Here is a 72,089-nt window from a genome sequence, read left to right on the forward strand (position 1 = left end):
GCAGGGGGGCCAAAGGTAACGGAGAGAGAAGCGGGAGGAGGAGGAGAGGAGGAGAAGACGAGAGGGTGGAAAGGATGTCCTGTTTTTTTTAGATTAAATGAAAGGCCAGGGCCATGCAGATGACCTGGGAGGCAACAGGAGAGGTAGAGACTGCAGCAGGGTTGGCCAGCTCCTTGCAGATTTTAAAGAGTACGGCCACGTTGTTAGATGCCACAAAGATGCAGGCTTGGATATGGGCTCCCTTCTTAGTGCGGACAAGGAGGTGGTATTGCCTTTGAAGCAGGTGCAGGCCAGTCTGTCAGAGGATGCACAAGAAGCCCACCATTTCCTCTCAGCCACCCTACACTTGCGTTTAAGGGTAACTAGGTCAGAGTCATACCAAGAGTTGCACTTGGCTTTGGGCTTCAAGCGGATCTTCATGACAGGGGCAAGAACATCAAGAGTATCAGAGATAGAAAAGTCGAGCATGGAAAGGGCTGTGTCAGGATGTGAGTCAGCCAGAGGAGATGGGGGGGGGAGTGGAAGTGAAAGTCTCAACTGGCACACGCTTCATGGGTCGGATGACCGAGATGGTACGTGGTAGTGTTGGAGTTGGCTTGACCTGACCTGATGGGTAGAGAGGGAGAGATGGGAGGAAAGGAGAGAGTGATCACTCCAGGAGAGAGGCGTGGTCAGAGGGATAGAGAGGGGGAGGTCTGAATAGATCAGAGCATCCAGAGTGTGCCCAACAGAGTGAGATGGGCCAGAGGGGAGAATAGAAAAATAGAGAGAGTCGCAGAGGTCACGAAAGAGTCAAGAGGAGGGACAGGAAGCATCCAGATGGATGTTGAATTCTCAAAGAAGGAGGAGTGGAGTGGTTGAGGCCAGGAGGGAGGAGGTGAGGTCTGCCTACTCAGAGAGGAAGGAGGAGATTTGACCAGGTGGCTGATAGATAGTAGCCATGGTAAGAGAGTGGCCATGAGAGAGAGAAAGCCTCAGACAAGGCATTTGAGTAGGCCTGCATAGGAATGTCAGAAGCAGGAATCCACTCTGGGAAGATCAAGGCTACACCCCCTCCAGAATGGTTGGATCTGGGCGTGGAGAGGATCTTACAGCCATCGGGGAGGAGAGTGTCAAAGCTTGTGACCGAGCTGGCCGTGAACCATGTCTCGGTGAGACCGTGGACATCTAGGTCAAGTTCTTACAGGAGGAGGCAGATTTCAGAGGAGTGTTTGACAGCTGAGCGAGAGTTTAGAGTGGCAATTTGGAGAAGGTTGCCATCCATGAATGAATTCCGGGGAGGGGTACAAATCAGAGATACGCCCTGCGGAGGTGCAGAAGGAGCCCGAGGGTGGGCAGAAGAGGAAGGAGAAGAGGGCAAAGTAGCCAAGGAGGACGCAGAGGGAGGAGGGGCAAGGAAGCCCATGAAGGGACGGGACAGCAGGAGAAGAAAGGAAATTGATGAGGCGTGGGAAGCATCTATCAAAGAGGAGCAGGTTGGCCTGAGGGCCTTGGACAATGACGGTGCCATTAAAGTAGACATTAATGATTACCTTAGAGAAGTGGAAGGGGTCCAGGAGTGCCTCCCACTGGGTGCCACCATTAATGGGTGAGGAAGAGAAGGGAGAGAGCACAGAGACCATAAAAGGAGTCCAAAGGTCTGGCGAAGGAACAACAAAGAGGATGTCGGTGAGGGTCTATCTGGAGGAAGCGCTGGAGTAGGTGTCAGCGATAGGGAGACCAGGGTTAGAGTCCAAGATATCCCTTTTAAACTTCTTCCTACCAGACTTAGTGAGAAGGGTAGGATAGTCAATAGAGAAACCGTTAAAATAGGAGAGACAGAGTGTGCCATAGGTGTCATGGAGGAGGGGAAAGAAAAGGGAGAGTAGTGGAGAGGGGCTACGGAGAGACAGGATGATTGAAATGCAGTATGGGGTAGCACAGGGTAGTCACTGGGCGCAGACAAGGTCACAAAAAGCAGCAAATGGTACTAATAGCTAACTTTGAAGTAGCAACAGATTGTACTAACAGCTAACTTCAGAATAGCAGCAAATGGTACTAACAGCTAACTTCAGAGTAGCAGCAAATGGTACTAATGACTAACTTAAAAATATCTGCAAATGGTACTACCAGTTAACTTTGAAGTAGCAACAGATGATACAAACAGCTAACTTTGAAATAGCAGCAAATGGTACAAACAGCTAACTTTAAAATAGCAGCAAATGGTACAAACAGCTAACTTTAAAATAGCAGCAAATGACATTGGGCCATCTGAGCCTTTGCCGGCCGCATCTTGGTCAGTGTTTCCTACTTTCTCTGTTCTGGAGGTGACCACTGCTGTTACTAAGATCAGGTCATCATCCCCTCTTGATCCTACTCCTCTTCATCTTATTAAGGATATCCTTCCTCACATTGCTTATTTGTTGACAGAAACAGTTAATACATCCCTCTCTGCGGGAGTGATCCTGGCCTCCCTTAAACTGGCCACTGTGATCCCACTGTTAAAGAAACCCTTGTTGGATCCACTGATCCCTTCTAACTTCCATCCTATCTCTCTTTTACCTTTCCTGAAGAAACTTCTTGAATCCCTGGTCTGTCCACTACTCTCCACTTTTCTTGAGGAATCCTCTTTCTTTCACCCCTCACAATCGGGGTTTCGCCCAGGACGTGGTACCGAGAGTGTCCTATTCTCTGTCATGGACGATTTGGCGCGGACTCATGACGGGGGCAGCATCAGTGCTCTGGTTCTATTGGACCCATCAGCCGCCTTTGACACCATTGATAATTTAGTCCTGCTAGGCCGCTTGGAAGGTGCCGGCCCCTCGGGCTCCGTCCTTGATTGGTTATCTTCCTTTCTCTCTGCCCATTGTCAAATTCTATCACTCCCTCCTTTTTTTCTGCGGCTATGGTCCACCGTCTCCCCGGTCATATTTAACGTCTACGTCCAGCCTTTGACCAAACTGATATTCTCTCACGGCTTCCTCCGTTATTCTTACACCGACGACACGCAGGTACTGGTTCATCTGGATCTCTCCAGCCCTGAGTCAGCTGCCAGATTTCTTGCCTGTCTGGAGGCCGTGGGAGAATGGATGCATTCCAACTGGGTTAAGCTGAACGGTGATAAAACCGAGGATTTGGTGGTGGCCCCCCCTGCAGCCGCTACTTATTGGATGCCAGCTTTCTGGCCTGCCTCCCTGGGCCCCTTTCCTCAGCCAGTCTCAATGGTCAAGGACCTTGGGGTTAAACTCAGTACATCCTTGTCCATGGAGTCACAAGTCAGCTCTGTGTGCCAGCGGGGCATTTTCAGCTGAGACTCTTGTGTTGGGCCATCCCTTATATCCAAGAGCATCTCTGTGTCTTTGTCATTTCTGCTCTGGTTAAATCCTCACTGGACTATTCCAACCCTCTGTACTTTGGCCAACCTGCTTATATACTTCATTGACTGCAAGTCCTCTAGAATGCTGCTGCGCGATTGGTGACTTCTACTCGTCGTGGCTGTCACATCTCCCCTGTTCTCTGCAAACTCCATTGGCTGCTGGTGGCCAAACATATTCAATTCGAGGCCCTTTGCCTGGTCCACCAAGCTTTCTATGACTAGGGGGTGGAATACCTCGGGCGAACTTCGTGCCCTACATCACGAGCCAAGCTCTGCTGTCAGCTATCACTTGCTTGCTGACTGTTCCATCGAACAGGTATAGCTGCATTGGTGTCCGCGCTTTCTTAGTGGCTATGGCTGTTCTCTGGAATTCTCTACCTCTTTCTTTCAGAGCTACTCCGATTCCTCTGGCTTTTTGCAAAGCTCTGAAAATGTTTCTTTTGTAGGCTATCTCTTTCACTACTCTGTAGGGTGCACCAATATGCCCTTAAGCAAATGTTGCGCTTTACAAAATCTATTCCATTCCATCTATTCCATTCCATACCTTTGATTTTAAAAGAAATAGTGTGTTGCAACTCCTCCCGGAGTAAGAACGGATTTAAAGAGTTCTTTGTTAGAGCCATAGTTTAGCACTTTCATCAACTACTACCTGGTTTTCACTCATGCCAGGCCTTCTACTTCAGCAACTTTCCACACAGGTTTACTCACCTGCCTGTCTAATACTTCACAAGAGAACAAAGTGTGCTTCAGTGGTAACGTCCAACTAAGAACAACAACTTCACAAGGTTTATTTAGCATCAAACTTTAAACCATTTTTGGTGAAACAAGGAATCACATTAGTGCTCTTTAGGATTCCTCTGTAACTATGCTTCTCTTCGTCTGGATAATCTTCTTCAGAAGGGCAACCTGGTTGCCACCTTTCTTTCCCCTCTACACCAACAACCATATAGTGACCGTCTTGGCTTTGGCAATGTGTGTTTATATCATCTAGTGATCTGTATTTCATAACACAACACATAAACAGAAAGTCTTACAACTCTTGGGGTTACCAATATTCCCCTCTTGCCTTGAAAGGATATTTGATATGATAGGTTATTTATAACATGCTTAATACCCAGAGGTTTCTAAGCGTGGACCCGGGGATCGAACCTGTGGTGCTCTGTGTCGTCTTGCTTGCAAGGCGAGCACATTGCCCCCGGGCTATCATCCTGAGACCTTGAGCAATGTTTGTTGTATTGGTATTGCTGGGTTTTTTAATACTCTTGGCTTGGTATTGTTTGTATGCTTTTGTTTGGACTAAAGCTTCCCTAAAGGGTTTTTGAGCCTTCCACCAACTCACATGCTTGCTTGCACAGTCACTTTGGTTTAATAAGTAAAACATTTGTTGGTTTCGTACAGTTCGGTATTCAGAATTGTAATCACTGCTTCTCTCACTCACACGCGAGTGAAACTGCCTGCTGCGGATAGCGTCAGAGCGCTCCGGAGTCACTTGCAAGCTGTGAACTTACCAGTTAAGTTGCTCGATCTAGCTCCGTTTGGTGTTCGCAGGTCTTCTGACATTGTGGCTCCTCGGAGGCAGGCAAACAGCCTTGTCTGGTCCACCTCTGCTCATGCCACTCGAATTTGGAGCTTCCTCCGATCGTTAGAGGCTCTGGTGGAACCCGGCCACCTAAAGCCTTTAACGAGGGTACACTTCCCTCACTAATTCCGCTTCCTGCTGCGCAACCTCTGCACAACGTGCCTTCAACGGGCAAGCGTCCCGTTCTTACGCTCCCCGCTGTGCAACCTCTGCAACAGTAATAGTTTGAGACAAAGACACTCTCCGGATTTGACACTGTTCTTGGCTGCACAATGGTCCCAGCGTCTTCTCTGACACCAGCTTCGCTTTCCTCTGAGGCCCGCACTGCATTCTCTTCTCCTGCTGCTCATGCTCTCCCTCTTCCTGCACCTGAGGGGTCTTTTTAAGCCTCTCAGTGTCCCTCAGGTGTAGATCGTTTACACTAATTAGCTGACTACTCCCACAGCAGTATTCCTCGGCATCCCGCTTCCTTGTCCCAGTACTGAAGGAATATGGGACTTGAAGTCCAACCAAATTAGTTTTCCTAACGTCTTCTACCTTACAATAAGCCATTCCAGGGGAAATTGGCAAGGGAGTTTCTCCTTCCTTTTGGCCTGTTTCCACCCCATGTCATCCTCCCACAGAACACCACCCCCAAGGTTGGGATCAGGAAGCGGCTGCCTTCCCCTGACCACATGAGAAGGGTCCCAGGCCAAGATTTTGGGGGAATTACTACTGATTCATCATACTATATGCATATCCATCTCTGCTGCTACTGTAAAATCCTTTCTCAGGTTCTTCTTGTCTCCTACAAGGAATCACTCCCCATACTCTGTTACATCCTGCACTCTGCCACATCACACTGCTACACCAACCTCATGTCTTCTCTCCATTTTTACTGTCACAAACTATCCAGGACCATCAGTTTTTACCCTTCTCCCCCAACCACTCTTCATTCTTTCGTCTCTCACTGCAAAAGGCTTAAGAATCCCTGATCTCACTAGCCTCCTTTCCCTACCACCCCTCAGTACGTTTTCTCCACTATCCCACATTCTCATCCCCCTTAGCTCAGATTTTTTCCACACTACCCATCCCCTGCTCTGCCAACCCTTCCTGTGCTCCCACAGACCCCTTCATACCCCAGGCTGTTAAAGGACTGACTTCGCTAAACTGCACCTCCCTATCCCCTTTATTATCCTGTTCCTTTCATTAGATGGGCACTGTCATACCCCTCTCAAATACCCATATAGCTGAGCCCAAATACCCAAAAACCATACCAACCACTCAGACAGACCTGGTATACTCTCCTGCCAGGTACTATCACAAATAGGCATTTTCTTGAGGTTGGAATTTGTCTGAGTATCCTCTCTTTTATCCCTTTGAAATCTTTAGGATGACTTCCCTGCTTTACTACATTCTCATTGTTCTTTCACCCCTTTGTACACTCCACGATGTATTTGCGTGATTTATCAAATCTGTATCATGTATAATGCCACTGGTATCCCCTTGTGCTCTTCAGAATATCTTTGCATGATTGACAAAGTTTGTATCAAATATAGTACCACTTGCATCCCTGTGTGCTCTTTGGGATATACCTGCATTGGGTTTCAGCTGCTCTAGCTCTCTTAATGCCCTTGCCACAAGCCCAACCCTTTCCATACCTTTGGGAAGCGTCTGGGTGGTCTCCGGTCTTATCAGTGATGAAGCGGAGTTTGTCTGCTGCGGCTGCGTTTGGCATTCTCTTTCCCGTGGTTCCACAGCTCCGGATTCTTACTTGTGTCTCTGGCTGCGTGTTTCTTCGTTCTCGGTCTGCTTTTGGCGGTTTGGCTTCCTTTCTCCCTGCCTCTGGCCAGGTCCGCCTTGATCTGGCCTCTCTTCTTGCTACACGCCTCTGCGTCTCAGCTCTTAGCCTTTGTATTCTCTGGCATAGAACAAGCATCTTGTTTTTGCTCCTCCAGGGCAGATTCCACAGACCATTTAGTCCTTCTTCCCTTTTTATGATTGGGATTGCTTCTTGACAACTGTACCGTATGTATTGGTTCCGCAGTGGGATTTTGCCTCCTTCATCTCAGTAATCCTTTGCATTAAGCTAGGGTGAGTCTCCCTCTTCCTCATCCAATTCGTGTAAATTATACAATCCACTTCACTGTAACATACAAAAGTATGGGGGACCAGAATGGTCTGAATAGAAGATAAGTGGGGACTGAGTTGGGTGAAGGGAAGGAGTGGACAGAAGTGAAGGAGGGAAACACTGCAATCTCCCAAGTGGATCGTCACTGGCCCCATGAGGGGTTTCCCTTCCCATGCAATCCACCCACTGAGTACCACCCCCAGGGGGACAATCAGGTAGCGGCCTCACCTCCCTAGCCTCATGGGAAATAGCTTGGGATTTGGCACAACATGCATAGACTACCTCTGCACTGTTACAGTAGTATTTGATATAAGAGATGAAATGTTTCAATTCTTTTGCATTATGTTAATTGGGTACTTCAGTGATGACACAGGGAGGCCAGGCAGGGGTAGGTATCTTCTTTACTTACATACAAGTTTCCAGGATATTAGGTAGCAGGTAAGTACAAAAGGATCTTCAAGTACAGAAAGACATAGGAGACATTCACTAGCAGCCCACTTCCAACTGACCCCCAAGGAACACACACACACAAACACTCTCTCAACATTCCACAGGCAAGCTTTCTACAAGCATTCCACAGCACCAAGGGTCACAGCACAGGAACAGTGAAGGAAGCAAGACATAACACATCACCTGCCCACCTGCCGTAAAACCAACAAGAGTAACGGAATGGAATAGAGAGACAAAAGTACAATCCCAAAAAACCAACCATCTCAAAGTGACCCATAACAGGTCCAATATTCAGTCACTATAAAACTTGCTCAGAACACAGAAACCTGCCACTCAAACCATCTCAAGCGTCAAGTGGGCTAACACACTGGGAAAATCCTTCCCAGTACTCTCAGCCAAACTTTGTAATTCTCTCCCCCTGACCTTGAGACAAGAACAAAACAATACAAGATTCCGACAACAACTACAAACCTTTGTTTTTAAGTAATGCTCCCTTTGAAATGACCCAACTTTCCTGACTTCTGTCCCGTCTTTCTGTATGTCTTTTGGTGTTGATGTTACCTGGAGCCCCAATCAATGCCTGCGGGCCTTCAGCACCATATTTAAATAAATAAATAAAATTAAAATAAATAAAGTCCCCTCAACCGTCCTACCAATGAAATGCTAGAAGAACATCAAAAAGCAAAACACATCACCATCCACACTGTTGACCAAACAGTAGGAACTCGCACAGGGCACTGGCCCCACACCCCTCGGAACAACTGCCGACTACCCACCTCAACCAAACAAAACCACTTTATCAACTAACCAAACCAGAACTCAGGCTGCTCGACAGACAAGCAACACTAAACCACCACAAATAGATGGCACACGAAAATGCACCACCAGTGCCCCAACAAGGAGCACCCCAACCACAAGAACAACACATAGGTTGAGACCACCACATCCAAGGTGTCGGAGCGACACCCCCACAAAGGGTACTGGGGTCCTCCCAACGCACAATGGCAAAGCACACTTGACCAAATGGCAAAATAAAACATGTGAGTGCAGGGTCCACCTCCACAGAAACAAACTAATGAGGTAAACTACGCTCAACAACCTTTCTCAAACCACAACCATGAACACAAATGGCAGGGGCACATAATACCTCCCCAAAGTGCTGGGTGTGCCATGTGCTGGCAGCTAGCAGCCCAGGTGGCTGGAACTACCCTGCCACACAAAACATAAGCAAAACTGTCTAACCCCACAAGGTGGTTTGCTAGGCCAACCAGTGAGCAAAACACACACCACATACACAAGTAACCCCCCGTAAGTCCATGCCCTATTCTCACATCCATATTCTGACAGACCTGTGGAGGCAAAAGTTAAATCAACATGCGAGAACAAACCAAATTTCAATTTCCTTTAACTAACAGAGGCAACATCATTACCAAAATACACCAGACACGTCTCAGATCCACCACAATCCACAACGTACCAATGGACAACTTACATCCAAACAGGCTTCACTTCACATAACACTGTTGATCAATATTCACGGTTCAGCATGGACAGCTCCCTGAAAAATGACATAAAGCCCTGACGTAGCTTGTGGAAAATTGCCATATATTGTTTGTTTGTTTGTTTATTATTTGTATTGCGCACCAGACCCTAGGGTATCAGGGTGCAGAGGTTACAAGAAGGTACACAGCTTAGGAAACAGAGATACAATACATATGGCAAACAAATATGGACATAGAAAGGCACAGAAGATAATTACGATTCTTTACAAAAGAGGCGCACAAGCAAGGAGAACTATGTTAAAAACATAGTGGCAACAACATAAGGGCTATGGACAAAGTGGTGAGGGCTGCCAGGCCTTACTGATCTGTTGACTTGAGCCAGTTAACAAAGTTAGATCTAAAGCTCTGGTATGGTTGATCTTCTCGGAGTGAGGAAGGCTGGGAGTTCCATAGCTGGGCCGCTTTGATGGGAAAGCTGCTGCCTCTAACCTTAGATAATTTAAATCTGGGAGTGGAAAGACAATTAGTGATGACTAGTCTAGAGGGTCTGGTGGATGTCTGTCTGTTGAATCTCTCAGAGAGATAGCTGGGAACGGCATTATTCCAAGATTTGTGAATAAGCAATGCAGTTTTTAGCTGGATTTTATCGTTGGTCAAAGCCAGTTGTTTTGTTGCCTAATCTCAGATATAGGAGCTCTTCTAGCTACTCTGAGGGCCACTCTAAGGGCATTATTTTGGAGGGTTTGGATTCTCCTGATGATAGATTTATTAGAACCTATATAAAGGGCGTTACAATAAACCAACCTGGACAGAATGAGGGCTCTGGCCAGGATGATGCAACTGTTGTTGGAAAGAAAGGGTTTGCCGGTTCTGATAGGTTTACAAGTGTAAGCGTTAGCGGAGGCCAGAGCATTTACTTGTTTAGTAAATGATAGAGTGGAGTTGAGGTAAAAGCCTAGAGTTTTTACCTCATTGGCCACTTTGATGAGGTTGCCATCAATTATGAAGGAGGAATATTCATGGCCTAATTTTTTGAGGTTAGAGGGGGTACCCAGGATGATGAGCTCTGTTTTGTCATCATTCAGGCATAGACCGCGCGTTGCCATCCATGCATGGATGATGGGTAAACTCTATTCAGCAAGGCCAAATCCTTAATGTAATCCCCTGAAAGTGGGAGGAGAATCTGAGTATCATCTACATAGTTGGTGTAGGTGATACCAAGATGGTCCAGATTGTCGAAAAGGGGCTTAGTGAATATGTTGTACAGAGTAGGAGAGATGCAGGATCCCTGGGGCACCCTGCAGGTAATGGGAATAGGGTCTGCAGCTGCTGAAGGAGAGAAGACCCTCATGGTCCTATCACTTAAAAATGACTCAATCCAGGCTATGGCCTCTTTGGAGAAGTGTGTGGCTGAGTCTAGATGGCTGCATAATACCTTGTGATCCACAAGGTCAAATGCAGCTGAGAGGTCGAGGAGGAGAAGGAGGGCTGATTTCCCCTTGTCCCTTAGCTCGTCGACTTGGGCCTTCAGGTCAATGAAGGTGGTTTTTGTTCAATGTTGGGGACGGAAACCTGATTGACTTGCTCCTAAAAGGTGGTGTAGTTCCAAGTATTTCTGAATTTGTATGTATGCAACTTTGTCTAATATTTTTAAGAGAAAAGGTACTGTCGTGATTGGCCGGCAATTAGTTGGTATCAGAGGGTCTATGGTTTGTTTTTTTAACAATGGGAGCACCCACGATTCTTTGAGGTTGGTGGGGATGGTGCCAGTCGCGAATGAAGCATTAATGAGCTTAGATATGAAGGGAGCTAGATCCCTAGCTGCATCCTTGATAAGCTCGGCTGGACAAAGGTTGCACTGGCAGTTGGAAGGTTTAAAAGAAAGTATGACTTTTTTTACCTCAAGAATAGAAGTTTTAGAAAAGTTGAAGCGGGTGGGAGGGATGTCGGAAGGGTCTTGTTAAGAGCGGATGAGGAATTTAGAGATGCTTTTTTTATTGATAGTTTATTTTGGAGGGTTGTTACTTTGTTAGAGAGCACATGTTGGATGTCAAAGCACCAAATTATGTATTTAGTGCAGGTGTCTGGCATAGGGGTTGAGGATCATAAATAATTCCTCCATACTAGAATTAGCTTGAGAGATACGGTTGTTATAGGATTCACGTTTGGCCAGCAAATTTCTTTTTTGTAATGGGATGAGATCTTGGTGAGTTTGGTTCTGTTTGTTTCAGAGTGGAGTAGTCTCCAGGAAGCCTCAGAGTTTCTTTACTTTGCCATAAGTTTTTTAGATGTGGTGTGAACCACTTGTTCAGATGGGTTTTAGGCTTACTTGGGAGTGGTCTGTCCAGACTTGAGGGGAGATGGAGGAGCTATTAGTGTAGCAGTTATATTCGGCCACCCAATCTAATATTCTCCCTTTGTTAGGAGTAGGCGCGTTGTTTCTTTGGGTCAGGCCAAGTTCAGACAGGATGTTGGCAAGTGTTCACTTCTTGGATCACCCAGGTCAGCCCCACAACCACGGCAAAATCCACAGCACTCTTCCCGGTGAACAGTCAATTCCTGCTTCCCAGAGATGTAGTCTGGATACAGCATAGTGCAATCCACACCATACCCAGAGCAGCTGTCATGCTGGTACCTGTGACCCTGACCCTGACCCCAACACACGCTGGGACGAACCTCCATCACTGCCAACTTGACTGCTTCAGGCACCAGTTGTTCACTGAGCTGACTGTGCCCACACAGCTCTCTAAACACAGCACCCAGCTGTTCACTATGCTGACAGCACACACACGCTCTCCTGTAACAGCTCCCAGCTCCAGCTCGGATAGCATTCCATGCTGGGTGCCCTCACTAGATGTTACCTGCCGCTTTTTCTTTTCAGCAGCATTACTATCAGGACACACCTCCTCCTCTGAGACTCACTTCAAACTCTTAGAGGCGTGCACTGGCAAACCGTGGTACAGTGCGTGATGCTGTCCATGACCCTCAATGGCACATCATTTGACATCCTCAGCCATTAGCAACGTCACAACATCCTCTCTGATTGGCCGCTGAAGCCTCAATGCCAACATTCGAGCCCCAGCCTCCAAGCTGCAAGGAGCTCTCAAACACTCTCTCAACATTCCAGAGGCAGGCATTCTACAAGCATTCCACAGCACCCAGGCTCACAACACAGGAACAGGGGAGAAAGCAAGAAATAACACATTACACAAAGAAAACAATGAAACAGCTTTCTTCATGATGCATATCTAGGTTTCTCCAAATAAGAGATGATCTGTCTGATTTTTAAGGGCCCCTTCTTAGGCATTCATGCTTCCTTGTTTGCATGAAATGTGTCCATAAGCTGCTGAGCCACCTTGAAGACATTTTATGATCCTTGCTGTGTCACATACGAGGCTGGGCTCTGTCCACTTGAAGGCCTCTTTCCAACTAAGTATGAAAAGGCAAGGTGGTCCTACTTTTTCGCATTAAAATTAAGATTTTGGGCAGTAATGGGTTAATGGCGGCACATTGTTCAACCTTACCCATTTCCAAAATGTTCTTCATGTGTGGTTGCATTATTTTCATGTGAGTTTTGCTGCCGTTTTAACAATTAGGGTAGCGTGCCGGCTCGTTCCGGGTACTTTTTCGTGTGAAAATGTAGATTTTGCGCAGTAATGGGTTAATGACAGCATACTGGTGCACCTTTCTCATTTCAAAATGTTCTTCATGTGTGTTTGCATCACTTTCAGGTGAGTTTCCCTGCCGTTTTATATATTAGGGTAGCGTTCCGGCCCGTTCCGGGTACTTTTTCGTGTTAAAATATAGATTTTGGGCAGTAATGTGTTAATCACAGCATATTGGTAGAGCTTTCTCATGTCAACATGTTCTTCATGTGTGTTTGCATCATATTCATGTGAGTTTCGCTGCCGTTTTATATATTAGGGTACCGTTCCGGCCCGTTCCGGGTACTTTTTCGTGATAAAATGTAGATTTTGGGCAGTGATGGGTTAATGACAGCATATTGGTGGAGCTTTCTCATTTTGACATGTTCATGTGTGTTTGCATCATTTTCAGGTGAGTTTCGCTGCCGTTTTATATATTAGGGTACCGTTCCGGCCCGTTCCGGGTACTTTTTCGTGATAAAATGTAGATTTTGGGCAGTAATGGGTTAATGACAGCATACTGGTGCACCTTTCTCATTTCAAAATGTTCTTCATGTGTGTTTGCATCATTTTCAGGTGAATTTCCCTGCCGTTTTATATATTAGGGTAGCGTTCCGGCCCATTCCCGGTACTTTTTCGTGTTAAAATGTAGATTTTGGGCAGTAATGTGTTAATCACAGCATATTGGTAGAGCTTTCTCATGTCAACATGTTCTTCATGTGTGTTTGCATCATATTCATGTGAGTTTCGCTGCCGTTTTATATATTAGGGTACCGTTCCGGCCCGTTCCGGGTACTTTTTCGTGATAAAATGTAGATTTTGGGCAGTAATGGGTTAATGACAGCATATTGGTTGAGCTTTCTCATTAAAACATGTTCTTCATGTGTGTTTGCATCATTTTCAGGCGAGTTTCGCTGCCATTTTATATATTAAGGTAGCGTTCCGGCCCGTTCCGGGTACTTTTTTCGTGTTAAAATGTAGATTTTGGGCAGTAATGGGTTAATGACAGCATATTGGTGCACCTTTCTCATTTCAAAATGTTCTTCATGTGTGTTTGCATCATTTTCAGGTGATTTTCGCTGCCATTTTATATGTTAGGGTACCGTTCCGGCCCGTTCGGGTACTTTTGCGTGTGAAAATGTAGATTTTGTGCAGTATTGGGTTAATGACAGCATATTGGTGGAGCGTTCTCATTTCAACATGCTCTTCATGTGTGTTTGCATCATTTTCAGGTGATTTTTGCTGACTTTTTATATGTTAGGGTACCGATCTGCAGTCAAATGCGCTGAGCTATATCCCTAACTATGAGAAATTGGATAATGGCTGCACCTGTTACTGCTGAGGTGCATTTTATGGTGCTCCTTTTTATTCACTATTCAAATATATGTACAGTGTGTGTTGCTGTGCATGTCAGATAGTCCAAGGAAAGAAAAGTTGGGGATTTAAAGAGGAACAACCTGTGATGTCCTCACTCTTTTCTCTTTTGGACAGAAGTCCTCTGTTTGTGTTTATGGTTATTCGTGGGCTGCGACGCGCGCCTGTTAAGGGGCGGGGTTACCGCCCGAGGGAAGGTTCGAGCCTGGATGTGCATAAATAAAGACGTGTTGCATCCCAGCTCTGTGTCGGCCCTCTCTTTTGGTATGTAGTGAGTTTGAGTCCGACAGCAGAGCGTGAGGAGGTCCACGTTCGAGCATGCTACACTGGCGACGAGGCGGACACGAAGTCCCGCCGTGCCTGCGCTCTCCGGTCCGCCGCTCGTGGTGTGCCACCTGACACCACTGGGAGCCTCGGATTTCGGGTGCCTGGAGGCCTGCCAAGGTGGGTGGAGCGCAAAGGCTCCCCATCGTCCGCCCTCCGGCGCGAGCGCCGCAGCAGATCAGCGGGGAGCAGCTGTGACAGCTCCCCGCAAGAGCGTGTCATCCGGGCGGTGGAGAACATTTTCTCCCGCCGACGGTAACGTCTGGGAGGCCCAGCCCACACACGCCTCAGACATCAGTGGGTAGAGCGGAGACCCCCCGTTTTGCATATCCTGGGTGGTAGAGGAGCACTGGCCTCCCGCCAACGGCAACACGCGCAGACGAACACGCACGAACGAGCGGTGGAGGCGCGAACCTCCCGCTCCAACAAAATACGTCAAAGGGGTAAGAACATAGCCCCTCTCCTCTCCACCACAAGTTTGAACAAGCCACACCGCAGGGCTCTTCCCTTTCCCCTACCACCTAGCGCTCGTAATTGCAGAGCGTCGAGCAGGAGAAATACACCAGAGACTTGCAACCCATTGCAGCGCCCCCTGCTGGCACCAAGGCACCACTGCGCTAGGCAAAGGGAACCACCATCCAGGTCAGCCAAAATAACACTTAGGAACAGTTTCTCATGAGCAATTCAGAGGAAGACTTACTGACCATTCCAGTGACGCCAGTCAGCACCGGCCACAGGAAAATGATGGACAGCCTTTTAACTCAGCTGCCAGCGAATTTCGACCTCAATGACACCGGCAACCTTTGGTTCCCGGTGGAAGAGGTGGCTGAGGGACTTCGAAGTGTGTCTCAAAGCGGCAGGTACTTTAGAAGACGAACAAAAGCTCAACCTTCTAAATCACGCCGTAGGATCAAATGTGCGAGACATTCTTGAAGAAATACCTGAGAGCAACACAGACACATACATCAAGTTAAAAACAACGCTCACGGAATATTTCACACCGCACACAAATGTGGACTATGAACGGCACGTATTCCACACCACCAAACAGCACAAAGGTGAAACCATAGACGCATTCGTCATGAGACTACGAGCGAAAATGAAACACTGTGATTTCAATAATTACTCCAATGAGGAGGCCACAAATCATAGTGGGGTGTGAAAGCGCCGATTTCCGCAAACGACTGCTGCAGCAGCCGCGCAACCTAGATGAAATCCAACGCCTGGAGCGATCTGACGCGGCCCTCGCCGCACAAGTTGAAGGCCTGGATGACATAAAGATCACCCATGGAAAGCACGAGAGCCTCAACAAACTGGAGGGGACAGCAAGAAACAGTGATCCTTTCTGCTACCGATGCGGACACGAATACCCCCACGAAGGAACGTGCCCCGCAATGGGCCAGAACTGCTCCGCGTGTGGGGGAGAAAACCACTACAAAGCCGTGTGTCTGATTTTCCGAAGCAAAATGAGAGGAGCAGGAAGGAACTACAAGTCCATACCAGAACCGGAACAAAATCAAGTAACACCCCACCACCATCGAGGAGCATGCCAGCCCCATGAACAAGGGCGCCACAAACACCACGACGAACCAACAGAAAGAAGGCACGACAGGAGAGAATAGAGGGAGAACAAGACCCCACTTCCCAAGGCAAGAAGAAGACCACAAAGGTACATAAGGTGCCTCATCGAACAGTCACAGTCTGACAGCGTGTCAAGCGCATCATCCGATGAAAAAGCACACCAACTGGAAAGACACCAGGAAACGCCAAGAAAGAAGGAATACCTACACGCCCTTTGAAACAGCACAGCAAAAGAACATAGCCCGATACTCAGAATACAAGTGAATCAGACGGCAGCAGAATTTCTATTTGACACGGGGGCAACCATGAACGTGATCAGTGAAAAGGTCTATGAAAGCATACCAAATGCCCCCCGCCTGCAACCAGCTCGAACACTCATTTTTCCATATGGATCAAAGACCCTGCTGGCATGCAAAGGGTTCTTCATGGCATCGTGTTGATAGAAGGAACATGAAAAGAAGATCCCCATGCACGTTCTGGAGGCAGCCATTGAGAGCGGATGCATACTGAGCTACCAAGCAGCAATAGAAAAGGGACTAATCCACATATTGTATCGCCTCATGGTACACAAATATCTAGACCCCACAGCAAGCACAGACCAAGTTTTCCCATCACTGTTCAAAGGCCTCGGAAAAATGAAGGACAGGGAGATAGAACTCCACATCGACACCAATGTCCCACCCATAGCCCAACACTTCCGAGGAATACCCATCAATATTCAAAAACAAGTTGAACTGGCAAAGCTGCTGGAGGCAGACATCATTGAGCCTGCGGAAGGACCCACCCCATGGGTCTCTCCAATTGTACCCGTACCCAAAAAAGACTCCCAAGACATCCGAAAATGTGTAATGTGTAGACATGAGAAGGCCTAATGAGGCCATACTAAGGGAACGCCACCAAGCCCCTAAAATAACCGACATGGTACATCTGCTGAATGGGGCAACCGTGTTCTCAAAACTGGACCTCAACAAAGGGTACCACCAGTTGGAACTCTGCAAAAGCTCCCGATATATAACCACTTTCGCCACCCATCTAGGACTCTTCCGCTACAAGCGGCTAAGTTTTGGTGTGTCGTCCACGGCTGAAATTTTTCAATCAGAAATTCATAACGTCATCAAACATGTACCCAACTGCTTGAACTACTGCGACGACATCCTGGTTTTCGGGCAAAATCAAGAGCAACATGACGATACGTTAATGAGAGTGTGCATGGCTTTGGAAGAGGCACAGCTCATGCTAAACAAAGACCAGTGTGAATTTCGCAAGAAAACACTCCGCTTCTTCGGTCACATATTCTCTGAGAAGGGAATGACACCCGACCCGGAGAAGGTCAGCGCACTCCGAGAAGCCAAGCCGTCCGCCACCACATCAGACCTCAGGTCATTCCTGGGTCTTGCAAGTTACTGCACCAGATACATAAGAGACTTCGCCTCCATCAACGAACCCCTCTGAGCGCTCACCAAGCTCAACACCGACTTCACATGGACACCACAGTGCCAAGAAGCGTTTCAAGCAATCAAAGACCGCATCTCCGACGCCCGAAACATGGCATATTTCGACCCCAAAAGAACAACAGAACTCATTGTCGATGCCAGCCCAGTCGGCCTAGGTGCCATTTTGACACAACTTGATGACCGAGAGGAAAGCAGAAAACACATAGTATCCTATGCCAGTCGAAGCATCTCCAAAACCGAGCAAGCCTACTCCCAGGCGGAGAAGGAAGGTCTGGCTGTAGTTTGGGCCTGCGAACATTTTCATTTGTTCCTATATGGGAAACCTTTTGTAGTCGTAACGGACCATCAAGCCCTCGTCTTCATCTATGGCAACCCTCAGGCAAAAATGCCACCACGAATAGCTCGATGGTCACTCCGACTACAAGATTATCAGTTCTCCATCACTCACAGACCCGGAAAGGAGCAGAACCCCGCCGATTTCCTCTCGAGACATCCAAAAGACGAGAGTGGACCAGAACCATCCATAGCTGACCAGAACATACGCTATGTCATTCACAACAACACGCCACAAGGACTGGACATGGATCACATAACTCGTGAGTCAAACATGGACCAAGGGATACAAACTATCCTCCGATGCCTAGAAACAGGGCGATGGAAGCACGCAAAACAAATTCGAGAGACCATGAACGAAGATATCAAGCAGGACATCACATGCTTCTTAGCTGTGAAAGAAGAACTTGCAAAATCAGATGAAGGTATGCTGCTCAAGGGAACAAAGCTCGTGATACCACGCAGCCTGCGCCAGAAAGTACTCAAATTCGCCCATGAAGGACACCGAGGGATCGTATCCACCAAAAGGATGCTGAGGCAGAAGCTTTGGTTCCCGCAACTGGACACTGCTGTAGAGGAACTATTACAAGACTGCCCAACCTGTGCACTTGTAAAGCCACACACCTTTGCAGAACCCCTAAACATGACCGCACTACCCGAGGGGACATGGGAAGAGATAGCAGTGGATCATTTCGGGCCCATGGAGGGAGGAGAATACATTCTGGTGGCCGTCGATGAATATTCAAGATACCCCGATCTACAGATAGTCCCGTCAACATCAGCACATCACACCATACCAGCCCTGGATTGAATGTTCGCAATCTACGGAGTACCTAAAGTAGTGAAGTCCGACAATGGACCTCCTTTCATCGGACAGGACTTTCAGAGATTCGCTGAATACATGGGCTTCAGGCACCGGAAGGTGACACCCCTATGGCCACAGGCCAATGGAACAGTCGAGCAATTCATGAGCAACATCAAACGCACCACACAAATTGCTCGCATTACAGGAGAACCTGTCGAGAAGCTATTATACCAACTCATGCGAGACTACAGGAATACGCCACACAGCACCACCGGGAAAACACCCTCAGAAGTGATGTTCGGGCGAACGATAAGAACACGCATACTCCATGTGGCCGTTGAGGAAGATCAATATGAAAGAGACGCAGAAATGAGGGAAAAGGACAAATGCATGAAGGAGAACATGAAAAGAGCTGCGGATACCACACGACAAGCCAAAACAAATGATCTGGCACCAGGAGACATGGTGGTAGTCCGCCAGCCCCAACACCGGAAAAACATAGCACCATTCAACGAGAACCCTCTCCTCATCGTCCGCAAGAAAGGGGCACTCATCACTGCGGAAGGAGACCACAAGTCCATAACGAGAAACTCATCTCACTTTAGACGGGTGTCGAGGACCCCAATGCTCGAGGACGCACATCTGAGTGATGAACTCACTCAATGGGACGCTCCATATGAAGGAGACAGAGAAGACTCGGAAGGAGAAGTACTTCCCGAGGTCAGGACAGACCAGTCGACCCGGACCGAGTGTCGTCCAACGAGAACGAGAAAGAAACCCCATCGCCTCATTGAGGAAATGAACTGAGCCGGACTTAAGGTTTAGTGACGGGAGGGTGTGATGTCCTCACTCTTTTCTCTTTTGGACAGAAGTCCTCTGTTTGTGTTTATGGTTATTCGCGGGCTGCGACCCGCGCATGTTAAGGGGCGGGGTTTCCGCCCGAGGGAAGGTTCGAGCCTGGATGTGCATGAATAAAGACGTGTTGCATCCCAGCTCTGTGTCGGCCCTCTCTTTTGGTATGTAGTGAGTTTGAGTCCGACAGCAGAGCGTGAGGAGGTCCACGTTCGAGCATACTAAACAACCCATCCCCAATGTCCCTCCCATATTAGGAGAAAGGGTCAATTTTGAGGCATGTTTTTGTTGCCATTTTAATCTCTCTAAAAAAATGATTCCTGCATTTTAATGGGGCTCCTCCAGACAGCGATCGATTCAAAAGCTGAAGGAGGGAATCTTCTAGTGATAGTTTTGGAAACGACACAAACTCAGTCATATTTCAAAGTATGACGTTACTATGACCCACCCAATGTTGCCCATTTTATCAGACTGCGAAAACGAAAAGCCATCCCAATGGAACTTTCACCTGTAACCTGTCGGCTAATCTCAGACCTGAACAAGACACGAGCCTCCGATTTAGCTATCTCTCCAATGTGTCAGTCTCTCACGAGCAGCTGACTGTGACTTGCTACCATGCTTACGGGACAAGGCCCCGGTTGGTAAGGACAGCGGCAACATTAGGGTGTGCGCATGCGCAGTGCTAGTAGGGGAACCACATTTTCAGGGGGAAATGAATTTCATGTCACACCGGACTGAAGAGCTTGAGCAGGGCGTGCCCTCCGGATCTCAATCTGGCAACCTTGGAAAATATAGTACAGTGCTAAGAGACAGACTTAGAAAGGTCGTCAAACTGTCATGAAAGGCGCGGCCACAAACGAGGGACCGAGGTAAGTGTATGCATGTACAGAGGAGGGTGACTGGCTGTGGTGGGGAAGAGGGAAATATGTGTTTGCGTGACTGTGGGAGAGAGAGAGAGGAGTGTGCGAGGCTGGGAAGGGGGGGATGTTGATTGCTGAAAGGGGGATTCGGGCTAGGGAGGCTTTTTTCCACAGTGTGAATAATTATAAATTATCAAAATAATTCACATTTTACATTGCGTTCCTTTAACAGCCCAGGCTGGGGTTGAACCTTTCACGTACCCATAACCAGTTTGAGCCACACAGACTGGCTGAAAACTATGTGCAGGGTCCCCTTGCCTCAAAAGTGCGACCTCCTAATCCATGTTGGTGATCTAGTTGCGGCAGATTTCTCAACATTTCCAATTCCATACAAGAAAGTCATCAGGCCTGTTTTTTCTTTGAATTCTGGGACTTGTAATTTTAGCCTTTCCCATTTTAACTTTGGAACTACAAATCCCACAGAAAAAATAGGGACTGGATTGCTGTCTCATGCATTTAATAGGGCAAAGAGAGTATTTGTGGCGGGTGAATTCTTTAATTGAAGAAATGTAAATGTGTGTTTCAAATATGTGGTAGTGACCGAGCATAGGGTGGGAGCCTGTACCAACAAAGAGGAATTCAGGGGATTCTCCACACAAGATAATAGGCTACAAAAGGAATAGGTTAAACATTGGGTAAGAAACAACATTTTCAATCGGTTTTATAGGACTGCACATGACAAATTCCATTAGGTACAAATCACCAACGATGCACAGGAGCATTTGCCATTGCATTGTCATGATGCCTTTTCCCACAATATGTGCCAGTATAAAAAACATTTTCATGCTGGCTGCGACCATACACGCCCAGGCAGACGTGACCAATATATGCGACACCCATGCAGACATGACCAATATATGCTAGTATAGCCATATAAGAATTTACTCCTGTTGGCTTTGCCAGTAAAACAATCCATTCCACAGTGAGAAAACATTTCCAGACTGGCTGCACCAATGTAGGCCAGTCTTGTCATGTAGTAAGACTTATCATGTTTGCTTTATCCTTGATGCCCAGTAAAAAATGCTAAGCCAAAGTACAAAAACATGTCTTGACTGGCTGTAGGCAACGAGTTGGGATATAAACCTGCTGACCAAGTTCAAGGTGAGAAACAGTACACAGTCACGTAGAGCACCATGCCTCCTCCTCTGTTCCTTCAAAGTCTAGGAAAAACCCCAATGTGACGGCACAAGCGAAAATCTATGTTCAACACCTACATGGATGTCTTGGATGAAACCAATTTTGCATCAGCTAGAAAGAAAGGCATAGCCGCAAAAAATCTGAACATCGAGGGCCAGAGAATATTCAGAGACTTGCCCATATAAAACTAATGATGGATGAAAATTATGCATTTGTAGAAACCAAGAAAAGGCTAGGAAAAAGGTACAATGGCAATTAGTTGGCTAGCCTTTTCTACCAGAAACTGTGTTGTGGCTTTGAAGGAACTTTCGATGTTATGTGGGTTAAAAAAATCTGCAGATGCCATAATACGAGACATGCCTCTAGTTCACTTTAACAACTTCAAGAAATCCAATAAAACAAAGAAAGGCGTCTCCAAAACAAGGACCCCTGTTTAGACGAAGCAATGAAAATACCTAAAGCAAGTGTAGAAACAATTAGGGGCAAGGAAGCAGATAAACAAGGACATCATGGAGAAATTACCCACATGAACATAAGATACCTGTCATGAAGCAGAGTGGACATCGATGAAAGGTGTACACAAGAAGCGGAAGTTTGAACACATTGTTTTATTGGGTTTAACCATAAACCTGGGCTAACTAATAAAGAAAATGTTAACAAAACAGCAAGATGTCATCTCAATTGGTTCCGATAAAATAAGGTCCTTGGGTTTAAATACAAAGGTCTTTGGGTTCAAGAAAACTCTCTCAATCTGGATTCCTTCCAGGAAGGAATTACCATTTACAGAGTCATCACAATTCCAGAGGTTTAAGTGACCCCACACTTCTTTCTTGGTTCCTGGTACCATCGTTTGCATCTCATCCTCAACTCCTGCCATCCTCAGCGATCTCTCTAGAAAGTTCTTGCTGCTGTGCTCCAGGCCATGGCAGTGGAATAAGGGAGGCTGGGAGCTTCCAGGCAGAGACCCCATACCTTCCAGCAGATGTTAGGCCACTTAGTGGGAGTCTGCAAGGGACCAGGCACTGGCTCCATACATTGTCTCCCTCCTCACCTCCTCACAGTTTGGGACGTCCCTGTCTGTTTCAGGACACTTCTCTAAGTCTCTTCTTCTCCTATCCTTCATTCTCCAGGATACTATAGTCGGTTGGAAGGAGGACCGCCATTGACATCTAACTGTGCAAATAGTTGTGAAGTTATGGGTTTATTATGCTCACGATGGACTCTAATGAAGAGTATTTTAGAGTCGGTGATTGGATTTAGGTAACTAATAGATAAGATACATTTGATGTTGATATGATTCATGATCATTGATCGTTTGAATTGATTCATTCCCCTGAGAAGTGCTTTGCACACATATGTTCTTTGCTTATTTTGTTGCAGACTACTTGTGAAAGGTACAGAAATCGTTCTGAAACATGTTGTGCCATTCAAAGATAGTTGATGAATAAACATATAATGGAAGAATATGCACAAGTGAAAATTATTCAAATGCAAGCTATTGAAATGTGAGATGTCTGCATTCAATTTTTGCTAAATCAGTGCAGAAAAGGGGATTCTAATGCCCAAAAGCCCACTCTTAACCCCTCCACAACTTTGAAGAATCAACTTCCGGGGCACCAGTGGTCCAGGGATGAATATCGGTTTGTAAACCATCAATTTGCCACACACCTCTAGTACACCAGAAGGGATCCGAACAGATTGGAAACAACACAAGTAAATTATAAACCTCTGTGCCCAATTTTGTTAACGAGGACGGAACGGCAGGCTTATCTCCGAAAGGTTGTGGAACGTTGGTTGCAACACTGTGAAACCAAAATTATTTCCCAATGATAAGTGGGACTGTCCAGTCAAGGTTATATAAAAATATCTACGTTATTATCACAACAGACAGTTCTAGTACACTACAAAATACAACCCACCCTGCCAAGGAATGCAGAGGACAGCCAGTTTCAAAGAAGGAAAAGGGATGCACTCTGGATACTGACAGGAGGCTAGTCGATTAAGTAATTAATCACAATAGTTCAAGGATACTTGTTTTCAAGACAAAGGGAGCAATGGGTCGTAAAATTTCACTAGATGCCTCCGGAGAAGGACCAGGGGGACAGAACAACAATGTATCTTGTGCTGTAGGAGTTCTTGGTGCTCAAAAGGGTGGAGTTATTTTCAGGGGTTTGCAGATCCTGCGACAGAGTTCAAGACAGGATACAGCTTTGGGTATCAGGAGGCACGCATGCTGGCTCGGGGTTTAGGGATCGTTGTCTCAGTCCTGGTCGGTGTTTCTGAAGCACTGGTCGAGGCGTCTTGGATGGCTTTAGCGACTGCGGCGTAACACCAGTGGGTTGCAGCTCGAGGGGCTCGACTGGCTCGAAAATGTCCATTAATGCGGAACTTTGGTATCAATGCACCCCTCCTAGCTTCTTCACTGAGTCTGTGTCGTCCATTGTCTCGGGAGGATAGCTCAGGGAAAATGTGCTCGTCTTGGAAGCAAGACGACGCGCAGCAACACAGGTTCGATCCCTGGGTCAATGCTTAGAAACCTCTGGGTATTATGCACGTTATAAATAACCAATCATATCATATCAAGGTGGATGGCCCAAAGCTGAGGAGAGTGTTGCAGGCAGCTGCCTTGTCCTTTGTTTGGTTCAGAGACTCTCTGGCACTTCCCACCTAGGAAACCTGCTGCAGAGCCTAGCCGGGCACACTGTATGCTGGATGGATACCGGTTCTGGAACTGCAGAGGGTCCTCTGGATTCAGTATCTCCCTCTGTTCCCTGTTCCCTGGGAGATGTTTAGGGGAGGGATCTTGCTTTCCTCTTTGGACATCCTGGCCTTCCTTGACTGGTGGAAGATGTAAGGTAGACTGTACCATCAGCCAGGGTTCAATGATGAGCTCTTCTTGCTACTCCTTGCGAAGTCTTCAGATGATCTGCTCAAAAGAGGGGCTTGACTATCTTTTAAAGCCAAATGGACCAGAGGGATTGTTGTAAGTTAAGCCTACCTTAATGAACCAATCCTGGGTCCCCACCAACAATCTCCTGTATGCATGAGGCCATAACCAGAGTGTTTTCAACAGAAAAGGTAAAGGGGTGAAACAAGTAATCATAAATCCCACCCATCTTCCTGGCTGTTGTGGATCAAAGAGTCTCTCTGGCCAATATAGCTCTGTGTGGTTCCTGATTAAAGCGGCAGCTCTCTCTTGAAGCTGTGGCAAGACCAGACTTTCTGGCTCCGTCAATCCACTGGGTGTCAATTGGTGCTTCCTGTCTTATCAGATCTAACTGGTGTAAAAAAAGAAAGGCACCTCTCGAACTCTCTATTTGCCGTTTGAGACAGGAAGCTGCCCTTTTGCGGTTAAGGTTTCTTCTGCTGGAGCGAGGAAGCTACCAGATCCTGTTTATCATCTTTTGCTAAAACGCAACAGGCTATTTTGCTAAACCTACATGTGTTATTCATTCAAGGCAGTATATTCTCTACAGCAAGTGTCTACATCTGTCTCTTGACACTAGCCCTTACCTTATGTGGAACCGTGTACATTGTATTCAAGGCAGTATGACATAGATCAAAAATGTGTAGCTCTGTAAAGTCATTAATACACCTACTGGGAGCTATAGGTACATAAAGATAGCTTATATTGGTGGCAAAAACAAAAACATTAATACATTCATATTTTAGCTCATAGCTGCTGTATGCAAGAATTAACATGACTTGCTTGATAAATTGCTAAGCGCCTAGAAGCATGTCATGTGTGCTATACACAAAACACTTAGCAGCTGCATCATATTTCACATAGTTATCACTAAGTGCCAACATTAGCATGAATGAGTACATGTATCTAACATTGAGGTATTCAGAATGAGTCCATTATATTGCCACTGGACCTTGCTGCGAATGAATGCATGTATTCAATGTGAGGTATATAGGTTAACTGAGCAATCATTACTGGCAATAGCTTCAAAATACGACAAAGGTTTTTTTGATAATCCATTTTAGCGACCAACATAGCTTGGCTCCTGGTTTCTTGAACCAATGCACTGTGGACTGTGTGATTCTGAGCACACTTTCACAAGCATAACCAGTCACTAGTTTGGATTCGTGTCCTTGAAAATAAACCAATATGCAAGTTTCTTTGTTACTCATAGCGATTAGCACATGGAGGTAATCCAATTTGTATGTTTGCTTTGCACTCAAACTTGCATCTTGAGGTAGAATGTGATATATCTTCAGTTCTGTGACTCCTGACTGAGAAGCTTGTCTGGGTGAAATGTGTACAATTTCAGGTATTCTGAACTCTGGATTAATAGCAAGTCTCTTTCTGAGGTGTGTCAAGAAGCACAGAGGAGAGGAAAACAGGATGCTCTTTATGTCACTGTGCACTGTTTTGGGCATCGTTTCCTTGTGCCATATATTCCTGGAATCAAAATCCATCACTTGCATCGCCTGCTTCCCCCAGGTGCCTGGTGGCCAGGGTTTGCGAGTGTGTATCGATCATCTTATAGCTGACTTGTATCCGGCTTGGAGTCATAGGGTCCAGCTTCCTCCTTGGCTGTGCCATTGGGGTTACTGGGCGCATCTGGTAATAGTCGCTTTGGTCATTTTCTGAGCAGCTTCTCTTGTTCTGGCATGCTCCAATTACAAGGCGTGGTTTCAAGGGGAATTTCAATGAACTCACAGTAGAATACAGACTTGTGGGAAGTACCTTTGGATTCAGCAAATGTCTCTATTCACAGATAATGTTCTGGAGAGTCTGTTGCGCCACAGCGCAAGTCAGGACAATGAGGCTGTGACTCCTATGTTCTTTGCAAGAAGTGATTCTTCGTTACAAACTCTGCATCTAGCAATGGCTGACACCGTAGACTTCTTCCTGATCAATGACAAAATGAAATGTTTTTGAAATTGCTAACACTGTTCAAATCCAAGACATCTGCAAAGCTCTTCTCTGTACCGGGAACGGGTTGCTTCAAGGCCCTTCATTTTGCGACTTGTCATGATTCAGTGTTTACAACAAAATATGAGACAAAGTCCAGGTATTACTAACAGCCAGGCGTACCAAGCACTCAACAAACTAAATGTTCTAATGACTGTGTCCAAGGAAATTAACCCTTTATGTAGGGCACTTGTGGCCGCTGTTGTCACCACAGAAAGGCCAGTATTGAACCCACTGAACTGTGACCTCAATCAAAGAGTGCATGGCTTCCTGCCTCGTATGTTCGGAGCTTAGCAGAGATGCATTCTGTTTGACCACAGCGAAGTGTGCTTGGAGATATGTATCTTCAGTGCTTCGCACCTCCAAACACATTTTTAACAGCCTTTCTATGTATAAGCTCAGTTTGGTGTATTCTAATTGTTGTAAAGTGGAGCTAGGCCAAAGTAATGATTTTAATTGAAATGATCTAGGTGGATCCAAAATTAACCCACAGCATTTAACTTGTGCACCTACAGTGATTAGAGTTGGTATTCCTATTGGGACATGACAGCAAGATTAGTTAAAGTGTACCAAATATGAACCATTTTGTAGGCTATGCACTTTACTGTAAAATGACACAATAGGTGCAACATGCAGTGTGCATTTAGAGTTACTGGGCCTCATTATGGGTTTGGCGGTAGCCGTGCCCTTGTTAAGGGCACGGCTACCGCCAAACTCGCTACCGGTCCCGGCACCCGCGAATGGGCCATTACCGGCCCATTACGAGATGAATGTGCCGGTAATTGGCCATTCGCAGGTGCAGGTATGGCCGGCCTCCCGATCCCCATTCTGTCCCATAGGGCAGAATGGGTAGACGGGAGCATAGTTGGACGGGCACCGTTCATAACGGTGCCGGTGCAATCACGAGTTCTGCTCGCGGGCGCCTGTCTGCACTCCTGGTCAGCCCACGCATGCAGTTCGGCACTGGCAAGCAGAACTCGTAATGCAGCGGAGGGGTAACAACGGTGCCGGTAGCACTACCGGCGCCATTGTTGCCTTTCCGCCACATTCGTAATGAGGCCTACCGTCACAGGAATTCACTGGCTCAGCATGGGCACACAACATTTTAGTAGAACCTTTGCATTCACGTAATGAGTACAGCGTTATTTCAAACCTAGATGTTGACACACATGCATGTGAATACAGTACCATGTAATCTTCTCTGACCCACGTGTCATTCACTCAATGTACATTACCCCAAGAATGTAATTCTTGACATATCATAGAAGGTGTTGTTTGAATGGGAATGTTTAGTACCCCATGCGCAGTCCAATTTGTGGAGCCTGGCGCCCAAGTAGATGCTGCTACTACACTCTTTGACAGTACACTAAGCAATAAGAAGGTGGAGCCAGACATTGCCTGGCGTGTTGCATCCTTGGAAAAGTTAAGTGCCTGTATTTGGTCTGGCCATGAAATTGCATTCCAATCTGGGACCCCTCTGCCGAGAGTGTCCAGAAAATCAGTTACTACAGAAAGACTTACTGAGGCTTCTTGGTCACTTCTAATCATAGATAAGTCATTGTGAATGAAACCCACAATATCTGTTATGACATCACGCAGCGCATAAAAGCCCTGCTGTAGCGCTTGATCATTAGAATCTGCGGCATGAAATCCTAGCTGTACTGCCTCATTTTCAGTTTACAAGATTTGCATTATTGCTTGTACCACGTGTAAATTCTACCTGTTATGGATGCTTTTCCCACCTTACACGGTACTGTAGGGTTAGAGGTGGTGCAGGTAGCTGCTCTCTTGACACGCCCACTTCGGGTGCACCTCAGACTAGTATCTGACTGCATGATAGCTGTCCAATTATCTTCTCTTATGAAGTTATCTAGAGATTGTCACCTCACTCAGGTGATGCTGTCAAAGCATTCCATGGCACAGCTTACCTATGGATATAGCTTGTGTCAGGGATGTGTTATGGGAGTTCCAAGCCCTATATGGGCCCACACTGAGTCCTGTTTTTCTTTTATTACATTCATTTGCTTGAACCGCCCATAACACAGGTCTCACTGATGCTTATGTAATATGTCTGGTGCCATTGCATTCTTTTGCTTCTCTATAAGACGCACTCCAGAACTCACCTTCTGCATTCTCCCACTTAGGGTAGAAACTCAGGTTCCTATTACTGCAAGTGGTCTGGAACTGCGTATAATTTAAGAAGTACATTGAATGTGGGAATCTACATGCCATGTCTAACGTTTGAACATCCACCTTTGATTTGCCATACCTGTTGACCCCAAATAGACCATAGAGGGACAGTTTCTCGCCATATTTGTTCAGTCATATTTGTAAAGTATTCTCTGTCAAAGATGACTGAATCCCCAACATACATGTGGTGTGTATTATGTGGCTCTGGAGGGAATGTATACTGATTTTCAAACATGTAATCCCCTGCTTGGTATGGTCTCAGTGAAATATATGGGAAGTATGCTTTTAATTCAGGACTATCAGTTTGAAAGGGCACTTCACAGTGTTCCCAGAATGTGTATTTGGGCCACAGGATGGGCTCACGTTTGGCAAGTAAAAAGGCATTGTAATTTCGCACATAACACACATGGGGCCCATAAATTTTGCGCAAATGTCTGAAGCCTAATTCTTAACAGTTCTCTGTATGTTCTAGACACAGGATTACTGGGTACAAACAGTCTGGATTCATCAATCACAGAAAAGGTGTGAACTTGCAGCTGTGTAGCTGGGCCATTAAATGGTTTGATTGGATACTGCCTTTGTGGCAGGGGTAGTTTCAGTACTGAAATCACATACGCTGGACATTCCCCATCATGTCCTACATGATTTTTAAACAGCTGCACTTCTGCCAGTGCGGACCATTTTCTTGCATATTTTGACATTAGTTCCCCACTCACTCCTTTTGAAAAAGCAGGCATTACCACCTCCTCATCCCTGGGTGCTTGTCGCACATACAATGGTGGCCAGTCTTCAAATGCTAACAGCCCTTTATAGTGAATGTGTAGCTGTGGCCAAAACAGTGCTTCAATTTTGTTTGGGTGTTTGCCTTCTAGCGGAATAGTTACAACCTACACTTCATTATGTGCTAATGTCTGCCCAGTGGGAGTAGTGATCTGTGCATTCCTGTGTGCCCTTATGTGCTCCAATAGTGCAGTGTGGCTGCATTCGAATGTGGAAATGTCAGACCCGGAGTCTAATAGGACCTCGATTCCAATCAGTGTGTCGCTTAGTCTTGGGAACGATGCCATGAGTGCGTGTACTCTGCATTCTGTGAAACCTGTAGGGCTGCTGTGTGTTTTTTCTCAACCTTCACTTCCTTCCCCTCAGCCTTAGCACAATCTGGTGTCCTTGCCTATGGGGAAGGAGACAGAACCTCATCACTGTATTTTTCAGACTCTTCATGTGTTTCCTGTCCCTAAAATCATAGTCAGTAGGTCAGTAGCCCCCAGGCTTACCCCATGATCGTCTGCCCCTGTGATTGCCTTGCCAATGCGGGTTCTGCCTATCTCCTGCAGATTTCTCATTTGTATGCCCGTGCTCGGGATATTTTTCTTCCTCTATTGGCGATAATTATCGCCTCTGTGGTTTGTTGCCCTTTTTAGCATGGAACGATCCTCATCCTTTCGAGGGCCTTCCTTCGTGGTGGGTTTCCTTATCTGGCTTAACATCTTTGTTAACTTTTTTCTGTGTCCCTGCCGGTCTCCTGCCTAAGTGATCCCTGCCCAATGATTGATAAGTAGATGTCACTATGCCCCCAAATTGGTCCCTTTTCTCTTGCTCATTCAATTGGGACAATTTCCTGTGGACTTCTAACCTTGCAGGCTCTCCTTTTAATAAGAGTAGAATTATGTTCTCAACCATTTTATAATTGTTAGATGCTATGGACAGGCTTAAATTCATGGCAGCGGCCGCGCCTTGTGTTCCCATAATGACTGCTAGTATCAGTGCTAGTGATGTATTGAACAGCGTGCCTAAGCTATAAATTGATATCCAGCTGTTACAGCTCGCTAAAGGCAGTGTGCAGCGGAAGGAACATGGCTAAGGCCCTATGTCTGTGCTGGGGGTGGGGGGTGACTCGGGGATAGGCGGCTTGCAATTGCCCTAGTTTCTCTGAATACCACTTGGGTATGACAGGACGTCATTCTTGGACGGACAGGATCCTAATATTATTCTCAATGTCTGTAGTTGTACCCCACCTACACCCAGCTGTACTTGAAGTTGCTGCGCAGGTGGTGCACCCTACTGTGCTGCATATTGTAGAACAATGAACAATATTGCGCACTGTGTCAAAATGAATGGCTAGCAATTGGTAGTCAGTTTGCAAATAGGGAACTCCACGGTTTGGATGAAACTGGGCCAAGAATTCTAGTGACAGAATGGGTTTGGCTAACGGGCCATGCCTTGCACTTGTTTGTGGGTAAACTAGATTACCTCCAAACCAGTTGATATTATTTGTATGTGTTAAAGCCAATTCAGGATACTGGTATGGGCGATACTGGATGTTGTCCAAGTCTCCCCTCACCAGGAGAGTTGCATATACATTAAATGCCAAATGTAAATGCCATATCATATTTGTCTTGTTAGCTGGGCTCTTTAAGGAGATAAAGAGCGATTATGCTGGCAATCTACCAAGTTGTGCTACTGCTATTGTTAAATTGGTATTCACTGCATGGCAGTGAGCTGACCGGAGCCATTCATATAGTGCCATTCAGCAATGGATGGGAATATTGATTTCATTGTGAGCCAACTCCTGGACTCACTCTAACTTCTTGTTAAATAAGCTTTTTTAGAAAAAGAAATGTGCCCTGTGCTTCTACCATGACTGGAACATGAGGTTATTTAATTATTAGTAATGCTCTGGTCCTCTCTAAGACGTTGCATATGTACAGGTGCCACCTGGCTTAATTGCCCACCCCAGGTAGAGCTGTATAAAGTGGGCATGGAATTAAAAGTCATATCTTATAATAAGGCAGTGGTCTTCAAACTTTTTTGGCCGGGGCCCCCCTGAGCAGAATTTGGGCAGGTCAGGATCCCCCAGAAATGCCAAATGGACAGTATATATTGCGCGCCGTCACCTGCTCCCATCACAGTCGCTGGGCCCCCTCATCCCACTCCTACCCAGTCCCTGGTCTCTCCCCACCTCATCACACACCCTGGGCTCTCCCCACTCTGCTCCCACCACTATACCATGGTTCCCGCCCATTGTGCTCCCACCATAGTCCCTGGGCCCCCCCATCCGGTTCCCAACACAGTCTGAGGGCCAGTGGCGGCTGGTGATTTTATTAAATGGATGGGCATAACTATTTCCCCCAAAAAGTGCCATAGCAACCGAGCATAGTGAGGGAGCCCGAACTATTAAAGATGGGTTTAGGCGGGTTTCCCCCTGTGAATTTTTTTTAAATAATGGGTTAAAATGTTATATTGTAGAGAATACTTTTAACAAAAAAATGGGTAAATAGCCAAACAGTTTGCAATTGGTGCTGGGGTGGTCAAGGGGCAGGCATGACATTTTCTACTGGACATCTATGATAGATGTCCAGTAAAAAGATACCATCCCTGTCCCCTGGGCCCCACTGGGCCTAAAACAATCAACATGATTATGTGTGTATGCAAGGCGCTGCACATACATACAGCAATCACTCTATCATTCATCACCATCCACTCACTCATAACATAAGCATACACGCATCCGTACACATGTTTAAATAAAAACAATGAACATAAACGTACCTTCTGCATTGGCCTGCGTGTGGGTGCTGAAACACCCTGCTCCAGGCTGCTCTGTCTGTATGTGCGAGGCGCAGGAGCTCCCCCTCGGACATACAGACATGCAGTGCCCCATCCAGCATTTCCAATGAGCTATGCAATGCTGGCGAAGCAAAACGCCGCAGCACTTGTATGGCTCAGTGAGCATGTGCGGCTGGGGAACTAAACTGAACTGTCAAAGGGAAACAGTGTTTCCCTTAGGCAGTTCAGCCAGCCCAGGAGCACTCCATCAGCTGGAAAAAGCAGCTGAGGGAGTGCTCACTGTTTCACTGGACTGGCGCCTTAGCTTCTCCATAATGGGTAAGGGGCCACTGGGTGGGCGCCCCCTCGCCATTACGGATGAGCCGGCAGGCTCGGACTGGCCTATAGGGCAATGCCTGTACCGAAAATGTAAAATGCTAGTGTGGGCCAGTCAAAATGGGCCACCATTTTGGCCAATGTGGCCCAGTTTGAGTTACTTAACTATGCAGTTAGTAATTTTGACCATTGTTGCTGAATATATCACAATTTACCTAAATTTTAACACAAAGCACCCCCTTGAGTACTATTGAAACAGTGGGCCTCATTACAACCCTGGCGGTACCTGTGCCGGTGAAACCGGCACAGCTGCTGCCAGAGTTGCATCCGGGTCCAGCACCCACGAATGGGCAATTACCGGGTCATGGCAAGTTAGGCGGACCTGATAATTGCCCTTTCGCGGGTACCGGTACCGGTAGATCCCCATTCCCATTGAGCCCCAGCAGAGTGAGCTTTGTTTTAATCTCTTGGTCTCTACTAATTCCCAGCAGAATGGTCTTCTTCTAAACATAGAGCTCAATGGGAATGTGGAGCTTGGATGCACCGGCAATGTTAATAACAGTGCCGGTGCATCCCACGAGCTGCGCTCGTGGGTGATACATGACCTGCCAGGACAGACCTGGCGGGCTTTCAGGCACCCGCGAGCACAACTCTTACTATGGGGGTACGGTAGCAACGGTGCCGGTAGCTTACCGGCACTGTTGTTACCGTACTGCCATGGTTGTAATGAGTCCAGTCTGTGACTAAAGGAATGAATATCCATTTACCACTGCGGGCCACTTTTTCATTGTTGCCTGAGACAGTTTCATGCTTCAGCCCGACCATGTGGGCCACCCCTGCCCATTTCTTCCAATCTAAACAAAATAAATTAAAAAAAAGTATTTCGTTTTTTAAATTTTTTTTTAGAATTTCATGCTGACCTCTCAGGGCCCCCCAGGGATGCACCCGCGGACCCCTGGGGGGTCGCGCCCCACAGTTTGAATACCGCTGTGATAAGGTGTGCCTCAGGAGTTCGGCCTAGCGCTTGGGGCAGTATTCCTGAGTGTTTGCTCCCCTTCCAATAATTAACAAAAAGATAGTCAGGAAATTTTGTGAAGTTCTTTTGGACTCAGAGAGACATCATTCTGAAGCATTACTCAGAAATATGAAACTGACACTCGAAGGTAGTAAGTTAATATATTTAATATCACATCTATTTCCTACAAGCTCTAATTCACATTGCACCTGCTATGGAAGCAGCAATTATAACATAGCATATTGCCATACATATAAAGAGCACTATTGCAAAAGCTAAGAGCATGATTCTACCAGCTTGAATTAACATAGAATTTATGTTTTGTTGGTCTATACTAAGCTATGGTATTTTTTTTTAATTTTTTTTTTTATTAAAATGATTTATTTGTTTTTAGTCGATACAAATCGAGACCTTTACAAATAAGCTATGGTATGGTCGGGAGTGGTGTAACATACCAAACGCCTGCAGTCTTATAAAAATGCATACAGTTCGACTTCCACATTTAAACTCACGCTTCAGGGCTTGTTGTGCTGCATACGAATTTACCACGGTTTCCTGTCTATCGGGCCTGCTTGCGCCTCTGCTTGGGGACCTGCGATGGATGTACCTTCACAGCCCCCCACGGTTCGAGTTCTCCTGGTGCGCCGTGTGTGTTACCCCGTCAGCCTGTGCTTTTTATCTTAAGACGGTCTTGGTCTGCCTATCATGTGTGCATCATTTCCGCCACCTTGAAAGTTAAAATCGAGAGTTTAAAACTGTTCCTGTGTTTTGTTTCACTTTGAACACATGATAAACCAATGTGCAACTCAAGAGACAGGTGCTGCCTTTGACCATTGGTTGTTTCCCTTAGAGTGGATGGGCTTCTGCTCGGGGAAAGAGTAAAGCGTGTCAGACAACTTCAACCTCCATTATAGTAACTGAGACATTTTTTATTTTATTTTAATTTTATTTATGTATTTATATAGCGCTGCAACCCACAGGCATCAAAGCGCTTACGAAAAGATGTACGACTGAGTGACAGGACAACAGGAATGAAGGTTAGAATTTTAAGGCCTACACTTGGAATTTGGGTTTTATTTGAAGAGCTGTGTTTTAAGTTTTTTTCGAAAGGCTAGGTAATTTGTTTCAGTTTTTAGGTTCAGGGGGAGTTTATTCCATTTGGTGATGGCGTTAGTGGCGAAGGATCTACCTAGGCCATTTGTTCTTTTTGTGGGATGTACACATAGGTGTCCTTTGTTGCTGGATCTCAGGTTGCGGTTTGGCCCATACCAAGATAATTGCTTCTTTAGGTATTCAGGTGCTTTGCCGTACAGACAGCGGTGGACTAATGTTAGGGATTTGAAAGATATTCGGTCCTCTATGGCCAGCCAATGGAGGTCTCTCCTCTCTCATTAAATGTGTTCACATTTGCTTTCACACACTTCTTAACTGTGTGCATGCATTGGGTGTCTATTGGTGCTTCCTGTCTTATCAGATCTAACTGGTGTAAAAAAAAGAAAGGCATCTCTCAAACTCGCTATTTGCCGTTTGAGACATAAAAAGGTTTCTTCTGCTGGAACGAGGAAGCTACCATATCCTGTTTATCGCTTTTTGCTAAGGCCAAGCAGCAGGCTATGCATGTGTTTTGCTAAACCCACGGGCATAATTCATTCAAGACAGTATATTCCCTACAGCAAGTGTCTACACCTGTCTCTTGACACTAGCCCTTGCCTTATGTGGAATCATGTACATTGTATTCATCTCAAATTAGTGGTCTCACGCTGTTGGCATTACCTGTGTCCTAAGTGAATTCGCCTGATCTGTGACTAACTGTCTTAGCCCGTTTGTCCATTATCCATAATTCATAACACTTCCCTGTAACACCTTTTCCCCACCCTGTAGGATATTTAGACGCTCTACCCTCCCCTCTTTCCCCACACAAACACTTTCTTATATGGTTATAGACAACAGACCAACATCAGAGCCGTTTACCTGACATGCCCCAACACACCAGTCGGACAGAGTCAGGCAATTGAAAATAACCACGCACACCTGATGGCCATTTACCTTCCCCACAGGGATAAAAGGCGGAGCACAAAAGCACACTTAGAGCAAGGCCAAACGCACGAGGAGACAGCTACAGCAAACAGGCAGTTCAAACGGAGGAGAAAGGTGGTGAGACCTGGAAGGATGACGAAGGGGGGATTACTCTTGCCTTTTTCAACTCAGACCAGCGAAGCCTCCGAAAAGGGAAATCATAAGACTGGAGGTTTGATTGATTGATTGATAGTTTATTTGTATAGCACCTATACACAATGTGTTTCAAAGCGCTTCAAGGCAAGGGATGTAGCAAGGGAAAATACAGTGACATTCCTACAAGGCCTTGAGACATTAAGAATGTGAAATTACTATTGTGCTAGGCCTGGCGGCATTTCTGATAGTACAAGAGCTATGACAAAGATAAGGAGGAGGGGGGGCAGGCGATGAGACAGACAAGCAACTACCATACTAGGCCTGGCAACATTTCTGGTAGAGCCAGAGAGTTGACACGAGTTGCAGGGATGGGGGGGGGGAGGAGTTAGGAGGAGAGGAACAAAACAAGCGACTATCGTACTAGGCCTGATAAAGTTACAGCAGGCGTGCAGAGCAGCAGATGTCAACAGTATACAGGGGCATCCCGCATTGTTAACGCAGGTGGAGAGGCAAGCTGGCTTTCGTGGTACTATCCTTGACTCCAGAGATCAGAGAAGCCAATGGGTTCAGCACAGCCGGTGAGTCGGAGGAAGCTGATAGCAAACCGAACTGTGTTGAGCCCAAGGTTGCAAGTAGCAACATTTTTGAATGCAAGGAATTTCAAATAGGAAGAACTTGTGTGTGTGTGTGTGTGTGTGTCTGAACTTTGAAAAAAGTCCAGTTGTGGTCCAGGTGCAGAGGGGTCTGGCACCACAAGAAGGTGGCCCCTCCCACCTTGGTTGGCACGGGCTCCTGATTTGGATATACACAGGTACCTCGAGGTAGCTAAAGGGGGGAAGAGGGTTAGGGAGAGGTTGTAGATAGGTAGAGGGTGTTTAGGGTAACTGGAAAAAGGTTTAGGAAAACTTGATAATGGGATAGGACTGGGGAAACAAAGGGAAAACAATGGAACCTGATCATGCAGCATACACTTTTCCCAAACCTAAAGTTTTGTAGTAGTCAGTACACTTTTTGATTAGAATACTCACTCTCTTGTCATGCATTCATATACATACACTGTGTAAGCAACACACATAAGCACAGAAAAGCATGAATGAAATGAGACCATGGCAACTGCGACAAATGTACACATGTGAACAGCAATGTAGGCAACAATGTATTTCTTAATTAGTAATGCCCCAAGAGTGTGCCTCTCTCTCTCTTACTGCGGTACCAGAACATGATTTGGGAACCAGAATATTGGGTCGAATATAGTGACTAGATACAAACATGAAATGGAAATAATGAGCAGCCACAAACAATCATAACGTTACTTCACGTCATGCATTGAACACTGCCCCACACTCTGAACGCTAGTGTTCCGCGAAAACCAGCGGACGCCTAATATCAATTGGTATCACTTGATGCAAAACCCATTTGCGGTTTGAACGGCACGTAAATCATCACTGTAGTGAGAGATAAATTCATTCAATTGTTCCCAACGGTGCGTACCACTCCCAACAAAGAAAACACGTTATTGCTTAATATTCATTTTATGAAGCACTTAACTTAGCCCTGGGGGGTTCGCCGGCTCCTCCCTAGGCTATGATGCTCCCTCCGACCTGTGCCTGCCATGCCAACAATCACCAATAAGCCTGAGGGATGCCTTAAATAGCCTTAAATAGCAAAATGAAACACCTGCCTCGCTCCAGGCCAACGGCACCCCAACGGCACCCCAGAGGGTCATGGGAATTGTAGTTTTTTCCCTGATTTCACCCGAAAAACATCCTCCTAGAACTGCATTCCAGGCCCTTTTCTCTCACATTACCCCCTCCTTTGGAGCCCTTCCCCGGACCTAGCTTTCCCGGATGTGACCGATGAAATAGTCTGATCAAACGGTCTACATGTACTGCCTTAGCCGGCTCCCAAGAGTCATCCTCCGGCCCACTCCTCACGCAGGATATGAGGTACCAAAGTCGTACACCATGCCACCTGGAGTCCAAAATCTTCCGTACTTCGAATTCCTCTTGACCATCCTTCATCATCTCTGGAGCCTTTCTTGTCACCACACCAGGAGCTGCGGGTTTAACCAGAGAAACGTGGAACACTGGATGAACCCTCATATGTGAAGGCAATCGTAAACGTACTGCCATATCTGACACACATTTCGCCACAGTATAAGGCCTATGAAGCAAGGCAAAAATGTACAAGACCCAAACAGCTTAATATGTTGTGTGGACAACCATACTCGATCACCCACCACATACTTAGGGCTATATCTTCTTTTTCGATCTGATTTTTTCTTATAATTCACCTTGGCCTTATCCAGATGTTGGCGTGCCTGCTCTTGTATCTCAAGAATCCTTTGTGTGCGTTCATTCACTGCCAGGATCTTATTGAATTTTGGCACTTCCTCGGGAAGCATTTGGCAATCCTGACCATACAGACAGAAATGAGGAGACATTCCCAAAGAATCATGTTTGGCATTATTGTAACAAAACTCAGCCAACCAAAGTGACCGAACCCATGAGGACTTGCCTTCAGCAAAAAAACATCTCAAGTATTGCTCCATTGTCTGATTTACTCTTCCTGTTTGACCGTGCGTTTGCGGATGGTAACTAGTGGATAGTGCGCAAGAGATTCCGAGCAATTTACAGAAGGCATGCCAAAACCAAAAGGGTGAATTGTGACCCTCGATCAGACACTATTGTTCTTGGTAAACCATGCAGTCTTGCAAGAACAAATCCCCCAATGTACCGGCGCTTGGAATTCCATCACATGGTATAAAATGAGCCTGTTTAGTTAGATAGTCCACTACCACCAAGATTTTGTCACAATTTTCATCTCGAGGCAACTCTGTCACAAAATCCATGGACACACATGCCCAAGGTTCCGTAGGAGTGGCTAATGGCTGCAACAATCCTGACTTCTTTCAATGATCTGCCCTGGATCGTACACAAGTCTCACATCCAGTCACATATTCCTCTACCTGAGAGGCCCACCCCTCCCAACAAAAGTATCATTGCACCATGTCTTGTGTCTTTCTAACACCACCATGTCTCACCATAGGATAATTATGGCACCAAAACAGAGCCTTTTCCCTCAATGACTCATTAGGAAGGAACAACTTCGCCTCATGATAAGTCAGACCCTTTCGGATGACTCTGGCTTTTCCCTTCTGTACCCACTCATTCCACTCGTTCTTAGGAAAACTCTGACATACTTCCTCCAGCACCACCTGTGTTAATGCCCCCACAATCTTCTCCACAGGAATTATACTTCTTTCCACCTGACACAGCCCTCCCTGATTCGCCTGCCTGGATAGTGCATCAGCCTTCCCATTGCTCCGACCCGGCCTGTATGTTACCACAAAATCAAACTCTTCAAAGAAATGGGCCCATCTCAATTGTCGAGAACTCAACGTCCTGGCTGATCTTAAATATTGTGAATTCTTATGATCAGTGATGACCAATACAGGATGTCGGGCCCCCATGAGGTAGTGCTGCCATTCCAGAAAAGAGTCCCTAATGGCCAGAAGCTCTTTATCCATGATGTCATAATTCTTCTGTTCACTTGTTGTCAATTTACAAGAGAAGTATGCCACTGGGTGTAGAATACCTTCCCTATCTGCCTATGATAGAATTGCCCCTATGGCCTGATTAGAGGCATCAGTCTCCACCTGAAACTGTTTCTCCGGATTGGGGTGACAAAGAATCGGGGTCTCTGTGAATGCAACCTTTAATCTCTCAAAAGCGTCCTCTGCCTCCTGATCCCACTGAAACTTGGTAGCTTTCCTTAACAATCTAGTAATGGGTGTGATAATTGCAGAACAATTGTGGATGAATCTTTGATAGAAATTGGCAAAGCCCAGAAATTATTGAATTGAGCGCCCCTCAAATCCAACTTAGTATAGATCTTAGCCATCTTGACCTGGTCTAGCAATACAGAAATTAAAGGTAATGGAAACCGATTCTTAACGGTTATCCTATTTAGTGCTTTATAATCGATGCAAGTTCTTAACGTGCCCTCCTTCTTCGGCACGAAAAACAAGGGAGATGAGACTGGCGACTTGAAAGGCCTGATAAACCCACATGCCAACATCTCATCTAAGCATTCCCACAAATGCTGTGTCTCTTTTTCAAATAAATCATACACCCGACTGCAAGGTAACTTCGCCTGCAGTTCCAACTCAATCACACAATCAAATGGCCTATGGGGCGGCAACTGAGATGCCCCGCTTTGTCAAAAACATCAGCTGATTCTTGATACATTACAGGTAGCTACTGCCCCAATCTGAACCTACTTACTAACTCTGTGCTCCTGCTCCATCTCAGGGAGGAACGGAAAGCTGGTGGGAACGCGTCGTTTCACAGCGGGGGGCTCCAAGTCCTGCCAATCGCACCGCCTGTTCAGGGTCCTGCGTAAAATGTTCTTCCCACGCATCGTTTGCACACCTGCTCCCTCCGACCTGTGCCTGCCATGGCAACAATCACCAACAGGCAGCACGGGCCGGGGGATGCCTGTCATGATGCCTACCCCCGGGGACCCAGATCAAGTCCAGCAACCCCGGAAGCAGGCATCAAGTTACCCCAAGCAAGCCCAACAACCCTTGCTAGGGGCTATTTGGGTGCAGTCCTGGCGCCTATGGCGCCAGGCTCATATGGAGAGTCAGTCCTGGCACCATAGGCGCCAGGCTCATAGATTAAAACTTACCTGATGCAGACCATGCTGCAAACTTACCTGATGCAGACCATGCTGCAAGAGCTCCAAGCCAAAAGAGGCTTGGAAGGGACTATTTTACCTAGGTACAATTTTTTTACTCGGGTGGGGCTGGGGAGGAATACTTACCTGGGACTACTTTGGGGGCTATTTAAACCACGCCCGAAGAGCAGCACATGCTTCGCGTTATTCTGCATCCAGCAGTGAAATGCTCACCGTGCCTGCAAGTCTGCATCCAGTCTTCTGCCACGCCCGCCTCGAGTTTGGAGCTCCTAGAAAAAGGGAGAAAGAAGGAGAAAAGGTTAGAACAAGAGCAATACCTTTGATCCTTACCTGAATTCCCGATCCATCGCGCCTTCGAGCTGGAAGGAAGAAGTTATTTTATGCGCGTCGCCTCGCCTGCTGCAGCGGCGCGCTGAACTCACCGGCCTTCGCAGCATCTTCACATTTCACTGCATCCTCCTGCATGTTCCCGCCGCACTCCGGCACCTAAGGAGAAGACAAGAACAGCAAGGTGAGCCAAGGGAATACACAGAGGAATACCCCCCACAGACTTACCTTATTTTACCACCGGAGGTACTATTCTTCTTCACGGGTCGGCGCAGCCTCCACTGCATCCTAGCCGAACCCCGGCCCCTAAGGGGAAACAAAAGGACAGCAAGGTGAAACAAGGGACTAACAAGGGGAACCCTCCTCACCACAAAAGACTTACCTGATTTTACCGCCGGAGGCATTATTCCCCGAGACTTCATACTTTCTCTCAGCGCCTGAACAAGGGAGAAAGCAACAGGTTACATATGGACATTATTTTATCGAACTGTGTTGGATAATACAAATCCTTACCTGAACATTACCGGTTGCCACGAGGAACTCTTCAGTAAGGTCAAGCTGCAACCTGCAAGGAATCGGACAAGAGTGAAAGTCAGGCATTTGAACTCTTACGAACTACATACTTACGGCGTCTTGTCTTGCCGGGAATATCGGAGTCAATATTGTCCTGGAACTCACCAATTCCTTCGAGCCAGTGAAGCAACTGGTTATCTACGGGCCCCTGCGCTCAATGCAGGATGGAGAGCTCATCTTTTCAAATCATCAGGTGAGACTATAAGAGGGGACATCCAAGGTGATCAGTGGGGAGAACAACGGGGTGGGGGGATTTACGCTCAACTCCACGGGTGTTTAATTCCCTTTCTCCACTTGCAGAAGAATATTCCTACGGGCCAAGCAAACGAAGCTAGATGGGCCAGTCCAGTCCGTCATCTCAGCCCTATGCGCCACATTGGTGGAGATCGCAGCAGTCCAGTCCAGATCGACGCCTCTGTGGGAGCCAGGTGAGCGTAACAATGCCTTAAATAGCTAAATGAAACAACTGCCTCGCTCCGGACAAACGGCACCCCAGAGGGTCATGGGGATTGTAGATTTTTGCCTGATTTTGCCGAAACATTCTCCTAGAACTGCATTTCAGTCCCTTTTTCCTCACAGAAACCTTAAGATTAATCCTGTAGAAACTATTAGATAAAGACGGGAAGGACTGGTACCGAATGATCCCATGGGCACTATTTGCAGTGAGGAAATCCCCACAGGCCACTACAAGATTTTTCCCTTTTGAATTACTTTATGGCACAGAACCCAGAGATGTCCTGGACATGCTCCGCGGAACCTGGAAGGAACGAGAAGAGGCACCCATTCCCATCTCGCTAACCACTACCCGAATGCGAGAACATATGAGACTTGTCTGAGATCTAGTCAGCACTCATATGGAAAAGGCCCAAAGTCAACAGAAATGCAACTACGATAAGAAAGTAAGCTTTGTTTTCTATAGGACAAAAGTATTGGTCCTATCACCCACCTCAGAAAACAAGCTTGTTTCTAAGTTGCATGGGCTCTATGAAATAGTAGAATGAACGCAAACCTGCACTTATAAAGTAGCCCAACCGGACCGAAAACAGAAGGTTCATTTATATCACGTGAATCTCCTAATGGGAGTGGAAGGATAACCCGTCAGCCACCCATGCCAAAGTACTATCTTGTTTGATTCCAGAAGATATAGACAACTTTGAACTAATTCCTCCTGAGTTGTCTACTCAAAAACAAGAAGATCTAAAAGATGTAATCACATCCTTCCCTGATGTATTCTCAGACAAACAAGGAAGAATCAAAGGCACTTACCACTGTATTAGAAGACCTAAGACAAAAGTGGTCCATTTAAAACCCTATAGACTCCCAGAGGTCTATAGACAGATAGTGGTTGAGGAAGTAAACAAAATGTTACAAGCTAATATCATCGAGCCCTCATCAAGCCCAGGGTCCTCCCCTATCGTGTTGGCAAATAAACCTGACTGTTCCTGGAGGTTCTGTATAGATTTTTGTCAAGTCAACGCAATATCCGATTTCAATGCCTTTCCCATGCCATGCATCGATGACCTAATTGATAAACTCAAAGCAGCCACCAGTCTTTCCACCGTAGACTTAACAAAAGGGTACTGGCAGGTACTAGTATATGGGCCAGCTAAAGAAAAGACAGCGTTTTCAACACCCTTAGGACTGTTTCAATTCAAAGTATTCCCTTTTGGCTTACAAAGCGCACCAGCCACTTTCCAACGGCTAGTGGATAACATCTTATGCCCCTATTCTGACTTCTGTGGAGCTTACATTGACGATATTGTCATTTATAGTAAAACCTGGGAAGACCATCCTTTCCACCTTCATACTATTATGAGAGTCCTCAGACAAGCCGGCCTAACTGCCAATCCATCTGAATGCAGATTGGCACAATCAGCCATAAAATATCAGGTTTTTTTGTAGGGAATGGGAACATACAGCCCAACTTGAGAAAGTGAGTACAGTGGCCAGTGAAATGTCTGATAATTGTGTTTTTTTCCACCAAATTTCAGAGACATTTCCCTCTGCCCACGCACCAAAACACGGCACGAACAACAGGTGTCCTACCTTCCCGCTTTCCCACAGGTGTCCCGATGAAAACGGTACCTCACAAATGTGGGTGAACCGACCTGGGTGCAAAGGGAAAAGGGTAACCCACTGGTAACCCCAAGCCTTTCGGCAGAGCAGATTTTGCTCATGTGGACAACCTACAGATTTGGGCCTAGGGTGTCGAAGCCACCAAGGAAAACAGGGAACCCCATGCATTTCTCAAAAGAAGACACACGTGGGAATCCACAGAGGTCTGACTTGTGCGAATCGCCCCAGAATCTTTTACCCACAATCCCCGGCAAAGTCCAACATTTGGTGAAAAAATGCAATTTTTAGACATTTCACTCTGGCCACCCACCGAAACACGCAGCCAACACCTGATATCCTACCTTCCCGCGTTCCCACAGGTGTCCCGATGAAAACGGTACCTCACATGTGTGGGTGCACCTACCTGGGCGCAAAAGGAAAAGGCTAACCCACTGGTAACCCCAAGCCTTTTGGGACAACCTACAGATTTGGGCCTAGGGTGGCGAAGCCACCAAGGAAAGCAGGGAACCTCATACGTTTCTGAAAAGAAGACACCCGTGGGCATCCCCCTTTCCACTAAAAACAACCATAATGGTTTTGTGGCCCCCCCACACTACCCAAAACAAGTTATAATTTTTGTTATTTTTGTTTTTGTTTTGCCCCTTTCCTAGGGGCAGATTGGCACATTAGTGTGCCCATCTGCCCCGAGGGTGGGCAAAACGTACTGCCCCTTGCATTGGGGGCCATTCCAATGTTTTCTGGTGGCCATCCCCCCGCCCCCCAAATGGATGGGGGGCCTCTCATATACTCCTTCCTAGGGGCAGATTTCACTAGCCATCTGCCACCAGGGAGGGCTACATGAGATGCCCCCATCCATTTGGGGTGGGGGGGAGAGGGCCACCCCCCTTTCCACTAAACACATCCACAGTGTTAAGTGCCCCCCCCACACCCACCCAAAACAAGTTACATGTATACTTTTTTGTTTTTGTTTTGCCCTTTTCCTAGGGGCAGATGGGCACATGGGGGGGGCTGTGCCAATATTTCTGGTGACCTCTCCCCACACACCAAATGGATGGGGGCATCTCATGTAATGTCAAGGACGAGATAGCTCGTCCTTGACATTTAAGAGGTTAAACAATCAAAAAATAGTCCGTAGGCGTCCCTCTGCGAGAACGAACGCGGCCCATTGACCTGTTCTTTCGGAAGGTACCCACTCGAGAGTCCGCAGCCACACTTTAGCTCACTGTACTTTTCACAGATGGGAAATATCCATTTACATATCATTCTTTGTCCCGCGCACATAAGCAGTCAGCTATGGCAATTCCCTTCTGACCAAGAGTACCAACACCAATCCCATACACGTGTTTCAGCCTCGTTGGGCCTGATCAGTGAGGTGGAGCTGTGCCTCTCTGAGCACAGTGAGCAAGGGGTCCACGTCTGGATGACCCTAGGAAACTTAGGGTGACTAAACCTAAGTCCCTTAAACAATGAAAAAATAGTCCATAGGCACCCCCCTGCGAGAACGAACACGGCCCATTGATCTGTTCTTTGGGGAGGTACCCACTAGACAGTCCGCAGCCACACTTTAGCTCACTGTACCTTTTACATATGGGAAATATCAATTTGCATATCATCTTTGTCCTGCCCACATGGGCAGTCCACCACCGAAATGCTATGGCAATTCTCTTCTGAACAAGGGTACCAACAGCAACCCCATACATGGATTTCAGCCTTGTTGGGCCTCATCAGTGAGGTGGAGCTGTGCCTCTCTGAGCACAGTGAGCAAGGGGTCCACGTCTGGATGACCCTAGGAAACTTAGGGTGACTAAACCTAAGTCCCTTAAACAATAAAATAAATAGTCCATATGAGCCCCTCTGCGAGAACGAACACGGCCCATTGACCTGTTCTTTGGGAAGGTACCCACTCGAGAGTCCGCAGCCACACTTTAGCTCACTGTATCTTTCACATATGGGAAATATCCATTTGCTTATCAGTCTTTGTCCCGCCCACATGGGCAGTCTAGCATCGAAATGCTATGACAAGTCCCTTCTTTAATCGCAATAGTTCAAGGATACTTGGTTTCAACACAAAGGGAGCAATGGGTCGTAAAATATCACTAGGAGCCTTCAGAGAAAGGACCAGGGGGAGAGAACCACAATGTACCTTGTGCTGTAGGAGTTCTTGGTTCTCGACGGGGTCGAGTCGGTTTCAAGGCGCTTTGCAGCTTCTGCGACAGAGTTCAAGATGGGAGACAGCTGCGGGTAGCAGGTGGCAGGACGTTTGGCACGCAAAGCTGGACCGACAGCTGCATGCCGGCTCGGGGTCAGGAATCGTTGTCTCAGTGCTGGTCGGCGTTCCTGACGCACTGGTCGAAGCATCTCGTACATCTTTAGCAACTGCGGCGTAACACCGCTCCTTTAAGGTAACGTCGGTAGATGCTTGTCGATACACTCCTCCTCGTTTCTTCACTGGGCTCTTGCCATCCTTTAAGGTGGACGGACCAAAGCTGAGGAGAGTGTTTCAGCCAGCTGCCTTGTCCTTGGTTTGGTTTAGAGACACTCTGGCTCTTCCCACCTAGGAAGCTTGCTGCAGAGCCTAGCAGGGCACGCTGTGTACTGGCTGGGTACCGGTTGTGGAGCTGCAGATGGTCCTCTGCATTCAGTATCTCTCTCTGTTCTCCCTCTGTTTAGGGGAGGGATCTTGCTACCCTCCCTGGCAGAAGATGTAGGGCAGAGTGTACCTTCAGTCAGGGTCAAATCATGAGTTCTTCTTGCTACTCCTTGCAAAGTATTCAGATGACCTGCCCATAATAGGGTCTCAACCCTCTTTTAAAGCCAAATGGATCACAGGGATTGGTGTAGGCTAAGCCTACCTTAATGAACCAATCCTGGGTCCTCACCAACAATCTCCTGTACGCATGAGGTCATAACTAGAGTGCTTTGCAATAGAAAAGGTAAAGGGGTGAAAACATGTAATACTAAGTCCCACCCATGTCTGTTTTGGATCAAAGGGTCTATCTGGTCAATTGAGCTCTGTGTTACCTGATTAAAGCGGCAGGTCTCCCCTGAAGCTGCAGCAAGACCAGACTTTCTGTGACATCAGTCCACATACTCGTACCTTCTGAATGGGGTCCCCCTGTGGGGATGACTTCTGTAATACATGCAGTCCCAGATATGACAATACTAAGGATGGGAGCTGGCTTCAGGTTGACACAGTGCAGATGAACGCTTGTTAGAGTTTCCTTTGTTAACATCTGCAGGCATGCCCCATGTGGGCCTGTTTGAAGAACACTCTATTAGTATGTTAATTATGTCAATCGCTGCCACCAGCTGCAGGGCCCAACAAAAGACATGCAGATCCATGGAGCCTTTGTTAGTTAATTGGCCCTCCCCCTTCTGAGATGACATGGTGTACTCCTGACCATCATATCCCGACTAAATATGACAGGCAGGAATGCGCCTGTAGGTTGTGTCCATCCATAGTACACAGGTATATGTGTATGTTGTACGGTGAACATAGGAGCATGTGTGTGGATTAGCCCCACACATTTTCGGGAGGTTGATCTTCCATCGTTCAATTTCATTTAAAATTTCAAAATACCCAGGCGAGCGCAAAACCACTGCCCGGATGGTCGAATTCAACATTTCCCACACATCTCATATCTAATGCCTCAACCTTCGCCAGTGTCTCATACCTAAGGGAACCTCTCCTATTTGCTCTCACCTCTTCTCACTGGATCTGTGTTTTCCCCAAACCTCCTCGGTCCTCCACCTTTCATTGTTTTCCTTCTTTTAGTCTCATGAGTTGCCTCCCTCTCTCTGGCTGTCAAACTTTAGACTGGCAAGGGCCTGATTCGCCCGTGGCAGTAAAATCTTCCTCCTCTTTATCTCTCTCACTCTCCTCTCTCCGGATGTTCCACCAGTCCTCCTTTCTCCTTCTGCCCACCTCTCAATGTTCTTCCTATCTATTTTCTCCCTCTCACCTCCCTTCTCTCTCCTCTTCATTTTCCTTCACTCCTCGGCTCTCTGTCTGATGTTCCTCACCTCACCTCTCATCTTCTCACCCTCCTATCTACAACCTTCTGCCCCTTCTTTCTCTCCCATTTCCAAATGCTTTCCAACTCCAACAGCCTACGCTGCTTTTTATGTCCCAGCTTCAGCTGTAATTATGTTTTTGATTTGGAAAGAACCTTTGGCTCTGGGTGTCACGGCGCACATGGGTTCCCTGCCTGGGAGGGCCTGCAGGCGGCTCTGGTAATCCTTGCAGCTGTGGCAGTGAACACAGCGTGGTCTGTTGCCACGGGCAACCGGTGCCTCTGTGCTTGCCCCCCATTGGCTTCATTACAACATATGAACACGGCGGTCCCTTGCTGACCTGCTTTCCCTTGTTGCTAGAAGCCAGTTGTTCCCGATGGTTTAACCCACTCCTTCTAAGTATACTTCACTGGGTAGTGTTACTAACAATTTAAAGAGTTTAATCCAAGTGTCATAAAACAAAATTCATAAAACATAAACATTGTTATACTCCGATTTCCAACATTTTCCATATATATTGTAAGAAAAACAGTTTCTTGAGTTCCAAGGCTGATGTATAAACTTATAAGGACTTTAACAAACAGTACAGCTTATTTTGTGAGATTGTAAAATATGACATGGAAAACCAACAAATTCCAAATTTAAATGGCATCGGATATTTCATGCTATACATCTTCAGGGCTATAATCAGTCCTTTCATTGTTGTGTGTGAATCTCGTATATTCTTCTGTGACCTACAGTAAGTAATACGCTCTTATTTCTTGGTCTCTCAAGGGCAGCATACTTATTATAATGAAAAATAATTAACATCTGGCTGACCTTTCATCAAATTCACGAAGGTAAGTTCTAACCTGTAATGAAATGCATTCTGTTACTGGGTGCCCTAATACCATGTTTCATGATCCTATGCTGTATAGACCTTAATGGTCATGCCCACTTACCCTGCTCGTTCATTTGGTGGAGTGTCCGACTTTGTGAGTTGACTTCCTTCTTTGTTACAATATGAAACTGCACATTATTGCAACCTGTAAGCGGCAAAGAACATGTCCTCTGTCATTCTTTTGGGCTTTTAACGGCATCGCTACCGCCACCAAGTATCTCTCCTTATCCCGCATAAATATGTTAGAGCTTCCAACCCTCTTCCCCTCTAGTTCCTTATCCTCTCTTCCATGTTATTGAGCGTGGAGGGTGCCATGGTAACTTATTTCGTAGCTGCTCCATAAGGGTGCCTATCTCAGTTGCTGGTGTTTGTTGAGGTAAGTGGGTGCATACTAGGCCACTGGAATCTTCTGCCAGCTTGTCATGCTTAATTTTTACTGAAGCGCTCTGTGTGCGGTGGATTCCCCTTCCCTATCCCTCTTCCTGACACGGCCCTGTACCCTCCTCCCTCCTGGCCCCCTCCCCTGATTGGCTCATCTACGAGCAGTGTTGTGCGTGGCTCTAGGTCCTGCACAGTGGTAGATCTGGCACTTTGCTGATGCTTGTTGAGGTAAGCGGGTGCATACTAGGCCACTGGAATCTACTGCCAGCGTGTGGGGGTTAATATTTACTGAAGCACTCTGTGCGCAGTGGATTCCCCTTCCCTATCCCTTTTCTGGACCCGGCCCTGTTCCCACCTCCCTCTGGCCTACCTCCCCTGATTGGCTCATCTGCGAGCCATGTTGTGTGTGGCTCTAGGCCCTGCACGGTGGTAGATCCAGCACTTTGCTGGTGTTTATTGAGGTAAGCAGGTGCACACTAGGCCACTCGAATCTTCTGCTAGCTTGTGGGGGATCATTTTTACTTGTTCTCTGTGCATGGTGGATTCCCCTTACCTATCCCACTTCCGGACCCCGCCCTGTTCAATCCTCCCTCCCGCCCTCTCCCCTGATTGGCTAATTGCCACTCTTAACACACATCCTCAGGGCAGCCCTCTGCCCGAGCAGCCCCCATGGCTAATGCCCCAAGGTAAAGGGCGGCTCCTACAGCAGCGGCTCCAGACAGTGTCTGCAGGTGTCAGCAGTGGAGGCCAGTGGCCAGCCGTCAACCAGCAGCGACCATCAAGGTAGGTGTGACGTGGGTGGGGATTAGTGCAATCACTATGCTCCGGAAGCCCTGCCACTCTACCTACCCTTAGAACATAACACACCTGGCTGGTAATACTAACCATCTAAAAATTAAGGGATGCCTGATTCAAGTCCCTGGTCCCTCAGGCCAAATACTTTCAACAACAACAACGGACCAATAGGATAGAGGATGACAGATCATATGCATTTATCTTTTTATATATACCATAAATGTCATAGTACAAATTCAACTTTCTTTTTATTATTTCAATCATAAAAAGTGCATCACATATTTAGTAATGTATTTTCACAATGAAATTCAATAATTTGTAAATCAACTCACATACACTCATTCCTGCCATACATTCATTCTCACTCTCTCTTACCACAATTTACTTCATACCTATACCCATGACCTACTTGGTCACCATAAACAATATTAGATATTAACACTGTTGAGTTCCCTCTGCCTGTTATCATGTAACTCGATCTGTATACAGTTATTTCCACAGATATAATCATCAATACGTGTTTCGGTTGTCTATAAGGACTTCAACAATAGCGTTCACTTGATAACGCAACCTTCATCAGGACAAAAACAGGAACTTCATTGGTTCCCATTTCACAATGTAGGGTGAGCCACACCACCTAAAAAACAATAAATACCTATTAGAATTTCTGTCATACTGTCATCCCCTCTTATTTATATATCACTCTAAATGTGAGCACAAATGATTCTCATAAGTAATTATATAATCAGTACTATCATTGTTACTTAATTACAATGAGAGTACCAATTTGGTGGACAAATCCTCATCACACCTGTGAATGTATCCAACTACATAATGACCCACCCACAAGGATGCAATGTAAATGACCCCATTAAATTAGGTCTTCCAATTAAAATATCTATATTTCAATATCAGACAAAGAAGGCTCACTGTTTACAGCACATACTCACTTCAGTAATGCCGCAGAGCGCCTTGAGTCTCTTTCTGGTCAAAAACGTATCCTTAGTGAAGAAAGGGTTCACATTCCGACCTCCATCTATTTGTGGAATATTTTTACCATCCGATGCAAAGCACCGTCTGTTTAGTTGCTTCTCTATTTCTTCTTCTCGACTCCTATATCAGTATGAATAGGGTCACCTCTAAACCTCTGTTTAGGAAAAATCCTAAAATGCAAAGAAACCTTCATTGCACCCTATCTATATTCTCATCATCTTCTGGGAGTGACCACCACATGTAAATTCCATTACTTACATCAATTTTTTGGATATAAGATTCAGGGTCCCCTCTTTATATCTTCGCCCTCAAGCTTAGATAGCTTCATTCTTGTTGCTTCAGATTTGTCAGGCCCTGAACAATTCCCTTTAACACAAAGCATTGGCGTATATTAGGTTTTTTCAAATACAATCCTATAACACAGATTTCCAAAAACCATGTCTCTATCTTGTTATGTTATGTTATTGTGCTTGTACCGAGCCAAAGCCCATAGGCATCCAGGTGCCGAGAGAACAGAATACAGTGAGCAAAAGATTACCACAGGAGTTTACACTAATTAAAAAGATACTTTTTTAGTTGTTTTCGGAAGGCAAGAAAGTCTTTTGTCTTATGCAGGGATGCAGGCAGTGCATTCCATGCCTTGGCTCCCTGGGTGTGGAAAGCCCTCCCAGAGCCTCGGGAGCGTTTCACCCGGTGCTGTACCAATAAATAGCCTTCAGCCGACCTGAGATTTCTTTTAGGCTGGTAGATGCTTATGACATCCTTTAGGTAAGCAGGAGCATTACCAAAGATGCATTTATGGCATATTGTTAACAATTTAAATTGAATTCTGCTTTCCACAGGAAGCCAGTGCAATTTTTTTCTGGCTGCAGTAGTGGGTTCTGAGCGCTTCATTTGAAAGATGATGCGGACGGCATTATTTTGGATTTTTTGTAGATCCTGGATTTCAGCTTTCCCTGCACCGCCTAGGAGTGCGTTACAATAGTCAACACGTGGCAGGATGACAGCTCTCACGAGTTTAATACGGTTTTCGACCGAGACTAGTGGTGCGACCTGTCTGAGCACTTTAAGATGATAGTGCTAGTGATAATGGCTGCAACATGGGCTTCACAGTCCAAACTGTTTTCCATGAATGTGACCAAGGTTTTAACTTTCTGCACAACGTTGATAAAACTACCATCTATCCTGAAGCCAGTATACTCCTGGCCCAACTTGATTTGTGCCTGACATGGGCCAAAAATCATGAGCTCGGTCTTTGTGGCGTTCAGGCACAGCCAGTTAGTGGACATCCACTGCTTTATCAGTTGATAGATCGCATTTACTGTAAGTTGATCCGTATCATAATCGCTGGTGATGTTGAGGACCAGATGGAAGTCATCAACATAGTTACAAAAGAAGGTCTGGAAAAGATCTAATTCGTAGCAGAGTGGAAAAATGTAGATATTAAATAACAATGGGGAAAGACATGCCCCCTGGGGCACTCCACACGTTATAATTTGTGACCCAGAGGCACTGTCCCCCCAATGCACCTGTGACCGACGGCCCTCCAGAAATGCTCTCAACCAGGCTATGGCATTATCGGAGAGGCCCCCAACAGTCTGCAATCTTTCAAGTAAGATTTTGTGATCTAGCAAGTCAAAGGCTGCTGATAACAACAACATCAGCAGCCCTGACTTGCTATCTTCCAGCATAGAGAGCATATAAGTCTGTAGGTCCAGAAGGGCACTCTCTGTGCCGTGGTGACTTCTGAACCCCGACTGCTTGGCATGTAAAATGCCAGCCATCTGGACATGAACCTGTAGCTGGATAGTTGCTATCTTATCTATAAGTTTAACAAAGAACAAAGTGTTGGTGATTGGTCTAAGGTTTGCTGCATCAGTGGAATCAAGGCCCACTTTTTTTAGCAGCAGTGAAACTGCTACATTCTTTATTGATTGGGGAATGACACCTGTTCGAAAGGAGGCGTTGGCGAATCTACAAAGAAAAGGCGCAAAGAGTTCCTTATGTTCCAAGATACGTTTGGATGGAAGCAATTCGCCAGGACAATTGGTGGGGTGCATAGACTTAAGAATTTTCAAAATATCAGCATCAGTAGATTCTCTGAAGGTAAAACCTGCTACAGGACCTAATAGAGTATCACTGCCTGATATAGAAGCTGGCTGGGTTTGTGACGACTTTATACAAATATGATGTGTCTCAAGGGGTACTGGAATAGGTGTTAGTATAGGCGACGGGGCTACTAGTGCTTCTAGTTTAATTTTATCTTGGGCTTTTAATAATTTATCTGCGAAAGCCTTCTGTACCCGATCGCAATCATCATCTGTCAGTTTTATAGGAAGACAACAAGCAGTAGGTTTCTCCCAGGATCTAAAAAGGTGAAAAAGTCCCTTTGTCTCGTCTCCAGCTAAACTAATTTAGTTGTTATAGAAGGTTTTCTTAGCCTCAAAATTTCTGCTTTATACTGTTTCTCTTTGTGTTTCCAATCTGACAAATTAGTAATAGATCTATCTTTCTGCCAGGTATGTTCAGCCTGCCTTTTACTAGCTCTAAGTTCTGCCAGGGAAGGGGAGAACCATTTGTGGCGATTAGGTAAATCTCTAACCAGTTTATCTTTCATTGGTGCAAATTTATCTATTTCAGTAATCTCCTGATTATAATTATTTATGAGCATCTCGGGATCATTGGAGTCGATTGTTTTAGTCATCAAGGTTTGCATATACTTGGCCAAGATAGGCGAGGTAATATTTTTAAAATTTCGGGCTTTGACTGTGTGTGTAGGTACATGCACTCTGCGTGCTAGGACGGGAAGCCGCAAAATACATGAAATTAAGAAGTGATCACACCAGATACTTGGTCTAGTCACAATGTCTTCAACCTGTATGTTATTACTACCAATCCAATCCAGTATGTGGCCCTTATTATGTGTAGGGTTTGCATTGTTAATTAAGACTTGGTGATTACTTAGCATTTTTTCCAAGGCCATTGCCTTTTTATCCCTTTTGTCACCTTTACAACGGTTTAAATCTCCCAAAATGACCAATCCCGTATTAGTAGTCATCATGGGTGTAATAATATTACCAATATCTTCATTAAAACTATCGGAATCTTCAGGAGGTCTATAGAGGAGAACTAAGTTCAAGGTAAAATTCGGATTGGAAGTCATCTTGACGTGGATAATATCACTCCCAATCCATTCAATATTAGCTTCATAAAAACCTAATGCCTTTTTGCATACAATAGCAACTCCTCTCCCAACAGTCCCTTCTCGATGTTTTCCTAAGAAGACATAGCCTGGTGGTGTCATCTGCTCTATGGTGGGCCGCTGCGAGTCAGTAAGCCATGTCTCGGTGAGACACATAACGTCTAAGTTATGTTCCTGTATATATTCATGTATATCCAGTACATGTTTCACCGCAGAACGGGTATTCAGTAAAGTTATAGTAAGTGAGGTGGGTACAAGATGCTGAATATCAGACGTCTGACTAGATGAAGCATTATTATTATAAATGTGAGGGGCATGGTCCTGTGAAAAGCTAGAAGCCTTACTTGAAGTTTCCATAGAGCTTGTGGGTGCCGAGAAAGTCAGAGAGGCAATATTGCATGTCAGCACTTCTCTGCACGGACCCGCACAGACTCACATTTCCGTTCGCGCAGGCGCGTTCGCGCCGGAGGACGGATTAAGTAGAGAGCGCGGAAACTACAATCCAGCTCCATCTTGGCACCATAATTGCAGGCTTCTTGTTGTCACCATACATGAATCGAATCACTCAGCATTTCTGATATCTCTTAATTAGACCCACTACAGGGATATATAATACTCCTTGCTCTCCGTCTGTAGCGATCGCTAAATTATCCTGTTCTTGGTGAGGTAAACATTCTTGCAAATCTCAAAGATAACTTACCTTTTAGTTGTCTCTTGTTTTCCCATTAGATATCCTCGATCAGCTTACATGTAAAATCTACACGTTCCCATTCGATTATCTGTTGTCTCCCAATTGGATACCCTTGATCCACTATCTTTATTTACATATGAAGACTACGTGTTTCATATATCACAATTAGCTCTTCTCTAGGTGGCTATATAGTAGTTTCTTTCCCGTAAAGTAGTCTATCTATCATTCTCGTACTTACAGCGAGCAGGACTGGACTACGTCTGTCACTTTTTGCAGGGTTTTTTCCACTGCATACTCGGTCACGGGAGGCGGTCGCATGCGCAATACAAAAGAGACTGCGTCGCGTATCATTCTTTTATCGTCAGTTTTCATGGTCATAGAAAGAGGACAGCGTATCTGTCTCCTTTTACCTTGTGTCACAGAAGCCATTGACAGTCTCATTCATGATGGATAAAATCACTTAATATTTCGATCTAGATCTCTCAGGGCCTTAGACATAATTAATACAAACTAATTTTGTTTTACGTCTGTTTTTTTAAACAGATTATTATATTATTAGGTAAATTATCTACGGCATCTAGAATATGTTAAGACCTGAACATTCAGGATACAACCACATAATCACCCAAAAGCAATCATTGTTCTATTAAGCGCTTGCCGCATATCCTGTAGTGCATTATGTTATTAAATATTTTTTCACCTTGTAGATTAAATTAGTACACTATCTACAGAATATAGAATATGTTTGGACCATCAGATACAGGATACACTTACATTGGTTCTCATTCCGAGTGCGGCGGTAAGGGGTTAACAGCGCTGGTAAGGATGCCGGTGCCGTTAACCCCGTACCGCCGCATTCCGAGGTCCTTTAGCGGGTCCCGCTGAGGGGGGCTGGTAAAACCAGCCACCTTTAGCGGGAGCTGCTAAAGGACCAGGGAGCTAGTAACGGGCCCGCTATTAGCTCCCTCCCCATTCCCATTGAGCCCTATGGGGGCTCGAATGGGAATGGGGATGGCTTCCCTGAATGGGGAAATACTGGGTTGGAATGACCCGGTAAGTCCCCATTCAGAGAACCCAGACCTGAGTTTGGAGGCAGCCATGCCGCAAATGGTGGCATGGCTACCTCCAAATTCGTAATGAGGCCCATAGTAACTCAAAAGCAGTCATTGTACTACTACACACTTATCGCATATCCTGTAGTACGGACCATGGTTCCAACCTACTAGGTATTTAGCCGTTCTGTAGCTGATATAGCTAGACTCTACTACATCATGCCGACATAGGTGAATTACATCTTGAATGAGCACATACCAAGTTCTCTTATTCGTTAGGGTTATCAGCTCCACGTATAGTTTAGCATAGTCATACTTTCCACTATTCATCATACAATACTACATATCCATAGTCATGAGTACGAGTCATATCGGATGGGTCCATCACTCCTTTCATTATAATGCCCAGCCTAACATGTTTACCCCTTATCTCGAACAACTCCAACACATACGAAAGGCTCTAACTCAAAATACTTAAAGCCTAATCACCCAGGTCTACAGTCAATCAGTGTGCTATAAGTGCATTCCACTCGACGTACACATTGAGCCCTTGTCTCACTGTGTCCAGTGTATAGATCCATTGCTGTTCTATTCTATGAAGGACTGTGGCCATATCGTCCCCTCTACTTTGTGGTCTAATCCCTTGCATCACAAACCATTTGAGGTCCATGTCTGTGTGCTTATGTTGAACAAAATGGTCCGCAAGAGGTTTATCTGCCACCTTAATGCAGATGCAACTCATTTGTTCCACTATTCGTTGTCTCACCTCTCTTGTGGCTTTACCCACATACAATAGCTCACAGGGGCAAGTGATTATATAAATCAAATTTTTCGTTCTGCAGTTAGTGTGGCTCCTCAATTGCCATAATGAAACTCCAGTCTTGTCTCTGTCAGAGGACACGCAACACAATTACCACACTTGTGATGATCCACAATAGGCAGTAATCCCCAGTGGTTTAGTACTGTTCTCGGTTTTTCTCGGGGTATGCGTGCACTAATGTTTGCTTTAAGTTTTGTCTTTTTTTTAAACGGAAACATGAGTTTCTGACACAAACTACCTGACTGTTTAGTCAGGTCCCAGTTATGATTAATAATCCTCTTCATGTCGTTACTCACCGGATTAAAAGTGGTAACACATACCAATCTCTCTTGTTTCTGTTTTTCACAAGGGGTCAGACATATATCTCGATTCGTATTTGAAGCTCTTTTGAAATTGTCTTTAATTAATTTCCTCGGATATCCTCTCTCTGTTAATCTCTCTTTCAATTGTTCTGCATGTTTGACAAATTCATTTTTTTCTACCGTAACCTCACAGGGTGGAAACTCGAAAAATTAAGTAATGTATTTTTATCAGTTGGTTTCCGATAAAGAGTAGTGACCAACTTGTCTGCCGATTTTTTTTTTTAATGATCAAATCCAGAAAGCTCCCTTCTGTGGTGTTCCATTCCATCGTGAAACTGATGTTCCTGTAACATGTATTAACCCCTCGAGTGCCACGAGCAAGGTATCTCGTCCTTGGGATTACCTCCCTGTTGCCAAGGACGAGATACCTCGTGCTTGGCACTTAAGGGGTTAATTAAACAGAAAACCTTAGAAGGCATTGAATGGTGAAATACCAAAATCATCAAAAAAAGGCCTTGGCACTGGGGGCGGAAACCCATGGCAGTTAAAAGGTTAAGCCCATTGTGGAACCGTATTAACGAGTCACTAGTGCCCCTCCAAATAAAAAAAACATCTTCTATATATCTGTACCAGACCCTCAGGCCTTGGTACAGATCTCCAAGATGTTCCAATTTATTGCCTCTTCCTATGATGAACTTCTCCTCATAGTCTGCCATAAATAAATTGGCTACATCGGTGGCGAAAGTCGCCCCCATGCTCACCCCTCGTCTTTGTTTATACAGAGATTGTTTGAACATAAAGAAATTCCCCGTCATGGCTATCTGTGCACATTCTAAAATGAAGCCCTTAGGTGGCACATGTGGCATTGCCCTTTTATGAAAATAGTTACCTAACACCTCCAAACATTGCATCTGCGGAATGGAGGTGTAAAGGGACTCCACATCCATCGTTGCCAAAATGTCGTCATTTCCCATCACTAATCTCTGTGTGATTCGGTTCTTATCTCCCGAATCTTTCACATAGGATGACATGCGCAATACGAAAGAGACTGCGTCACGTATCATTCTTTTATAATCAGTTTTCATGGTCATAGAAAGAGCACAGCGTATCTGTCTCCTTCTTCCTTGTGTTACAGAAGCCATTGACAGTCTCATTCATCATGGATAAAATCACTTCATATTAATATTATAATGAAAGGAGTGATGGACCCATCCGATATAACTTGTAATCATGACTATGGATGTGTAGTATTGTATGATGAATAGTGGAAAGTATGACTATGCTAAACTATATGTAGAGCCGATAAGATCTAGGAAAATAGGTTTTTATTATTTTTTTAGATGGTGTGGCTCACCCTACATTGTGAAATGGGAGCCATTGAATTTCCTGTTTTTGTCCTGATGAAGGTTGCGTTATCAAGTGAACATTATTGTTGAAGTCCTTATAGACAAACAAAACATGTGTTGACGATTATATCTGTGGAAATAACTGTATACAGGTCAAGTTGCCTGAAAACAGGCAGAGGGAACTCAACAGTGTTAATATCTAATATTGTTTATGGTGACCAAGTAGGTCATGGGTATAGGTGTGAAGTAAATTGTGGTAAGAGAGAGTGAGAATGAATGTATGGTAGGAATGAGTGTATGAGTTGATTTTCAAATGATTGAATTTTATTGTGAAGATACATTACTAAATATATGATGAATTTCTTTATGATTGAAATAATAAAAAGAAAGTTGAATTTGTACTGTGGCATTTATTGGTATATATAAAAGGATAAATGGATGGTAATACTAACCAGCCTCACAACTAGTGGAAATTGTGATTATTACCTGAGTCACAACTAGAGAGGACTGTGACCATTGGCCTGCGCCACATTAAAATAGAACTGTGACTATTAGCCTGCGTTGCACTCAAAGAGAATTGTTAATTTTCCCTTGAATCACATCTAGAGAGTAGAAGGGAGGTCACACGGATAAGTACAAAAGTTATAAATCACAATTGATTCTGAATGTGGAGAGGGCAGAGGCTCAGTCAGGTAAACTGATTATAAACATCATATTTTAATATTTATCGGAAACATTATAATAGCATACAAATATTTATTGCATTCACACCATAACATCATAAAATACATCTAATTGTATATTCAAATAGACAAGTTATTCAAAATTGTCAAGAAAGCGGAACTAGACATAGGAATGACCTAACGTATACTGGCAGATGTAATTCAAATCCATCTGTACTTCATGGACAGTATATGTTAGTCATTTCTGAAAGTGTTGACAAAAAAAACGAGCACTCAGCACCTTTTTTGTCAGCACTTTCGTTTTCTTCTATACATTGCTCCCCTGGTCCACGATTTTGGGGATACCCATCCTTTTTTGCTATTCGCATCTAGAGAGTACCACATTGAGATAAAACTGTGAATATTGGCCTGCGCCGCACTAATATAGAACTGTGAATATTAGCCTGTGCTACATGCAGAGAGAATTGTTAATGTTGCCTTGAATCACATCTAGAGAATGCCACATTGAGATAGAACTGTGAATATTAGCCTGCGTCACACTCAGGGATAATAGTTAATGTTTCCTTGAATCACATCTAGAGAGTGCCACATTAAAATAGAACTGTGAACATTAGCCTGCACCACATGGAGATAGTGGTGTGAATATTAGCCTGTCTCACATTAAAATTGAACTGTGACTATTAGCCTGCGTCGCACTCAGAGAGAATTGTTAATGTTGACTTGAATTACATCTAGAGAGTGCCACATTGAGATAGAACTGTGAATATTGGCATGCGCCACACTGAGATAGAGCATTGAATATTAGCCAACGCCACACTGAGATAGAATTGTGATCTTTAGCCTGTGCCGCATTGAGATCGACGGGTGAATATTAGCCTGCGTCACATTAAAATAGAACTGTGAATATTAGCCTGCGTCGCACTCAGAGAGAATTGTTAATGTTGACTTGAATTACATCTAGAGAGTGCCACATTGAGATCGAACTGTGAATATTAGCATGCGCCACACTGAGATTGTACTGTGAATATTAGCCTGCACCACACAGAGATAGAGCATTGAATATTAGCCAACGCCACACTGAGATAGAATTGTGATCTTTAGCCTGCGCCGCATTGAGATCGACGGGTGAATATTAGCCTGCATCACATTAAAATAGAACTGTGACTATTAGCCTGCTTCACACTCAGAGAGAATTGTTAATGTTGCATTGAATCACATCTAGAGAGTGCCACATTGAGATAGAACTGTGGATATTGGTTTGCGCCGCATTGATATTGTACTGTGAATATTAGCCTGCACCACACGGAGATAGAACATTGAATATTAGCCTACGCCACACTGAGATAGAATTGCAATCTTTAGCCTGCGCCGCATTGAGATCGACGGGTGAATATTAGCCTGCGTCACATTCAAACAGAACTGTGAATATTAGCCTGCGTAGCACTCAGAGAGAATTGTTAATGTTGCCTTGAATCACATATACATCTAGAAAGTGCCACTTTGATATTGAACTGTGAATATTAGCCTGCGCCACGCTGAGATAGAACTGTGAATATTAGCTGGCGTCACATTACAATAGAACTGTGAATATTAGCCTGCGTTGCACTCAGATAGAATTGTTAATGTTGACTTGAATCACATCTAGAGAGTGCCACATTGAGATAGAACCATGAATATTGGCCTGCGTCACATTAAAATAGAACTGTGAATATTAGCCTGCGTCGCAGTCAGAGAGAATTGTTAATGTTGCCTTGAATCACATCTAGAGAGTACCACATTGAGATAAAACCGTGAATATTGAGCTGCGCCACACTAAGATAGAACTGTGAATATTAGCCAGCGTCATAATATAATAGAACTGTGAATATTAGCCTGTGTCACACTGAGAGAGAATTGTTAATGTGCCTTGAATCACACCTAGAGAGTGCCACATTGAGATACAACTGTGAATATTAGCCTGCGCCACACTGAGATAGAACTGTGAATATTAGCCTGCGTCACATTAAAATAGACCTGTGAATATTAGCCTGCGTCACAGAGAATTGTTAATGTTGCCTTGAATCACATCTAGAGAATGCCACATTGAGATAGAACAGTGAATATTAGCCTGTGCCACACTGAGATAGAACTGTGATCTTTAGCCTGCGCCGCATTGAGAACGAGGGGTGAATATTAGCCTGCATCACATTAAAATAGATCTGTGAATATTAGCCTGCGTCACACTCAGAGAGAATTGTTATTGTTGCCTTGAATCACATCTAGAGAGTGCCACATTGATATAGAACTGTGGATATTAGCCTGCACCACACTGAGATAGAATTGTGAATATTAGCTTGTTTCAAATTACAATAGAACTGTGAATATTAGCCTGCACTGCACTCACTGAGAATTGTTAATGTTGACTTGAATCACATCTAGAGAGTGCCACATTGAGATAGAACTGTGAATATTGGCCTGCGTCACACTGAGCTAGAACTGTGAATATTAGCCTGCACCACACTGAGATAGAACTGTGAATATTAGCCTGCGCCACACTGAGATAAAACTGTGAACATTAGCCTGTGCCACATTGAGATGGAGGTGTGAATATTAGCCTGCATCACATTAAAATAGAACTGTGAATATTAGCATGTGTCACACTCAGAGAGAATTGTTAATGTTGCCTTGAATCACATCTACATCTAGAGAGTGCCTCATTGAGATAGAACTGTGAATATTAGCCTGCGCCACACTGAGATAGAACTGTGACTAGTAGCCTGCGCCACACTGAGATAGAACTGTGAATATTAGCCAGTATCACAATATAATAGAACTGTGAATATTAGCCTGCGTCTCACTGAGAGAGAATTGTTAATGTTGCCTTGAATCACATCTAGAGAGTGCCACATTGAGATAGAACTGTGAATAATGGCCTCCGCAACATTGACATAGAGGTGTGAATAATGGCCTGCGCCACACAGAGAGAACTATGAATATTAGCCCGCGTCACATTAAAATAGACCAGTGAATATTAGCCTACATCGCACTCAGAGAGAATTGTTAATGTTGCCTTGAATCACATCTAGAGAGTACCACATTGAGATAAAACTGAATATTGGCCTGTGCCACACTGAGATAGAACAGTGAATTTTATCCTGTGTCGCATAGAGATAGAGGTGCGAATAGTGGCCTGCACCACATTAAAATAGAACTGTGAATATTAGCCTGCATCGCACGTAGAGAGAATTGTTAATGTTGCCTTGAATCACATCTAGAGAGCGCCACATTGAGATAGAACTGTGAATATTGGCCTGCGCCGCATAGAGCTAGAGGTGCGAATATTGGCCTGCACCACATTAAAATAGAAATGTGAATATTAGCCTGCATCGCACTAAGAGATAATTGTTAATGTTGCCTTGGATCACATCTAGAGAGTGCCACATTGAAATAGAACTGTGAATAATGGCCTCCGCAACATTGACATAGAGGTGTGAATAATGGCCTGCGCCGCATAGAGATAGAGGTGCGAATATTGGCCTGCACCACATTAAAATAGAACTGTGAATATTAGCCTGTGTCACATTAAAATAGAAAAGTGAATATTAGCCTGCATCGCTCAGAGAGAATTGTGAACATTGCGTTTTGTCACATCTGGAGGGGACTGTGACCACTAGCCTCTGCCACATTATGATAGAACGGTAAAACATAGGCCTCTCTCCATTTTTTCAAGGTGTCTCAAATCCAGGTGTTCTGATTACTGCCAGCCATTCTGTGAAACCTGCTGGGTGTCTCAAGTTTGGGTGTTTATTTACTGCCTGCCATTCTGTGAAGCATAGGCCTCTCTCCTGTTGTCTAGGTGTCCCAAATCTTGGTGTTTGATCACTGCCTGCCTCTCCGTGAAGCCTAGACCTTTCTGCCGTTGCATAGGTGTCTCAAGTCTACGTGTTTCATTACTGCCTGCCATTCCGTGAATCCTAGACCTTTTTCCCTTGGCTAGTTGTCTCAAATGTAGGCGTTTAATTGCTGCCTGCCTTTCTGTGAAACATAGGCCTCTCTCCCGTTGTCTAGGTGCCCCAAAACGTGGTGCTTGATCGCTGCCTGCCTTATGTGAAGCCTAGGCCTTTCTCCCGTTATCTATGTGTCCCAAGGGGTCATTACGAGGTTGGAGGTAGTGGAAAAACGATGCCGTTAAGGGATTGCCGGCACCGCATACTGCTCCGGGCTATTCCGACTCAACAACCCAGTATTAGCGCCACCACTGATAGCGTGCTCCTCCGTACCGGCATGTGCGCCTGCACGCGGCCCTTGGGCCCGGCAATAGCGGGAAGGCGCTAACAGGAGGACATCACAAGTCAGGCGGACATGCAAATATCGGCATCATGAAGGCGGTAATGAGGGATACTGGGATGCCGGCAATACCGGCATCGCGAACCTCCCGCAAACAGCAATGTGCAGTGTTCCCAACTGCCACAGGTACACATAATCAGCACAGGTGGTGGCATTGGAGTCTGGCCCAGCACAAAAGGAGCACACCCGCACACCACACCCCTTTCCACACCAAAATGATTCCACTTGTAGTAGCAATACTGGGGCTGGAGGACATGGTTGCATTGCTACACCAGCAACTACAGCCACCACAGAGGAGACGCAGTAGGAGAAGGAGGATGAGACAGGGTCAGCAAGCCCCACCAGTGCACCCAGTGGTACCACGCAGGCAGCACCCAATCCCTTGCATCAGAGCCAGTCCATTCAACCTAACCCGTGAGCAGATCCACACCCTGTACCGTCTGGACCGGGACACCATCACCACCAGTGTGGACATGATACACGACGACATTGTCAGCCTGATTAAAATACGCACTGCCATCCCACCTCTACTGAAGGTAGTGTCTTCCTGGCCACAGGCACCTACCAGCACACAGTGGGGCACATGCATGGCATTTCACAACCCTTATTTTATCACATACTGATCCAAGTGCTGGATGCCCTCCTGAAGCACGCAAGTAACTACATATCACTACCACGGACTGCCCAGGAGATCTTTGACACGAAAGTTGGCTTCGATGCACTGGCAGGCATGCCAAATTGTATTGGTGCACTTGACTGCACCTATGTGGAATTGGTGGTTCTGCATGCCACAGAGGAGGTGTACCGCAATCGTAAAATATATCACTCAATGTACAGATGGTATGTGACTCCAGCAAGATCATCACACATTGTTGTGCCCGATTTCCCGGATTAACTCATGACTCAATGGTCCTGCGGAACTCCATGCTCCCACGCTACATGGAGCGACAGCAGGACGACGTGCATGGCTGCTTGTAAGTTGCATGACAGGCACATGGAAGTGAAATGGGGGAGAGATGCACACACCATCATGGTGTCATTGTTGTGGTGACTGCACTATGTCCACATCCCACAACACTGTGCCACAAAGCATCCCAAACTGAACCTGACAACCAATCCCCATAGCAATGAAGGAAGCTGCACACCAATCACAACATGCCAAACTTTCAACCATCCCACATCCCACAACACGTGCACCACCCATCATCAGACCTCACCCTCCGTAACACAATCCAGCAACATGCTGTGAGTATACACAGTGTAAATGTCAGCATCAAATCACTACACAGGACAAGCATCCATGAGAGTGCACAAAACGAAATCACCAAGGGAATCCACTGCTTGTCACAGGGCCACCACCACAGTAGTGCAGCATGTCACCATGGGAATAATCAGCGCTGAATGCCAAATAATGCAGAGACTACTGCCAACGCTGCCAGTAAGCAAATCATACAGAACACTACACATCCCATATATAACACAAACACAGCGATGTGCGTCCACAATGCATGAGCAACATCAAGGCAGTGTACACCGTGCATCATCTTGAAGATGCAATCCACACCATAAGACCATGTCACAGCACACATTGAGGCAAGGTGAAATGTGTGCATACAGGGACATGTGAATGTGACCAACAAATATCTGCAGGCATGTGTGATAACTACAGCAGTCCATCATGTTGGACCCATGCAGGTGATAGTGGCTATCCCTTGAAGACGTGGCTTCTCACCCCTGTCCGGAACCCGCAGAACAGGCACGAAGAGGACTACAATCGTTCCCATACCCGTACCCGTGTGGTCATCGAGCAGACCTTTGGCATGTTGAAGGCACGTTTTCGCTGCCTCATCCGGTCTGGTGGGGCACTCCTCTACAGGCATGAGAAGGTGGCCAAGATCATCATGGCATGTGTCATGCTGCACAACATATGTATCCGACGGAACGTGCCCCTGCCCCCTGACATTGCACTGCAACCACCAGTTGATGATGAAGAGGAAGAAGAAGATGTGGGCGCACATCATCACGGTGCAGATGCACAGGAGGGACGTGCTGTGCGCCAGTCTGTGATTGGCCAATATTTCTAAGACACATGGGTGCAGAGGGTGCCATGAAAGTGGGACTGAGGGCACTGGGTGTGGGAGTACATGTACACTATGCACTGTAGACCAATAAATGACACATATACAATGATGAATGTGCACTCAAGTATTTTTTCTGGTACACAACGGGTGTATTAAACAGTAAAATAGTGAACAGTGCTCATGCCCTCCACCTCAAACACACCCTCTCCCCCCTCCGCCTCCCCACACAACTCCTCCACAACTCCCCCACAACTCCCCCACACTCCCTCTCCCCCCACAACTCCCCCACACATGGTATCCAAGCAAATGCTGCAGGTTTCTGCGTCAATTACCATTATCAGGCTGCCCCATCTACTTTTGTCCACTTCCCGCATCTGGTGGCGGCATGTCTGAGCGCCGCAAGGGGCGCGCTGACCTGCGAAGGGGGCTGGTCTGAGTGGAGCTCGATAAAGATGCCGTGCCCCCTTGCTCCAGTCTCGGGGCAGGACGCTCTGCCTCCAAGGCATCCGCTATGCGGGAAAGGACCTGCCTCAGAGCAGACACCTCCTCACAGATACGAGTAGTGAAGGTCTCAATGGCCTGTCTCAGGGACGCAGTGTTGTCCCGCCCCTCCTGTCTTGCCTGGGCACCATCTGTTACAAACGGCCTGACTAGGCCTGTCAGCTCCTCCTGGCGCTGCACCGTATGTGCCATTTACTGCACCCCATTCCGGACACCAGTTGAGGTGGATGCTGCATGTACATTTCCAAAATCGTGTGGCTCCTCTGTGGGGCTCATTCTCCCTTGCCATGGCTCCCCTCCAGACTGCTCCTGTGTGCTGTCATTGGTGGAGTACAATGGTGTGATCTGGGGTGATGGTGGGGGAATGGGTGTGGCAGGTAAGTCAGATGAGTCATCCTCCACAGGGACACACACCTGGCCTATCTCTGCACATCCTCGTCGGTCTGGGGTGCCGTGGCTGCCGCCTCCCCAACAGAGCTGTTGGCAGCTGAAAGGGCTCCATTGGCCACTGGCTCCTGTGCAGGGGACACAGATGTTGTGGGGACTGTTGCTGTGGCCCTTAGCCGCACCAGTGACGTGGCATCTTGTGGTGCCGTCCCCTTCTGTGGCAGTCGTGGCTTGCCTGGCCCTTTTGATGTCGAAGGCCTGTTGTCTTCTTCCCTGCCCCTGGCCTTCTTCTGGGTAGTTGTCGCCTGTGCCGCTGAGTCCCGGGCCTCGCTGTCAGGATCTGAGCCTGTGGGGGACCTAGAGAGGGACGGCATCAGTGATTGGAGCTTTGACAATCAGGTTGCTTCCTATATGGGGGGAGCATGCAGACATACATCAGGGTCACACATGTTTGAGGTGGTGTATGCTGTGTGACATGCATTTCTGTCGTGGACTGGGTGCAGTGTGACTAATGCCGTTTCCATGTTTGTGGGGTGTGCCTCAGGTATGGCATTGGGATGCTGCATGCATGTGGATGTGTCAGTGCTGAGGACGGCATCTAGTCAGGGATGTGTCCTGCCTGTAATGGGCCATGCATTGCCTCATGACACGGTCAAAATGGTGGACTATCATCAGAGTTTGCATTACAGTGTTTTCTTAGGGCACTCACCTCCATCTGCCGATGAGGTGGTGCCCCGTTCCATGTCGCCCACAGCTTCAATCGCCTCAATGCCAATAGTGCTGGCGCATGTTTCCTCCCAGCGGCTTAGTTTGATTGGGGAGCTAGGCCCACCGCCAGTAGCCAGGCGCTGGCTCCGGTTGGCCGACATGATGTTTCAGACTCTGAGGCGCAGGTCGTCCCATCGTTTGCGCACGTCTTCCACTGTGCAGGGGGTGTTCCCAACAGAACTCACTTTCTTTGCAACTAGTTGCCAGATCTCTTTTTTCTTGATCTGATCTTCTCTCTTGAGGATATTCGCAAACACAACCTCAGCATTTTCTGCCAACGTGCCTGCTAGCATTGTGAGCTTGTCCTTCGTGAAGCGCCCTTTACGCTGACGGTATGCCCCTTATTCACTGCCTTTGGCATGATGCTGGTGCTGGTGATGTTTTCCTGCTGTCGGAATGAGTCTCCAGGTGCTGTGTAGTGAGGGTGGCAATGGATTGTGTTTTTAAAGATAGCCGCCGTGCCCTTTCCCGTTCCGGCGCGATGGCGTTACTTCCGGTTCCGCTTAATAGCGGTGACCGCTAATAGCGGAGACCGCTATTAGCGGTACCCGCTAATGCCGTATCCATTGATGCCGGGCCCGTTATTTAGAGGTAGACGGCGGTGGTAGTGCTATCTGTGCTTCAGATGATGCCGCTAAGAGGCTTTTTTGGGACTTTAGCAACATGCCGGTACTGTCGATACAGCCATGTCGCTATGCTTGTGCACTCAAACTCGTAATACGCCACTGTTAGCGGCCTCTTTCCTACATGGACACAGTATTTGCTCCATGCTGGTAAGAACTGTTTTTGCCTCCAACCTCGTAATGACCCCCACGGTGTTCGATCGCTGCCTGCCATCCTGTGAAGCCTAGGCCTTTCTCCTGTCATCTGGGTGTCAGGAATCGAGGTGTTTAATTATTGCTTGGCATTCGCCGAAACCTAGATCCCTCTCCCACACGCTGATATCCTAAATCTAAGAGTACTATCTCATTGTAAACCACCTGTCAAACCTAGGCTCCCCACTATCTTTTCATCTCAAACCTCTGGATATTGTATCATTACCTTCTATAATTGAGTCCTAGGCCCCCCCGACACCTATGAACACCCAGCAGCCACTAGTCCCCCATAACCAACCGTACCACACGACCAACACCTGGTACTCCCTTACTCCCTTGGACAGTCCTCCCATAGAAAGAGGCACACCGTAACCTAACTGAACAGACAGACACCCTCGGAGAGCATCCAGTCATCGCAACATAAGAGGATAAAACCCAACATTATCCTAGAACAAGGCACGACAGGTGGGCAACTGCCTCTGTAGAGTCAATACCCAGACAACTCCTACCACCGAGGACCTAAAATGCCCCGACACAGAATTGGACGCTGTAAAAGAGAGCAGGAACTTGGAACAACTAATACGGATACACAAACTCAGCCGCCTCCAGTAGAAGCCGCCTTGAATACAGAACACACACCGCCGAATAATACAATCAACAGAACAAACATTGTAAGATAAAAATCCATATAGCTTACACCGTACCTCGTAACAACCGCAGAACCTCGATACTTCAACAACACTGACTGACATCTCCAGACAGGCAAAGAATTACTCTGAACAACCGAAAAAAAGACAGCAGGACCCAAGAAGAGAATGGGATGATGCCAATCCCCTTACTCCATATATCACAAGAACAGAAGGGCACTACCGATATTCACATCAAACCACAGGAGATGATGAAGCAGTAGAAGTCAACAACCCAACTATCAATCTAACAGACCGATTCCATGGTTAAGCAGCCTCCACGGAACCTGAACTAACTGGCGTCAACACAGAAGCACCTCAATTGAACACCCATAAAGCAAAACAGGGAACAACAAATAAACCAAACCACACCAAAAAGATCCACTGCAATCTAATCAATTCAAGGTCAATGTCCAAACATGCCACCAAAATCTACGAAATCATATGTGACAGAGGTATCGACATCCTATTCGTAACTGAAACATGGTAGATGACACCTACAAGATCACTCTCAAAAAGTGCCTGCCTGATTACTTCAAGTGCGTCTAAGCAAACAGGAAAACCCAAAGAGGTGGCGGACTAACAATAATCCACAAGGAACACCTGGAAATGAAACTGGAAGACCCATTAAACATCAATAAATGCGAATCTCTAATCCTGCGCCTATCATCACACCCCAGAACAAACCTGAAATTCATACTGGTATACAGACCACCAACCTACGATGCAAACTTCGTAGACGTCTTCACGGAAGCAATCACCAACCTAGCCATCAAGCACAATCAACTGATTATCCTCGGAGACTTCAACATCTGGTTCGATGAAGAAACCACAACCACACAAAAATCTCTAGCCAGCCAATTAGCAACAATGAAACTACATCAACTAGTCAATGGAGCAAACCACACGGCAGGTCATACACTTGACGCAATCTTCTCCATAAAAAAACTCACCACCACAGCGCCACCAATTCAGATCCTCTGGAGCGACCACCTCATCATTCCCATTGTAATCACACTGGCCATTCCAATAACCAAACAACAGGACAAGCCACCGATCATCATGAAAAGAAACTGGAGAACCATCAAAAACTCCAACTTAACTACTGGAAATCCACAAACCACAATCAACAACTTTGGACGTAGCTGACCTGGAAAAAAAAATAGAACTACTTCCCAACTGGATCACGACAACAAATGACGAGATCGCCAAAGAAAAACTTTTACCCCATCACGGAAAAGAGCAACGGCAAAATGGTTTACCCCACTTCTCAGCGCCATGAAAAGGAAACAACAAAAACTTGAACTAGAATGGAGGATCACAAACGACTGCTATAAGAAATTAAAATTTCAAAAACATACCTGTTCATACAAAATGCAAAAAGGAAATACTATGACAACAGAATCTTCAAAGCACCAAACACCCAAAAATAATACTTTAAAATCATATATGAAATAAAAAAACACCTGTCTGCAACAACACTCCAAAACCGTTGAATAAACTATGCAATGACCTTGCAGACCATTTCAAAAACAAAATCATGACTATCCAACAGACCATATAAAACAGACCATGCAACCACAATATGGAACCCAGCCACTCCTTCGAGGAACGCCCGAACAAACTCCGAAGCTTCCTCCAAATATCAGTGGAGACATTTGTCAAACTGGTAAATCAAAGTAACAAAACAGGTTCCCCAGCGAATCCCTGTGCCCTTGACATATACAAATCAATACTCTCACAAGGAACACCCTTTGACTACTACAGAAACATCTTCAATCAATCAATCTCAACAGGGAAAGTGCCCCAATCCTTCAAATCAGCATACATCAAGCCGCTCCTCAAGGATACAGCAGGAAACGTGGAGGACCTCTCAAGTTACAGACCTATCTCCAACGTCCTGTACCCAGCTAAACTGCTGGAAACATACATATATAGAACATATCAAGAATTCATAGAAGAGCACTGTCTATTGGACCAGGCATAAGTAGGCTTTAGACCAATGAGAGGGATGGAAACAGCACTTCTCTCAATCTGGTATGATCTAAAGGCAAACGCAGACTCAGACAATAGTACCACTTCAATACTTCTAAACCTCTCAGCGGCATTCGACATAGTTAACCACGACATCCTCATCATGAGATTGGAAGAAATTGGAATCACTGACCGCGCCTTACAATGGATCAAATACTTCCTAACAAACAGAACAGAAACCATAGGGATGAAACCTTTAAAATCCAACCCAAGAGAATCCTCATGCGGAGTACCGCAAGGATCATCCTTCTCCTGTAAGTATTCAACATCTACCTGTCTCAACTAATCGAGATCATTAAAAGACACAGCCTCACCTGTTACAACTATGCTGATGACACACACATAATCTACAAAATACAAGACACACAAGAAGATAACACAACATTAGAGAACTGCCTTCATGAAATATACAAATGGATGAACTTGAACTACCTCAAACTCAACCCAGGCAAAACAGAAATAATGATCATCACAAATATCAATGGAGACAACCACTACATCCTCTGGCTGACAGAACTTGGGACAACCCCAACCCCATCGTTGATTGTAAAAAGCCTGGGATTCCTAAAGGTCAACAAACTTACTCTAGAGCCACAAGTAAACGCTCTAATCAAGAAATGCGCTTTCTCCTGCGAGCAGTAAAAAAGATCCTACCATTCCTGTCATTCGCCAACAAAAAAACACCGTCATCGCTCTCGTCATGGACAGAGTAGACTACGCCAATAGCCTATATCGAGGCATGCCTAAACGACTTCTAAAAAATCTCCAATGCATACAAAATGCGGCTGCCAGACAGCTCCTCAAACTACCTCAAAGAGAACACATCACACCAGTGCTGAAAACGCTACACTGGCTACCAATAAAACAGCAAATCAGGTTCACATAAATGTGCATAACGCACAGAGCAATCCACGACCAAGGCACAGAGTTCCTAAGAGAAAAAATAAAAAGACATCGCCCAACAAGGCTGCTCAGATCCAGCAGCGACATCCGTTTGGAACCAAAACCATACACCAAATGAAAATTTGGTGGATCCTCTTTCTCTCACCTCAGCCCAAAAACCTGGAACAAGCTACCAAAGAACACACATAACACAAGAGATCACGTCTTATTCAGAAAACTCCTCAAATCTTGGCTCTTCACCAAACAACTAGAAAGAATGCCTATGTGGGCATTTACACAGCTGAAACAATGCTGAGAGAGGAAACCAATCCTCCCTATCTCCCTAAGCTATCGCCCAGCAGAAGTAAGGGAAGAATAATCCACAGCATATCAGTTTACGAACTGAAAGATAGATAAACTAGAATCATACCAAAGAACAATCACAGAGAGATCCGGATGGAAGGGTAAGGATGGTATATCAATAACACCTTGGCCTACAAAGTAAACACAGGCAGCAATGGACCACTTACATGAAATAGATAGGAAAGGAGAGGGGGATTGTAAAAGTATAGCACCAATACCAGAGTGGGGGACAATTCACGCCCCAACCTAGTACACAAAGGTCGAAAATAACACCGCTGGGAACTTGCTGCGCCATTGCTCCTAACAATTAGACAGACAGGAAAGAAAAAAGAGAAAGAATATGACAACCCCATAGGACAACAGGATACATAAAACAAGAATTATAAGGACTAAGAGACATATAACCCACTAACCAAAAGCTCACATTTCTGCATACTTAGCTCACACAAAAATGCACATAACCACCTTCTCGCAAAGCAAACCGCACGCTCTTCACCACACCGCAACAACAAACATACAACACATACGTCGCCCCAACAGCACACAAGGACTCTCATCGATCTGATATTCACACCCAAGCTCAGCGCACAGTGAAAACCGAACTGAAGATGCCAACAGGACACCACCTTCCTCACTTTCCTACTCTCTCTTCACCCAACTAATCCCACCCCGCCCTCTTGTTTGCAGATCCACCTGAGCACCTGGGGACCAATTTCGTTGGTGAAGGTGCGCTGTACAAATAGCTTTAACATTACCATTAACATAAGGTTTACCAGCTATTTCGCAGTTGCGGTAACCTGCTTATCT

This window comes from Ambystoma mexicanum, chromosome 1p, assembly GCF_040938575.1.
Source record: "Ambystoma mexicanum isolate Mex_15411 chromosome 1p, UKY_AmexF1_1, whole genome shotgun sequence".
Taxonomy (NCBI): Eukaryota; Metazoa; Chordata; class Amphibia; order Caudata; family Ambystomatidae; genus Ambystoma; species Ambystoma mexicanum.